Source organism: Triturus cristatus, chromosome 4_2 (genome assembly GCF_964204655.1).
Source record: "Triturus cristatus chromosome 4_2, aTriCri1.1, whole genome shotgun sequence".
NCBI classification, from domain to species: domain Eukaryota; kingdom Metazoa; phylum Chordata; class Amphibia; order Caudata; family Salamandridae; genus Triturus; species Triturus cristatus.
Window position 1 is genome coordinate 861,640,696 of NC_140586.1, and position 72,089 is coordinate 861,712,784.

Genomic DNA, 72,089 nt, shown 5'->3' on the forward strand with positions numbered 1-72,089 from the left:
TACGAGTCGTATGGGGAATTTTTTTCCAGGATCGTAATTGGCACCTAAGTGTTCAGAGAAACGGTTGTCATTACTCAAGATGTGTCTTTCCTCAAAGTCACTGATGTATAGACCGGCCAGACTTGGGGCAAAAGTATGGCCTATAGATGTCCCATGGATTTGGAGATACACTGTGCTATTGTATCTGAAATGGCTCTCCGTTGGTGCCAATCTGCAGCGTTCAAGAACAAAGTGTCGTGGTGTTTGGAAATTCCAGTCTGTCCCTAAAGAGTATTTGTTCGATAGTATCTAGAGTGGCATACTGAGGTAAACTTGTGTACTAACTCTCTATGTCTAATCCTAGAGGAAGATTATTTTTGGGGTAAAAAGTCGGGTCCTCCAATAACTTGAGGATGCCGCGGGTATCTCTTAGGTAAGTGGGTGTTTTTTAGACCGAAGGTCTTAGAAAGTAGTTTGCGAATTGCAACAGGGGTTCCAGGGTGGAGCCGATCCCAGATACTATGTGACGGCCAGGTGGTGATACTTTCTCCTTATGTTTTTTCAGCAGAGAATAGAAATATGGCTCTGGGCTCCTTTGAACATAGAAATTCTGCTTCTTTCTTTGAGCTCCAATGTAGTACTTCTGCTTCTTCCATTATATTTTAAATCATTCCTTTCAATCTTCCAGTGGGATCCTCTGTCATGATTCAGTAATATCTGGTGTTGTTCAGTAGGTCCATGCACTGTCTCTCATAATGACTTTTATTCAGTATTACGACCCCTCCACCTTTATCAGCTGGTTTCACAATAGGGGGGCATATTTACAAGCCCCTATCGTGACCACAATGTCACTTTTCAGGACGTTGTAATGGCAATAAGGGCATCGCCTTATTTACAAGGCAGCCTTAAGCGAGTGAGTGTGGCATAACGCTGCCTTGTGAATAAGGGCCCCTTTCATGCTATACTTAGCTTAAAAGGGGCGGGCAATGGGTGTTGCAGTGGGCATTCCACCGCAACACCCATTGATTTTGACGTTCCCCCATATTTCCAAGGGCAGCGTAAATATGGGGCAGCAGCAAAATTAAGACCAGGAATTTTTTTTGCATTTCTCCTTGTTTTTGCTGTTTCTATGTGTGCTGTGTTGTGCAGCACACATAGAAACAGCCAAAGGCCATTGATTGTGTATGTGCAGGAAGGTGACCCTTCCTGCACATAAACAATCAGTAATAAAGGATAATACGTTTTGCAACTTCTATGTGTGCTGCATTCAAAGATTTTTTTTAACAATCATTCCCCCCAAATGAAGACACCCTAGAACTATGGTGCAAGGGTGCCTGCATTGGCGCTTGTCTGCTAAATTTAGGGCCAGCGCAGGGGGCAGTGCAGGGCTGCACCATATTGTTGTAAATATGGTGCAGCCCTGCGTTTCAGAAGTGGCGGAGCACAACATTGAGCCAAGGAGGCTAACAATGCTCTCCTCCACTTTATAGTAAATATGCTCCGAAGTCTGGGTTGTTAGATCTTTTTCGTAGGGCCATTCTTTCCTTGGTGGTCATGTTGTTAAATGTTTTTGGATCTGGGCTCAAAAGCTGCCACTTAGAATCCCGACAGGCTTTGCTCAAAGGCACTGCCCGTAGATGTTCCATGGGATTGGAGGTAGATCGTGCTCTTAAATTCAATTACGTTTTTTGTCAAAGCTACCTCTGCCAGATCAGGGATAAATGATCTTGGAGTTGCATAGGTCCATTCTTGTTTGTACAGTATATCCTCCCCCACTCTTCAAGTCTCTCTCCGTGGTATGTTTGTGTAGAGGGACTTGATGTCGAGCCCCACTAGCAGTTTCTTTGTTGGATCAAATTCCATATCTTTGACTAGGTTGAGGACATCCCATATGTCTTTAAGGTATGACTCCTTCCTCTGAACCAAAGGTTTGAAGAAGAAATCACAAGCCTGTGATAAAGAAAGGCTCTGATATGGAGCCGACGCCGGAGACTATTGGCCGTCCTGGCGGTGGTCTGGTGGGTTTGTGCACCTTTGGCAGCGTGTAAAAATACAGAATTACTGTTTTCGCACTACATAAAAAACTTCCCTCGTGCTGGGAAATCCATCCATTTTTCACTGCTTCATTGACCAATCTCTGTCCGTTGGTCAGATGTGGGACCCGTGGGGAGTACTGTATAATTCCATCTATCTGACAAGGGACGAAGGCACTCTCATCAGCCATTATCCGCTGCCTTGATGATCAGAGTAGTGTTCTGCCTTAGTTGGTCCACTGTCCGACTCATATTAAGAAGATACCCGAGATATCTCCAAATTTAGTTGTCACCGCCTCTATCGCAATTAGAGCGGTCGGAGGTTGAAGCGTGAGAATAGAAATATCATCAGTGTAAACAGTAAGGAAAGACCACGGATTAAAATATCTTGAGAAAGATCCACACAACTCAGATAGGGTTCAAGATATAAAGCAAAACGCAAAGGAGAAAGAGGACGTCCTTGACAAGCGTGTCTTTGAATTGCCTATCTCTCTGACTTGGCACCCAATATCATAATCCTTGCAGTAAAATATTCATACAGGCAGGGCTTCAAGTGGGCCGGGTCTCACTGGGTCTGAGCACCAGCAGTTTTTTAAAGGAGGCCTCGAAACGGGACTCTATCGGGCTCTGTTTTGTGCCCTGGCACAGGCGGCCCCTGCAGTGACAGCAGGCACATCGATGTGCGCTGCTCACACTGCTCACTAGTTGAGAAGTCACGGCATGACGTCATGTCAGGTGAGCACATTGATGTCAGCATGCTCACACTGCTCACTAGTTGAGAAGTCACAGCATGACGTCATGCCAGGTTAGCGTTGTAGGGGAAGAGTCATTTTCTTTCTGGATTTCTCTTCTCTTTTTGAAACTCAGGAGCAGCAACTTTGTTGTGGTGTCACCTGGGCTTTAAGTGGAAGCTTTTTCAATATTGTACACAAGCCATAGTTTTTTTATTTTTTTTATTAGGAGGTTTTTATTGGATATAAACAATGTGATACAAAGTATACATTTCTCAATTGTATATAATAGGGGCACACCCCCCCCCACCTCCATATACAAAAATAACATAACAGTACAATAATAAAAAAACAGACCGGTCAATGGCAGCGCTCTTCTAATGGTCCTTTGCGTTGCATACATGCGTTCTACTTCCCAAGATCTTACCACAGTAATGTAGTGTCCGGTTCTTCGTATGTGACTGAGTGTACTCTAGTTAGAGTATGTTTACACCAAGTTCGTTTCGCTCTGAGTCAGGAGGTATTCACACAAGGGAGCCCATATGTCCTTGGGCCGAGAGGTCGCTGGCAGTTCCTCTGCGTATATTTCCAGCTGTTCGCGGCAATAAACCATGTCCTTAAGCCACAGGTCAACTTTAGGGCTCCACCTGCTGTCACATGTGAATAGCACCCACCGTTTGGCTACCAGCAGGGCTACCCTGACAAATCTACCCACCACAGCTTTCAATTGAGGAACATATCCGAGCAGACACACAAGTGGCGTGCACTGAATCACCTGGCCAGTCATAGTGTTTATAAGAGCAGTGACTTTTCCCCTGTATTGAAATACCAAAGGACAGTGCCATGCCAGGTGAAGAAAGTCCGCTCCATCCCACCTGCATCTTTTGCAACAGGCCGTCTCCCTCAGCCCCATCCTATGTAACTTTTTGGGAGTATGGTGCACCTGATGAATAAACTTTAGATGAATGATACGCAGGTTGCAATTTGAGGTCAGTCTACCCGTTAGCATACAGATCTGTTGCCATTCTGTGTTACACAAGCCATAGTTGCTGCTCATTTATCTCATGCAACTAACAACCATTGACAAAGCCAATAGTCCTGCCTTGTTGTAGTGTATGCTGTTATGCTGGTAGTTCTTCAGTTTTCAGAACTCTTCAGCATTAGATTTTCTATAAGGTTTCCTCTTATCATTGGGGTTCCATCCAAGCTTTGTTCTGCACAGGCATACCAATCAGGGGCTATGTGTTTTGTTGGTGGTAGGCCTTTTTGGGTTATGATAGTGTTTGATACTTGGGTGGAGTATGCAGTCAGATTAGTAGCCTTTGGCGACTTTTCTGTTTTTACTCTATCTACTAACAGAGCGGTGCCTCTTCCTCCGAGCAGTCAGCCTGGTGAGGTGAGGCGGTTCTCTCACACAAAGCTGGGTAAGTCCAATATAGTTATAAGTTGATTTTAATTGGATGAATGTGACCACTTTGAGGGGTTTTCCTTAATATTATTGCATAATTGGCATTAATCAACAGGTACTTTTTTTAGACAGTGTTTCTTTGAGATAGTGATTTTTGCAGTTACTTTTGCAGTTAACAAGGTTGTGATAGTTTGATTCTTATTTTTTCAGGAAAGAAGAGGTGATTCCTACCTTCCAAATACTAGGTCCGGTTCTTTGGTAGGGTGGCTATTGCCACAGACTGGTCGGACCAGTATATATATTATCATTTGTTATAAAAATTGTCTTATATATACACTTGCTCGATTTGCGTTCATTTTGCAGTAGCTATCTTTATTTATTCCTTATTTTTTGAGGTCCTGAAGAAAGCCGGGTCGAGTGACCCATCCGGCTGAAACATGTCGACCACAATTGTATTTAGTTAGGAATTAGTCTATATATCTTAAGACTATTAGGTGATTTTAGACATGACACTTGGACACATTTACAATAAACATAGTTTTTTGCCCCAGTAGTCATTTTTAACTAGCACATGCACTAGAGCACTGCACACACATATATATATATTTTTTGGAGTTCACATAGTTGGAACATACATCTGGTTAAGAGTTTCTTCAGGAGCATCAGGGTCAGGTTCCCAGCAGGGCCTGTCGGCTCAAGACCATGGCCTGAATCCTGTTCTCCTATAGGTCCAGATGACGAGGCTCCGCCATTAAAGGTGGGCTGATGGACTCTATAATCTTACCGATTGATGAACAAACTATCTGATCTCTTAGGTTTCTACTTTTAGTCTCACTATTCTCTTTCACTAGTCTCAGCAGGTATCTGTTTAGTTTAAATAGACTGAGTATCTCAAGGCAACAGGATGATGCCATAGACTTTGTAAAAAATTAACCTGCCTAGCATCAACACAGGCACTGTAGCATCATTGTGCAAGTATGCCTGCATTTAAGTGATTGATTGTTCATGTGCAGGAATGTGTTCCTTCCTGCACATAAACAATCATAAATGGCCTTGAAAAACTTCCAAGTGTGCTGCTTAATGCAGCATGCATAGAATGTGCACAATGTAATTCTTTTATGATGTTTGTTTATGTGCAGGAAGGGACACCTTCCTGCACATAAGCAGTCAATGGCGTTTTGCTGTTTTTATGTGTGCTGCACAATGCAGCACACATGGAAAGAGCCAAAAGGGGATGGAATTAATCTTCTATCCTCCTTGCGCAAGGGTAAAACCAGATTTTCGCTGTTCTTAATCTAGGCGCTGGCCCATATCTACGCCACCCTTGTAAATATGGGCCAGCGTAAAATACAATGGGTGTTGTGGTGGAACGCCCACAACAACACCCATTGCCCGCATCCTTCAGGCTAAGTAACTGCGCCGAGATACCCTTATGGGGTGATTTGAACGCTTTATAAGTGAAATAAATAAATAAATAAGTACAGCGTGAAAGGGGGCCTTATTTACAAGGCAGACTTAAGCCATATCAAGTGATCATGGTGAGCAAAAAAACGATGGATTTTGGCCCAGATCTCTGTACTGGGGTGAATGTATGACATTGTTCTGCATTCTGTCCATCAATAGCTCTTTTTGCATTTGTCACCCCGTGTGGGACGGGTATGCTCAGACGTGAGTCCCGTGCTCTCCATGCCACTGGAATCAAGCTATCCTGGCTGAAGAGGGGTGAAACCCCGAAACCGGTCCTAGGATGCTTATTTCCAGTCCAGGGAGGACCTGGCCTGGCAGTTCGGGCTGGACTGTTCCCATTGGGCACAGGGTCAAGACTGATTTGCATATGGCTGGGTCCAAACTGGAATGGCATGGTGAGCAAAAAAACTATGGATTTAGGCCCAGAACTCTGTACTGGGGTGCATGTATGACATTGTTCTGCATTCTGTCCATCAATAGTTCTTTTTGCATTTTTCACCCCGAGTGGGACGGGTATGCTCAGACGTGAGTCCCGTGCTCTCCATGCCACTGGAATCAAGCTATCCTGGCTGAAGAGGGGTGAAACCCCGAAACCGGTCCTAGGATGCTTGTTTCCAGTCCAGGGAGGACCTGGCCTGGCATTTCGGGCTGGACTGTTCCCATTGGGCACAGGGTCAAGACTGATTTGCATATGGCTGGGTTCAAACTGGAATGGCATGGTGAGCAAAAAGACGATGGAGTTAGGCCCAGATCTCTGTACTGGGGTGAATGTATGACATTGTTCTGCATTCTGTCCATCAATAGTTCTTTTTGCATTTGTCACCCCGAGTGGGACGGGTATGCCCAGACGTGAGTCCAGTGCTCTCCATGCCACTGGAATCAAGCTATCTTGGCTGAAGAGGGCTGACACCCCGAAACCAGTCCTAGAATGCTTGTTTCCAGTCCAGGGAGGACCTGGCCTGGCAGTTCGGTCTGGACTGTTCCCATTGGGCACAGGGTCAAGACTGATTTGCATATGGCTGGGTCCAAACTGGAATAGCATGGTGAGCAAAAAAACGATGGATTTGGGCCCAGATCTCTATACTGGGGTGAATGTATGACATTGTTCTGCATTCTGTCCATCAATAGTTCTTTTTGCATTTGTCACCCCGAGTGGGACGGGTATGCCCAGACGTGAGTCCAGTGCTCTCCATGCCACTGGAATCAAGCTAATCTGGCCGAAAATGGGTGAAACCCCGAAACCGGTCCTAAGATGCTTGTTTCCAGTCCAGGGAGGACCTAGCCTGGCAGTTCTGGCTGGACTGTTCCCATTGGGCACAGGGTCAAGACTGATTTGCATATCGCTGGGTCCAAACTGGAATGGCATGGTGAGCGAAAAAACTATGGATTTAGGCCCAGATCTCTGTAGTGGGGTGAATGTATGACATTGTTCTGCATTCTGTCCATCAATAGTTCTTTTCGCCTTGTGAATAAGGCAAAGTCCCTATTGCCACAGGAATATCCTAAAAAGTGACGCTGTGGAGGAAATAGGGTCTCGTGAATATGTCCCTCAATTTGTAGTCACAATTTAATCATGTATACTTGCAAGATCTTCTTGTAGTCCACAAGCCTGCGTTGGGAACGTGTTGTCTGTCAGACAGTCATTTCACATCCCTTCATGTAGGCAACATGAACCGAGACATGAATGTAATAGCTTTAAATGTGTATGTTGATGACTTCAACAGTTAACATGACACATGTGACACCTCATGACTGATAAATAGTTTTTTTTCTTGTGTCACAGCTGGACGACTATTATTCACTCAGGGTGACATTGATGCCTTCCGGGACCCACACACCACTGGTAAGTGCCTTAGTCCATGTATGTTCCTTTCCAAGTAACGATTGATTGTGATGACTGCTCCGGTATGTTGTTGAACACAGTCTGGCTGTGCATGACATGGCTATCACCTCTACCATGATGAGGCAGCATCATGAGGAGATTTTGGGCCATAATTAAGATGAAATGATGGAGAGCAGCATTAGCGTTCTTGGCTTTATGTCGCGCATCAACAGTTTGGAATCGCACCCCTGCACCGTACTTACAACAATATGGCTCATTTCAGTGTTTTGCCCTGAGCTGGTGCAAATTTAGCTGCTTCCCGACAATGTAGGCACTCTTGTACCATTGAGCAAGGGTGCCTGCGTTGGTGTTAGGCAGCAAAAGATGGCACTGTTGTCTTGGAAAACTGCTGGGTGGCCCTTAATATGGCACATTCCCTGTGTTGGACTTGGCCCTTCTGGCAGGTTCACCCCCGAGACTTTTTTTTTATTGTGACTTGGTTTAGTGATTTTATTGACTTCTGCGCACTTTACCGCTGTGTCCCAGGGTAAAGTGCGTGCGTGTGTTGAGGTTGGCCTGCCCTCCCATAGGAATGCATGGGGGGATGTATGTGTCCTGGTAGTTCCTGATGCGTGGGGTGTGCAGGCCCGAGTTTGGTATGTGCGGACTCGTGTGAGTGAATGCTGCGCGATGATGTGTGCGGCGTGCATGTACCTAGTGTGAAAGTGCCACTTCTAGAAGTGGGCACTTCAGTGTGCAGTATGAAATGTGTGGCTTGTCTGGCGATTGGCTGGTGGAGGTCATGTGACGGGCTAGGGATTCCCCAGAGTCAGGAGGAGTCACCCAGTGGTGAATGGGGAGTTAGCATGCTGATGGCTGGGGAGGAGTATACCTGGGTCCTGAATAGGACAGGGCTTTCCCCACACAATGCTGGCCCCGGCCCCTGTCGTGCGTCTAATGACCCTAGCCCTGCCAGTGAATAGGGAGAGGGGCTGAGCAAAACAAAGTGCTCAGGAACCAGATGTAACTGGTTCGCCCCTTCCCTGCACCTTAGACAAAGACTTGTACTGTATAAAAAGGGGCTGTGTCCCCTTACATTGTGTGTTCTCTTGCAGGATCATCTGAGGGGGGGCCTGCTGCTGCTGGGCGCCAGGAGAGACCGCCACTAGGGACTGCCTCCCTGCTGGAGGGCCCTGTTAGCTGGCTCTGGGCCCAGCCTTTGCCCCCCTGCTCTTTGCAGACTTTTTGGTTGCTGGACGTTGCTCATAGCGCCTGGGAGCGCTTTCTGGACTTTATAGCGCTGGGCGCGCTGTTTGGGCTTTTATAGCGCTGTGAGCGCTTTATTTCAAGAAGCCGGTGCCCACCCGGCGTTTGCCCCGTCTCTGTGGATCGTGAGGTCCCCTGGCAGGTGCCCACCCTGCCTGGGACGTGGCCGTGATCGTTGGCGGGTGCCCACCCCGCTTATTTGGTTATCCTTACGGCGGGTGCCCACCCCGCCGTACATCGCATCATTGAGGGAGCCTACCCCTCGTTGCCGAGAGAAATCACCGCCGCGGCCCTTGGGCGAACCGGAAGCCAGGCAGGTTGTGTCGGGACTTGGGCGGGACGTAAAACCGGAAGCAGACGGGAGCCTACCCCGTGCTCCGGTGCGGCCAAGAGAAGTGAGCCGGCAGTAGAGTTCAGGCGGGAGCCCACCCCGCACTGGACTGTAACCGGGAGGCGGGGCCTCCTGGACGAAGCCGGATCCAGCCGGGCCGCCGCAGCGCGACCCAGAGGAGAGACGGAAGAGCCGTGTCCGCCCCCAGCCACCAACGCGAGGGAAGTGCTCACCGGAGGACCGAAAGCAGACCAGGACCGCCGGTGAGTGAAGGGAGTAGACCGGGGTTGTGAGTCTGCCCGCATTGTTGCTCCAGCGCTGAGCATTATTTCTTTAGAGTCCAGAGGGACTCCCACAGGCAAGAATTGTGTCTTGAGCCTGCAAGCCTCCAACGTTTGGGGGCATTGTTTCTAGAGCCCCGTCGCTCCCACCTCGAGGGCCGAGTTGGTTCCGAGTCCAGAGAGGGACTCCAACGACGGGGCATTGTCCGTTGAGGGCCACGAAGGCTCTAGGGGGCGCTTCAATTGTTTTAAGAGCCCAGAGGGGCTCCACGAGAGCGAGAGATTTGCGTTGGAGGGCACAGTGGTGCCCACGCTCAGTTCTACAGCTGCCCAGCACTTAGTGGGCAGCTGCAACGTTTAGGTGGGGATAATTGACATTCTGGCTGGCGCAGCTGGCGCAGCTTGACTGAACGCAGGGCGTCCTAGCCCCTACAAGGCCAGTTGGCCTAGGGACTGCCACAGGTGGTGGCATATGAGTTCTTGCGCAATTGTTCCTTTCCTTGCACCTCTGAATGTGTGTTGATGCATCATGTGCCTTGTTCTTACACCGCTGAATGTTGTTATACATCATGTGTTTTCCTTCCCTACACCTCTGAATGTGATGCATCATGTGTAACGGTCTATTACCCCTACAGGTATTGTGATACGTAGGTGGTTGTTTGCTTTCTCCTAGTACAGGTGGTGCTAGTGAGGTTCTAGTTCCCTGCGCAGTATTCTCCTAAAGTGGTTAGGGTTGCGTAGGTGATACATTCTTGATACCAGTAAGTACTGGTTGTGTGCTATACCTATTATTTTTGTGCTACAGTGATCTTATATATTTTATGTGCTAAGTTCTAAAAGTGCTAATTCCTGACAGTGGTCCAGGTGGCCCTGTCTTGTATATAATCCCTTGTAAATTCTGCCCGTGCCTGTTGGCACCTTGTAAAGTGTGTGTTTTTATCTAATGTGTTGTGTATAATACAAAGGCTATTTTTATAGAATACCTTGTGTGGAGTTTCCTTTGTGGTGGGCCTTGGGTGTTGCTGCTGGGTGCGCGTGCAAACGCTTCACACATCGCCTCAGAGATAAGCCTGACTGCTTGTGCCAAGCTACCAAGGGGGTGAGCAGGGGTTATCTTTGGCATGTAACTTCCTTGCCCTGACTAGAGTGGTGGTTTCTGCCTGGCTTTGGCGCAAGCCCTAGCCAACCAGAAATCGCCAATTCTAACATTGGTGATCAGCGGTGGGATTTGGACTTGCGTTTGCGCTGTACCGCAGCAGCGACTGGCTACACCACAAAACTCTGCATTAGATAAACCACATTTTAGGGATTATTGTTTTTGAGCTCCAGTATTTCCCCTCCTAAAGGTGTCCTTTGTGAATCATGTACTCCTGTGTTAGCTCAGACACTCAGGTTCCTTGTGTCAAACTCTTCTCAGGAACGTCCGCCAAAATGGAGCCTGCTTTTAACTTCTGTAGTCTGTTTAGGTACAGTAGGTTGGAGCTGGTAAGGTTCTGTGAGGAGAGGGACATAGAGGTGAGTGAGTCAGATACCCAGTCCAAACTGAGGGACAACCTGATCCTTTGGCAAAAGGATGAGTGGGAGCGAGAGCGCAGTGAGGAAGATAGGGCCCGGGCCGCACGCCGAGAGGGTGGTGGGTCTGAGGGGAGCCCTGAGGAATCTGAAGAGGAGGAGGATTACCTGACAGGGACGCCAGTAGAGAGAGAAGACCCCATAGATAGGGAGTCCCTTGCTGGGTCCAGTGTCAGGAGCAGCACCCCATCCCTTTCCCTGTCCCCAGAGGAGTGGGTAGATAGGAGGGAAGAGAGGGAGCATCAGCTGGCCATGGAGAAGCTCAGGTTAGAGCATGCCCGGGGGATGGCGCAGCTGAATATAGAGGAGAAAAAGCTGGAGACCGAGAGGGTCTTAGCGCAGGAGAGGATGGCGGAGGCTGAGAGGGCCTTCGCCAGGGAGAAATCAGCGCTGGAGAGTAGACTATCCCCTGCGCGCAGTCTTAGTCTTCTGGGCTCCCCAGGGAGGGTTGAGTCCAGTGGTGGCAGCAATAGAGAGACCAGTGCAGAGAGTCCCATTCCCAGTTCCCCCAGTCTGGTACCTGTTTCCCAAGAGGAGGAATGTAGGTTGAAATTCAGGGGCAGGAAGAAGCTGCCTCAATAGTATTGGGAGAAGTTTGTGGAGGAATGCGATGATGCACTGTTTGATTGGGTAAGGGTTAACACGAAGGAGGATTTTGAAGAACTGTATGACCTGGTCATCAGAGAGCAGCTATCCAGTAGTTTTTATCCCGAGTTGTGCCAACACCTGTTAGCATGGGGGTGCACTGATCCATGGAAACTTGCAAAGGAAGCAGACCGATGGGAAGGGGCCCCAAGTTATGATGAGGAATGGGATAGTTCTTCCCACACTAGTGACTCAAGTAGCTCCCAGTCCAGCGTGGTGGAAGAGGCTCCGTGTAGCCCAGCTAGGTCCCAGGATAGCGAGGAGGGTGTAGGGCCTTACGGCCTGGCTCAGTGGAGCGGGAGTAAGTGGGTGACCGAGGGTCCCCAGACGTACGAAACCCTGCCTCAGGACTTGGGTGGTTTCATGAGGGAACACCAAGTTGGGGACCTAGGCTGTCCTGTTAGCCCATTTGAGGAGGATCACCCAGTGAGTAGAGGACCTGGAGCGCCTGTAAACAGGGCTCCTGTGGTTCTAGAGTCTGGCAGTACCGCTCCGGTAGGGAGGGTACAGGAGTCCAGCGTGAGGAGTGGTTGGGGGATGAGTTTCCCAGTGGATACACCAGTGGACCAGGGACTAGCCAGTTGGGCTAGATCTTCTTGGGGGGACCCGGGTGGCGCCACTTCTGTTCTGGGGGATCTTCGCGCACTGTCAGGTGGACAGGGGACGGGAGATCTGCGCCAGACAGACAGTCACACGACACATGGGTCATGTGTCAGCCTCCGGGGGATGGTGTGTAAGTCCCCAGAAGTCCTGGAGTGCCAGGCAAGTATTCCACCAAAGGTTTTAGACCAGAGGTTGGAAGGCCAGGTTCAGGAGCAGCCTGACCTGAAGGGTGGGACTACTGTAACAAGTGTCCTGACCGGTTCTTCTTCCAGAGGTACCGCCCCAGTTGGTAGGGAGCAGGACTCTGGAAGGGGGTGCAGAGGGTGGGAGAGCCCACCTCTGACCCCGGTGCAACCTGAGGGGTTAAACCCTAGGTTGGGAGACCAGTTCTCAGGGAGGGGTCCTGAGCTGGTTGGTGAGTTATGTTACGGGGTCGCCTCTCAGAGGAAGAGAGGGCGGAACCCCAGGAGAAGAGGTAGGGGGAGGAGAGCCTCACCCGTGACTTTTGATCAGCCTGAGGGTACGGACCCTAGGCTGGAGGATCAGTGGCAGTTTAGAACTGCCCTGATGAGGGGTAGAGTGGAAAATGGTCACTATGTGCCAGGGGTTACTCCCCCCCACTCTGTGGTTAGGCAAGGACCAGTGGCGCCTAGGCGGTCTAGGGCCTGGTCCGGGCCACGGACAGCTGAGGAGTACCAGGGGGGTAGCCCAGTTGGTCCGCCGAGTTTTTTCAGAGGAAACCGTGTGAGTTCAGAGTGGCGTAAAACCGGAGAGTGTCCCTGCCGTTGCGGGCCTGCGTCCGTGTTTTATCGCCCCAAGCAGGGAAGACCATCACGGTGGTGATTGGTCTACCCTGCGTTTTGGCTGGAAGGGGGTCGTGTTGGACTTGGCCCTTCTGGCAGGTTCACCCCCGAGACTTTTTTTTTTATTGTGACTTGGTTTAGTGATTTTATTGACTTCTGCGCACTTTACCGCTGTGTCTCAGGGTAAAGTGCGTGCGTGTGTTGAGGTTGGCCTGCCCTCCCATAGGAATGCATGGGGGGATGTATGTGTCCTGGTAGTTCCTGATGCGTGGGGTGTGCAGGCCCAAGTTTGGTATGTGCGGACTCTTGTGAGTGAATGCTGCGCGATGATGTGTGCGGCGTGCATGTACCTAGTGTGGAAGTGACACTTCTAGAAGTGGGCACTTCAGTGTGCAGTATGAAATGTGTGGCTTGTCTGGCGATTGGCTGGTGGAGGTCATGTGATGGGCTAGGGATTCCCCAGAGTCAGGAGGAGTCACCCAGTGGTGATGGGGAGTTAGCATGCTGATGGCTGGGGAGGAGTATACCTGGGTCCTGAATAGGACAGGGCTTTCCCCACACAATGCTGGCGCCGGCCCCTGTGGTGCGTCTAATGACCCTAGCCCTGCCAGTGAATAGGGAGAGGGGCTGAGCAAAACAAAGTGCTCAGGAACCAGATGTAACTGGTTCGCCCCTTCCCTGCACCTTAGACAAAGACTTGTACTGTATAAAAAGGGGCTGTGTCCCCTTACATTGTGTGTTCTCTTGCAGGATCATCTGAGGGGGGGGCCTGCTGCTGCTGGGCGCCAGGAGAGACTGCCACTAGGGACTGCCTCCTTGCTGGAGGGCCCTGTGAGCTGGCTCTGGGCCCAGCCTTTGCCCCCCTGCTCTTTGCAGACTTTTTGGTTGCTGGACGTTGCTCATAGCGCCTGGGAGCGCTTTCTGGACTTTATAGCGCTGGGCGCGCTGTTTGGGCTTTTATAGCGCTGTGAGCGCTTTATTTCAAGAAGCCGGTGCCCACCCGGCGTTTGCCCCATCTCTGTGGATCGTGAGGTCCCCTGGCAGGTGCCCACCCTGCCTGGGACGTGGCCGTGATCGTTGGCGGGTGCCCACCCCGCTTATTTGGTTATCCTTACGGCGGGTGCCCACCCCGCCGTACATCGCATCATTGAGGGAGCCTACCCCTCGTTGCCGAGAGAAATCACTGCCGCGGCCCTTGGGCGAACCGGAAGCCAGGCAGGTTGTGTCGGGACGTGGGCGGGACGTAAAACCGGAAGCAGACGGGAGCCTACCCCGTGCTCCGGTGCGGCCAAGAGAAGTGAGCCGGCAGTAGAGTTCAGGCGGGAGCCCACCCCGCACTGGACTGTAACCGGGAGGCGGGGCCTCCTGGACGAAGCCGGATCCAGCCGGGCCGCCGCAGCGCGACCCTGAGGAGAGACGGAAGAGCCGTGTCCGCCCCCAGCCACCGCCGCGAGGGAAGTGCTCACCGGAGGACCGAAAGCAGACCAGGACCGCCGGTGAGTGAAGGGAGTAGACCGGGGTTGTGAGTCTGCCCGCATTGTTGCTCCAGCGCTGAGCATTATTTCTTTAGAGTCCAGAGGGACTCCCACGGGCAAGAATTGTGTCTTGAGCCTGCGAGGCTCCAACGTTTGGGGGCATTGTTTCTAGAGCCCCGTGGCTCCCACCTCAAGGGCCGAGTTGGTTCCGAGTCCAGAGAGGGACTCCAACGACGGGGCATTGTCCGTTGAGGGCCACGAAGGCTCTAGGGGGCGCTTCAATTGTTTTAAGAGCCCAGAGGGGCTCCACGAGAGCGAGAGATTTGCGTTGGAGGGCACAGTGGTGCCCACGCTCAGTTCTACAGCTGCCCAGCACTTAGTGTGCAGCTGCAACGTTTAGGTGGGGATAATTGACATTCTGGCTGGCGCAGCTGGCGCAGCTTAACTGAACGCAGGGCGTCCTAGCCCCTACAAGGCCAGTTGGCCTAGGGACTGCCACAGGTGGTGGCATATGAGTTCTTGCGCAATTGTTCCTTTCCTTGCACCTCTGAATGTGTGTTGATGCATCATGTGCCTTGTTCTTACCCCGCTGAATGTTGTTATACATCATGTGTTTTCCTTCCCTACACCTCTGAATGTGATGCATCATGTGTAACGTTCTATTACCCCTACAGGTATTGTGATACGTAGGTGGTTGTTTGCTTTCTCCTAGTACAGGTGGTGCTAGTGAGGTTCTAGTTCCCTGCGCAGTATTCTCCTAAAGTGGTTAGGGTTGCGTAGGTGATACTTTCTTGATACCAGTAAGTACTGGTTGTGTGCTATACCTATTATTTTTGTGCTACAGTGATCTTATATATTTTATGTGCTAAGTTCTAAAAGTGCTAATTCCTGACAGTGGTCCAGGTGGCCCTGTCTTGTATATAATCCCTTGTAAATTCTGCCCGTGCCTGTTGGCACCTTGTAAAGTGTGTGTTTTTATCTAATGTGTTGTGTATAATACAAAGGCTATTTTTATAGAATACCTTGTGTGGAGTTTCCTTTGTGGTGGGCCTTGGGTGTTGCTGCTGGGTGCGCGCGCAAACGCTTTACACATCGCCTCAGAGATAAGCCTGACTGCTCATGCCAAGCTACCAAGGGGGTGAGCAGGGGTTATCTTTGGCGTTTAACTTCCTTGCCCTGACTAGAGTGGTGGTTTCTGCCTGGCTTTGGCGCAAGCCCTAGCCAACCAGAAATCGCCAGTTCTAACACCCTGCATTAATGCATTTCCCACATCTTAGAGCAGATTGTAAACCAATTATATATGACATCGCCCCAACACCAGTATTCTCAAAGGGTGCCCCCATAATTCTTTTCATTTTTAATTTCTGTCTTATGGTATCCATTGGGTCCATCCTTCCAATTTGCAATTGATTTTGTGACCTGTTGATGCTTCTACAGTCCTTAATACTGTGTGAGTTCTTACACCATGTACTTGCAATGAGAAGTCAACTGCAACGTCTTAGTCACCTCACTAAGGGAATATGCCTTCTTGGTAGTGTAGCATGTGTACATGACAGCATTAGTACGCGTTGTATGGCTACAGAAACATAAAATAAAATCGGGTGTGCTGTAGTGGCTCTCTGAGTATGTGAATCTTGTGAAGTTACTGTAGCATAATCACTGTGTCCATATGTGCAAATTGTGTATGTTACTTCAACCGATGCATCTGTCTTTCGCAGTGTACATACAGACAACAAAACGTTGGAGGGATGATGGTGATGTGCATGACCAGACATGGAATCCATGTACACACTGGCATGATTTAGCAGTCACTAAGGATCAGAGCATTGGAGCGACACTTGTCAGTGACAAGTATCATTGCTATGAGACAGTCTCATACACGAGCTGAGATCCGGTGTACGTGACCATGTTGGATGAGCGGTCTAACCCAGACCTACAACTGGCTGGAAAAAGTAAAAACAAGGTTGATACATTGTGATGTGCCCAACAACACGTTCAACCACTGTTCCCTCTCTTACTTCCAATGTACTAAATATATGACATGTTGGGGCACATTTACAAGCCCCTATCGCCACCCCAACGTCACTAAAAGTGACGCTGTGGTGGCGAAAGGGGCTTCACCTTATTTACAAGCCAGCGTTATGCTACTTACCATGGTTTAACACTGCATTGTAAATGAGGCACCCTTTCATGTTGTACTTAGCGTGAAAGGGGAGGGCAATAAGGGATGCAGTGGCATTCCACCGCAACACTCATTGATTTTGACTCTGCCCCCTATTTACAAGGGTGGCGTAAATAGGAGGCAGTGCCAAAATTAAGACCAGGGAAAACCTGGTCTTACCCTGGTGAAACAAGCAGAAATGCTTTATTTTTCCTCGTTTTTGCTGTTTCCATGTGTGCTGCCTTGTGCAGCACACATAGAAACAGCATTTTGCCATTGATTGTTTATGTGCAGAAAGGGAGACCTTCTTGCACATAAACAATCATTTCCCCCAATGCAGACACCCTTGCACCATGGTGCCAGGGTGCCTGTATTGGCGCTAGGCAGCTGAACTCAGCAACAGCGCTAAGTTAAACACAGGGGTGCACCGTATTCTTGTGAATATGGCGCATCACTGCATTTTCAGAGTGGAGAAGGGTGGCGTTAGCAATGTTTGGTTAACGTCTCGCTTCAAAATTCTGTTGTAAATATACCCGGTTGTGTTTCAAATAGCTGAGTTGTGACATACGAGTACTCAGATGCTTTAAGTAGATGTATACAGCATGAATTCTGGATGTGTAGTGGTGCAGACACATCCAGCTATGTAGTGGTTGGAGGATTTCTGATTTAAGTTACTGTTGTATAAGAGTAGCACTTTGGTGCTTAGTGGTCTGCCACTATTACAACCAGTGCATACTATGGGGCAGATTTACAAGCCCCGTGCGCTACTTTTGTGCCGCCGTTGCACCACTTTTGTGACGCAGCGGCAGTGCAAAGCTAGCGCCATGCTGTGACAGATTTACAACGTGACGCATCTAGGGAACTGCGTCACGTTGTAAAGCCCTGCTCCTCATTAAACCCGTGTCAGGTTTTATGTATGCAAGGTGGGCGTTACATCAGAAAAAGCCTCGGAAAAGTGACGCAGTGAAATCTACAAGATTTCACGCAGTCACTTTTCCGACACTGGTGCGTCAAATACTTACGCCTGCTTCAAGCAGGCGTAAGGCGTGACGCACCATGTTAGGGATAGGCCAGGTTGGAACAGTGCTGGAGTTGCGTCGCGCTTGCGACACAACTTCAGCACTGCGCCAACCTTACGCCGGCAGATGCGTCACGCATCTGCTAGTCCTTGCGCCACGATGCACGGCATTGTAAATGCGGCGCATCTGCGGTGGCACAAGGGCAAACTTGCGTGACTCATCTTCCCTGGCGCTTCCCTGCTGATTTGCAGGGATGCGCCAGGGAACGTAAATCTGCCACTATGTCTTTAGGTAAATGTCATGCACTGGGTCTGCAATGGGCATGAAAATCTGTCTCCTTGGGTACATTTTTCAGGTAGACTGTGTCAGAGTTTGTGTCAACATCATTCAACTCAATCAATCAATCGATCAAACATTTGTAGATCGCGCTACTCACCCGTGAGGGTCTCAAGGCGCTGAGGGGAGGGGGGGGAGCAGCTACTGGTCGAACAGCCAGGTCTTGAGACGACTCCTGAAGGTCAGCAGGTCCTGGGTCTGCTGCAGGTGGATGGGGAGGGTGTTCCATGTCTTGGCAGCGAGGTGGGAGAATGATCTTCTGCCAGTGGTTGTTCGGCGGATGCGTGGGACGGTGGCGGGTGCGAGGTCGGCGGAGTGAAGCTGGCGGTTCGGGGTGTAGAAGGACAGTCGTTCGTTGAGGTATGCTGGTCCGGTGTTGTGGAGCACTTTGTGGGCGTGGGTGAGGAGCTTGAAGGTGATCCTCTTGTTGGTCGGGAGCCCATGCAGATCTCTCAAGTGGGTTGTGATGTGGCTGTGGTGAGGAAGTCCAAGGATGAGGCGAGCGGAGGCGTTTTGTATGCATTGGAGTCTCTTCTGGAGTGTGGCCGTGGTTCCTGCGTAGAAGGCGTTGCCATAATCCAGCCTGCTGCTGACGAGTGCTTGGGTGACCGTGCTTCTGGTTTCGGTGGGGATCCATCTATAGATTTTGCGGAGCATGCGGAGGGTGTTGAAGCAGGAGGATGAGACCGTGTTGACTTGCTGGGTCATAGAAAGAGTTGAGCCAGGATGACTCCCAGGTTGCGTGTGTGGTTGGTGGATGTCGTGCCAGCTCCCAGCGTGGCTGGCCACTAGGAGTCGTCCCATGCGGAGGGGGTGGAGCCAAGGATGAGGACCTACGTCTTGTCCGAGTTCAGTTTCAGCCGGCTAGTCTTCATCCACTCTGTGACGGCCTTCATTCACTCATGTAGGTTGGATTTGGCAGTGGCCGGGTCCATGGTGAGGGAGAGGATCAGCAGGGTGTCGTCAGCGTATGAGACGATGTTGAGGTGGTGCGTTCGGACGATGTTGGCGAGCGGTGCCATGTAGATGTTAAAAAGGGTCGAGCTGAGGGAAGGTCCTTGGGGTACGCCGCAGGTGATTGTGGTGGCTTCGGACCTGAAGGGGTGGAGGCGGACTCTCTGCGTTCTGCCGGTGAGGAAGGAGGTGATCCAGTCCAGGGCTTTGTCTTGGATCCCTGCGTCTTGGAGGCATGTGCGCAGGGTGTGGTGGCAGATTGTGTCAAAGGGCCGCAGTTTCGCAGTTGTCCAGTATGGTCTTAATGTTGTCAGTGGAGGCAAGGTCTTAATGTCGTGAGGGCGAGGTCTTAATGTCGTGAGGGCGGTTAAGGTGCTGTGATTGCTGCGGAAGTCAGATTGGGAGGAGTCCAGGATGTTGTTCTCCTCCAGGAAGTGGGTCAGTTGGCAGGAGCATGGTCAAAGTCCTTTGGGTTTCTTGAGATCACATGTTTCCAAGGAGCTGTTATGAGAGTTTACACACAATGCAAAGTGCAAAAACTCTACTACAATAGGTAGAGTAGAAACTATATCAACAAAACCCACAAATGCTTTGATAAAGCAATTTAACAGACTAAAAAGCATATAAACAATTCACAAAAGTGAACTGTGAATGAAAATATTAGCCAATGAGAGAGGTGATGATTTTGGGGTCCCCCCTAGCCTAGAGGTAGGATCAAGCAGATGCCTTGAACACAAAGAGCATATCATGCTGGCGAACGATTCAGTGGTGGTCCCTTCCTCCTAGGACCACCCCAAGCACAGTTATGGGCAAAAATACAATCCCAACCAAAGGCCCTGCAAAGCATTATGGGACGAGATTAGCAGTGGGCAGTGAATATTATAGTGTCCAATATCAAAATAATTCTACAAAGAGCTGCAGTTCAACTAATCGTTACTAGATGTCCCTCATGAGTCAAATGCAAAAGCATTGAAACCCTTTTCGTGAAGCTTTTGCATTTGACTTGTGAGGGACATCTAGTAACGACAAGTGGAACATGCTTTTGCATTTTGAACTGCAGCTCTTTGTAGAATTATTTTGACATTGGACACTACAATATTCACTGCCCACTGCTAATCTCGTCCCATAATGCTTTGCAGGGCCTTTGGTTGGGATTGTATTTTTGCTAATAACGGTGCTTGGGGTGGTCCTAAGAGGATGGGACCACCACCGAATTGTTCAAGAAGATGTGCTTTTTGCTTTCAAGGCATCTGCTTGGTTCTCTCCCTAGGTTAGGGAGGATCCCAAAATCATCACTTCTCTCACTGCTTGCTAATTTATCATTTTTCCTTTTGTGAAATGACTATATGAATTATACTTATTTTATCATAGTTTGCACTGTGTAAGATGCTGCTTTCAATTATTGCTTAGAGCAGACAAGCACACAGTGTTATCAGCTATTCATTACACATAGACTTGCCTTGATGAAGATGGGGTGGGGGCAGGAGTCGGAGGGTGAGCTGGAGTTTAGTGGAGGGTGTTCATGAGTGGTCGGGGCTGGGGTTGGAGGGTGAGCTGGAGTATAGTGTATGGTGTTTATGATTTTGATGGTGTCTTCGCCTTGATGTTGTGCCAGGAGAGTAGAAGGTCGACTCAGCTAACCTTCCACTGTTGTTCCTGGACTCTGCCATTGCTATGTCCCATACCATACATGACCATATCGGTATTGATGTCAGGTTGTGATAAGAGTTTTGCTTCACATGTAACTTGCCAGATCATGTTAGAAGTAGCAAACAGTTGATAAGAGTGTAAAGGTCCTGTTGTTGTACACTTGTGTGTGGGAGATAAATGCTGGACCTTGTTCTTTGTCTTGGTTCTTACATCTTGTCATGTGTGTCATTCATTGCAGACAACATGTCACCTGAGGCAGCCAGGGTGTTCAAGCTGTGGCAGGACCATTACAAAAAAGCATCCGCAAAGTTGGAAAGGGGAACCAGGCAGTGGAGAGGAGGTACAATGAGGTGGAAGGCCATTCCAGACGGTGCATGAAAACCCACAAGACAGAGTGGTGTGCTGCCTGCCACTTCCAGGCACCAGAGTGACAGTCAAAGTCTGCAAAGCACTTCCTGCGTACAACGTGGAACCACACAATCAGTGCCATCTGCAGCTCAACAACATCCGGCACCTGCCCTACCTGCCGCACAAACTTCAGCTCCTCAACCGGCTGCACCAGCACAACCTGCCCCGCCAAGTACAGCTGCTCAACCGGCTGCAGCAGCACAACCTGCCCCGCCAAATACAGCTGCTCATCCATCTGCAGCAACACCACCAGGCCCACATTGACAGGCTATCCCTTACATTCAAGAGGTCTGAAGGTTATTGGTGGACTTAAATGTTCGGTTGGCATCAGTTGAGAGAGACATGGCAGAGGTGTTGACCCACCTTCAGGACATTGTAGGTGCCCTGGATCCCCCTTTCTGAGCCTCATCTGATTGGACAATGCTCCTTGTACAGTCACCCCAATCATTGGTTTTTACTTGTATCTCGTTTATATATGTATAGTATTATGTAGTGCTATGTGTAGGCTTAGAGTAGGTTCAGTTTAGTATTAGGCATAGGTAAAGTTTTACATTAGTTTAGAGTTTTATATAGTGTTTTGGATTAAGTTTCCTTTTTATTTGGGTGGGGGGTCAATGTTTTTGTACTTGTTTAAGCTTTTTTTTATAACAAAAAATTATATATTTGTTTAGGAAATATGTTTAGTTGGAGTATGTTTAGGTTAAGTTGTCTTTGTCCCATCTCCAGATGTGCCTTAAGGAGGAGGGGGGTTGATGTTTCACATATGTTGTTATGTGTATGTTAAGCTAAGGTTTTTGGGTTAGTGTTTTTTATAATTAGCATAAGTTAGAATAGTGTAGGTTAGGATAGTTTTTTACATGTAGGTTTGCTTAGTGTAGGAAGCCCTCTGAGGGCTGCAGCACCTATTGTGCCCCCCTTAGAGGTCCTGTACCTTAACCCACATACACTTCCACAGCAGTCTGCGTGTTTTGGAGCAGACTGAAAGTGAAGAGTCGATATGGCACACACCCCTGCATGCCATTCCTGCAACTGACTGCCTGGGGCCTAGGAAAGTCACCCATCTAGCAGAGTGCGCTAGACCTAAGGTGAGGGTAGAGAGGAATGAGCCCTGTACCCCTTCAGTGTCTAAGTTCATTCATAGACATTATGGGGCAGATTTACAAACCCCTTGCACCACCGGTGCATCCCTTTTTGTGACACACCGGCGGTGCATTTTACTGCCCTGTATTTACAAGGATAGGAAAAGCCACCCTGCGTGACTTTTCCTATCCTTGTAAATATGGTCTATTTGCACGCAGCACTTTGTGTGAAAGGGGCATTCCATGAGTGTTGCTGTGGGTGTTTTCACGCAGCACCCATGGAACCTGACACATTTCCAGAATTACGAGAAATCGTGAATCAGGAAATGCGTTTGAATGTTACACCTCCCCAAAGGAGGCATAGGGAGGCGCAACGAGGAGAAATTTATTCATTTATCCTCGTTTTTTCCTCTTTCTATGCGTGCTTCATTCTGCAGCACAAATAGAAAGAGGAAATCACCTCTGGTGATTGTTTATGTACAGGAAGGTGTCTCTTCCTGCACATAAACAATCATTAAAACAATTATTTTTTGCAAGTTCTTTGTGTGCTAATGCAGCAAACATAGAAAATTACATTTCTGATTGTTTATGTGCAGAAAGGGAAACCTTCCTGCACGTAAACAATCATCCCAGTGACGCAGGCATCCTTGCACCATGGTGCAAGGATGCCTGCGTCAGTGCATGGCAGCAGTTTGTGTGCCAGCGCAGGGGGAAGCACAGATGTGCAACATATTGTTGTAAATATGTTGCATCCCTGTGCTTCAAAACTAACACAGCGCAGCAAAATCATTGCGGCGCTGCATTAGTTTCTTGTAAATCTGCCCCTGTAAGTGTAGTAAAGCCATAAAGAATATATTTTCTGGGAGTTGGTCACTATGAACTCCACAGCTCCATAGTGGCTTTACTAAAACTGGGAAGTTTGGTAGCAAACATCTCCGCACATTAAACCCACACTGATGCCAGTGTGGGATTTAATGTAAAATGCACTCAGAGTGTGAAGATGTAAAATCTGATTCTTTTGTTTTTTAATTAAGCTGTGCCTCATCCATTCTCACCCCTGCCCTGTTTTCATCCTGGTTCCATCCTTGACACCACACCTGCATAAACATTTGGTAACAAATCTAAATTGAGACATTGTAGGCTGCGTAAACATGCACAGTCAGCACAAAAGAACAGCTGATGTCTGCACTGGGTTTTCTAAACAATAGTAAAGCCTTAGATAAAGTTTGTTCAGATAGGCTATCTTGTTGTGCAGCTTCAGGATTACACAAGACACCAAGGGGCATATCAACAAGAAATTGTGATAATTATCGCTAAGCGCTGTTAGCGCGAACATTTTTATCGCCGGCGAAGTCCTCTGTTTATCGCCGCCGTAGCGACGTAGAGATAAGCAATTTATCTAAAAAATCAGCCTGACAATTGACAACAGGCCTGCATTTTGCACGCAGCAAGCGGGAAAATGCACTATAAAAGGCCCCCCAGCAGGGAAAAAAAATGGATTCGAGTGACCAGAGAGCCGACCAGACCAGAGACATGGAGGAAGCAGGACCAACCGCAGAGACCGCAGCGAACCCCACAGCCAGCCAGGAGGAGCAGGGAGAGAGCCTGGGGAAGGAAAAGAGGAGGAGGAACCCCTGGCTCAGCCACCAGGAGAATCAGGTCCTGTATAGCCTGGTGGCTGAACACCAGCAGGAGCTGTTCATAAGGAAGACTGTGCCATTGTCCAGAAAGAAACACATCTGGGAGAAGATCACAGCTAAGGTCAATGCTGTGGGAGAGAGGAAGAGGAGGACCGTGGAGGAGGTGAAAAAACGCTGGAACGACAGGAAGAAGAACACGAAGGAGAAGATGGTCGCCAACCGGAGGGCAGCCATGGCCACCGGAGGTGGTAGCCCCGTGCCGCAGCTGGAGCTGGATGAGCAGGAGGAACTGGCGGCGCAAGTCATCACAGAGGAGACGGTGGTTGGAGTGCCGGGTCGGGACACCGCTGCCGGCAACTGATACAACCACAGGGTGAGTACAAACTATGGAGTGGGTGGATGGGGGTGGATGGCCACAATGGCACACATGTATAATAAATAGCATAACATACCCACAATTAATGTGGTTCAGATCCCAGATAGCCCTGTGCATGGTGGCATGGACACACATAAACATTGCTAGACACACTTTGACGGACACACTGACATCAAAATGTGCACTGAAACCTCAGAAAAACACAGTCTAGCTACATCATCAGACCACAAAATAAGTGCCACATCACATACCAAAAGGCCACATCACGCAGAGACGCACAATGCTCACAAAATGCACACCTTGCACCATCACAACCTATATCCAAATCATCTCCACAAGGCCGCAATTCACAGGCGCCAAAATGAGTATGCAGTGTGAATGTGACTGATCACGCGCACGTGTAAGCACACCTGCAAAATAGCACATGTGGCTGACTTGAGTGCAAGGATGTGCGTGGCCAACAAGGGTGACTTGGAGGGCCACACACAACCTTGCACACGAGCCAGACACATGTGCAATGTTGCAGGTGTGCTGAGCCTGTCGCTGGCATGCTCACTCGTGCACGGGACCAGTCACATTCACACTGCATACTCATTTTGGCACATGGGAGTTGCGGACTCCAGAAGAAGATTTGGATGAGTGTGGTGATGAGGCAAGGGGGACATTGTGACAACCGCATGCCTGTACATGCTATGCAGCACTGTGTACAGCAAGATGAGAAAGTAATGAGTCACTCCGCATACCGACAACACATGCAATTTCACAACAAAAATACGGATTATGGGGCATATTACCAAGGATGGCGCTAAAATAATAGCTGCTTGAGCGACTGAAAACTGCCACTAAAGTGGCGATAATGGCCCTGAAAAAATGCCCTGGAGAATTCCAATACAAGCCCATGGTCACACCAGAACATGGACTTCTATTGGAATTCCCTAGGGCATATTATCAAGGCCATGATCGCCGCTTAAGCGGCAGTTCTCTGCTGCTCAAGTGCCGATAATCTGTAATGCTGTCCCTGATAATTTGGCCCTTAGTTGTGTGCTCTCTATTTCAAAATGCAATGTGGGGCGCACCATGAAAGCCATTCAGTCATCCAAAGGCAACTCACCTGCATGCACACATATCCCTGTCCATAATACCCACCACCCTCTCCCGCCCCACGTCAACGCATGGCATGTACTATTTTCACTAGCAAAATTTAAAAATCCTCAAGTCTGCGTAAGCTAGTTCTTCAGATCTAACAATTGTGCAAACCTAGGGACATATTACCAAGATCAGCGTTAAAATCATTGCTGCCTTAGCGACAGGAAACTGCTACAAAAGTGGCGGCAATGGGCTTGATAATATGCCCCTGAGAATTCCCAGAGAAGGCCATGTTCACACCAGAACATGGACTCCTATGGGAATTCACATGGGCAGATCATCAAGCCCAACACCGCCGCTATAGTGGCTGTTACCTGCCGCTAAAGCCACAATCATATTAACTCTGATCCTGATAATATGGCCCCTAGTCCATCTCCACTCACTATGGTGATCATGTTTCTGAACATAGGATCCTTGGCTTGTTACAATGACATGTCTCCTCTACTACCTTCAATATTAAGAACCATGTAAAAAGGGGCATACCAAACAATTACCAACACAGGCCATATAAACCAACATCACCAGCACTAATCCGTACGAAAGTCTATTTCACAATCCCTCAAGGCATGTCACTACCCATGTTGCTCTGTACTCCTTGATAGCCTTACCAGTGCGTAATCTGTGGTAATCTGTGTTATCCAGAAGCTAAACACCAAAAACACAATATACAGGCTTCCGCTTGAGATTCACCTATCATGCATGTCTACAATGGTGTGGAATGGTCACATCTACGCGCTATAAAGGCACTAGTCTGGTACCAGCTCACCTGGCTCAGTGTTGACATTGCACTCGCTGTCTTCTTCCACAAATGGGCAAAATAAATGGTCCCATGCCCTAGCCGCATCAAGTGATCCCTTGCCCACTGTACCCTTGACCAGTAGTAGCCTAACTATCCCATCACACTCTGCCCATTTGGTGAACTGGCACTCCCATTGATCTGAACTCATGGCCCCACTTGCCTTCCAGTGCATCGTAACATCCCCTCATGGCCAATAATAATACCCTATCCATAAACTTGCGGCAAGCACACGTTGAGCTGTGTGTGGGAAGCAATGTAGGATACAAGCCCCCTACGACAGATCAACCTCCTTGTCTGTCAACACCTTCAATACTGTCATCAGTATGGTCCAATAAGTTGCCTAAAGTGGTCACCCCCAAATCATGTCAGGAAAGTTTTCCCCCTCTCCCTGAACCCTTGTGCATGCCTATGAGTCAGTGTAGAAACATGCATTGACTTTTTGCCGGTGTGAGGTAAGGCAATGTAAAACATTTTAAATAAGCCTTTGGAAGCGGGTGTGCCTGCTGCACCTCCATGCTTACTCTACAATCTCTGCACCAGCTTTTTCCGGGATCTCTCGAACTACATCTACCTCCCCTTTCAATTCAGTTTGTCCAAAGGGGGCAGCTCCACGAGACCCATGCCCATGTACAGGCATGTGACTGCCTTAAACTTTACATCTGCTGTCAATATGTATTGGCACCCTAAAGTAAGCTCAGGTCATGCTTGGTCCCCTTTACAATGCGCACAAATATCCGCTGTGATCGCTGCATGGAGTATGTAGTCCCCCCTTTGAAAATCAAACCGCTCATGCAGAGTCTAGAATGTTTGCGCCTGGTATGATGCACAATACGGCCCACCACTGCCACACACACTCCACATGTGGGACAACATCTGTGGGTAATGGGTGTGGAGGACACTGTCTGCTCCGATAGCAACAACATTTGCCATACATGCTGCACCATACTCTGAAAGTGTAATCCAAAAGAAGTGCAGGAAGCAAGATTAAACATGACAGATGCAATGCACACAACACAAATTGCAAGGAGCCAAAGCAACTTAGAGGCACATGTGTCCTACACAGTGCAGCTTTGTAGAAACAACACGGCACATATAATCAAGGAAGTTCTGAAAATTATCGCCACTTCAGCAGCCTGAAACAGACACCAAAGTGGTGATAATGTGCCTGATAACATGCAGCAGAGAATTCTAATCAAAGCCCATGTTCACACCAGAACATGTGCTTCTCCTGGAATTATATGTGACACATTTCCAAGGACATCTTTGCCGCTTGTAGCGGAAGTCTCCTGCTGCTAAAGCGCAGATAACACCATAGACGTCCATGATAACATGCCCCCAAGTAGGCTTCCATTGCCAATGTGCCAATAGTGGGCACTCATCACACATCACCAATAGCACACTAAACACATGCACATGTGCAAACCCCTGCAAAGCTGCAACTCCTTGAGCCACACTGATAAGGCATGTGATAGGGAATGATGGATAGCATGCCTGCAGGACAAAGAGATTCACATGGTGCAGGAGACCCCACTGATGTTGCGGAGTGTAGAACTCATCCTCAAGGGAGCATGTCACACCCTGCCACAAACTTATGTACACACAACGCCTGATGTGAACAAGACACTTGATGACCTACTATGCACAAGTGTAACTACTCTGACAAGGATACACCATCCACACAGATTTACACATGTCTGCATTGTCCATACACAGAAGTCAAAGGCCCATTTCATGAAAGGGACAAGGGGCAGCTAAACAAAGGCAGCAGGTGCCACCATCACACAATGCAGTGTACACACACACTAATCGGAGTACATCAACATTGCTTAATAGGTGTGGCGGACTGCATCAGTCACATAACACAAACCAAGACACAACAGGTAGCATTTGTGTGTAGACACTGTCAAGACACATTTCTCACCTAGGCAACTTGTGATATTACAACGTACAAGTACACACACACATCTGTGATGTCTCTGAAATAAGCACCATCCAGTAACTAGCATGCATATTGTACAAAATATCTATCATGTACAGTCTCCCTCAGTCTGATTGTTAAGTCAAATAATGCATGCCCATACATGGATACCACTGTTAAACTGTATCTCCCATGAACATTTCAGAGGGAGCAACAACACCTCCTGGACAGCGGAATGACCCACTCCACCACGATGACTCATCCCAAACACCAACTATCAATATGGACGAGTTTGAGCGTCTCCTCGATTCCTTCGCAACACCAACTCCAGTAGCAGGGCTACCCACCAGAATTGCGCCCAGCCCACCCCCTGCACAAACCACCGAGCAGCAAGCACCTCCAACCACAGCTGCCTCCCAGGACCCAGCCAGCACATATGCGGCCTTTCAAACCATGGTGCTGGAGGTCCAACGGGAGACACGGGACTTTGTGCGGGTGGACTTGGAGAGCCTGGCACTCAACTTTGTGGAGCTCAGGGGTGTCTGAATCGCCTTGAAAACAACTTTGCGTGGCTGCCAGACATCCACACCTCCCTCAATCACATCCAACGCTCCCTGGATGACATTGCTGGGGTCCTGATCTGGAGAGTGGACACACTGTCCCGGCAGGATAGCTCCAGCAGTGTCTCTGCTGCATTATCCCGACTGGCAGGGGTAATGGAGTCCAGGGAGCGGAGGGAGCTCCAACAGATGGCTGTCACGGCTCAACACCAGCGCAATCTGGAACAGATATGGCAGGCCATGCTTCTCCACACACCTCCCCACGGTCTTGTGACATCTGCTGCTTGCGCATCCACATCCTCAGCTCCGCACCCTGATGTGTCTTAGCCTCACAGTGCTGCTCCCACCATACCACCACCCACATGTGAGACACACGACACATCATCGGACGAATCTGAGGATGAAACTGCCACCATGGTGATGCGCAAGTTCAGCTAGCAGTGATGTACAAAGGCCTGTCGGTTTGTACACAACAACATTTCACTGCCCTTCCTCTCCCACCGTCTGCCGATGTCCATCAACACCCAGCATGGACCCACACATAGACCCACAGCAGATCTCCTCTTGTTGATTGACAATGGCACTGGCACTGCTAAATCCGCCTCCTCCCCTGGCTCTGTCGCTCGCAATGGACTGCCAATCCCATGTCCTATGGTCAAGTTCTGGTCAATGCCATACCACTTTTTTATATAAATAAATGCACTTTAATCACACAGGTGCGTGTGTCCATGAACAATCAAGTATTTAACTTAGGTAATAAGTAAGGGGAAGTGAATTCACAAGAAGGTCCAGCAAGGCCAAATCAATCAATGTACATGTGTCACCTGAAACGGATAGGCAGTGAGATGGCCATGTATGTGCAAAAGCAATCTAGACAATTTTCCTATGACATCTTTAAAGTGAACCACTAACCCCTGAGTGTCTCAAGGAGCGGGAGTGGGTGGGAGTCTGTCACTGCTTGCAAAACCCGTTATTGAGGAGTCACATTAATGTCAGCATGTGCTGTGCCTGCTGCAGGAGGGTGGGGAGAGTGTTCCAGTTATTTGTGTTGAGGTGATGCTGGGAACTGTGGCAATTGCAATGTCAGCGTAGCGGACCTGCTGGATTGGGCTGCAGAAGCTGAGTCGTCTGTTGAGGTATGCATGTCCTGTGTTGTGGAGTGGCTTGTGTGCGTGGTTCTTGTGCATTGAGGTGAGACACTTGTTGGCGGTGAGCAACTGCAGGTCTCACAGGTGGGGTGTGATGTGCTGTCGTCGAGGGATGTTGAGGACCAGGCGTGCAGAGGCGTCTTTAATGCATCTAAGTTGTTATTAGAGTTTGGTCAAGGCTCCTGCATAGAGGATGTTACTGTATTCCAACTTGCTACTGCAGAGTGCCTGTGTGTCTATACTCCATGTCATGGTGGTAATCCACCTGTTGAACTTGACAAGCATCTGGAGGGTGATGAAGCAGGAGGACGAGATGTTGTTTTACTGCTTTGGCATGGAGAGAGTAGAGTTGACGTTGAACCCCATGGTGCATGCGTGAGTGGTTGTTGCTGGATCTGTTCCCAGGGCTGCCGCACACCAGGAGGTGCCTCATGCATAGGGGGTGGAGTTGAGAATGAGCATTTCTGTCTTGTCTGATGTACATCTCCTGTTGGCAGTCCTTCGTCCACTCAGCAACGTCTTACATGGTGTATGGTTGTGTAAGTGAGGGTGGCCATGGTGAGGGAGAAGATCAGCTGGCTGATGTTCTGGTAGGAGATGATGTTGAGGTTGGGCAGTTGGGTAACATGTGTAAGTGTTGACATGTACATGTAGAGCAATGTTGGGTGAGGGATGAGCCCTGGGGTAATTCGCAGAAGATTACTGTGCACTCTGAGCAGGAAGTGTGGAGGAGGGTGGACTGGGTTTTGCCGTAGAGGAAGGAGTCTGTCCAGAGGAAGGAGTCTGTCCAGTCATGAGTCTCGGATCTCGTTGTCGTGTATGTGTGTGCATAGTGTGCAGTGCAAGACAGTGTTGAAGTCAAATCACAGATACTGGTCAATGAGTGCTGCTCTTTCACTGTTGTCCATCTGTGGCATTATGTCATTGGCGGCGGAGATGTGTCCAGTTTGCTGCAGGAGTTGCCGCTGATGCGCAAATGGGACGGATCCTGGATGCTGTTCCCATAGTCTTAGTGGGTCAGTTGTCTGTTGATGGTCTTCGCAATGACACCTCACATGAATGGCAGCAGGGAGATGGGACGGAAGCAAAAGGCGGTCCTTGGGGTCCGTCATTTGTTTGTGGAGTAAGGGGTTGATATCGGCGAGCTTCCAGCTCGACGTCAATGTTGAATTTACAAGGGAGATGTTGATGCTCATCTGGAAATGGGGTGCAATGGTGGGGCTGGCTTTGGAGCAGATGTGGTGTGGGCATGTGCTTGACGTAGATCCGTAGTGGATGTAGTACCAGATGTGCATTGTGTTTGTGTTATTTACGTTGGTCCAGGAGAGCAGGGGCTTGCCGTGTATGGGATCCGTGGTGATGGAGGCCTCAGTGCTAGTCGTGGCAGTCGTGGCGTTGTAGCTGTCGTGGATGTCTGCACCCTTGCGATGGACAAAAGTAACTGAGTTGCACAGGTCTTGCAAAGGTGGGATGGTGTTGTTGTTGGAGCTGGTTTAGGAGAGTTCTTTCACTAGGTTGAAGAGCACTTAGCTGGTGTGTGCGTGGTTGGCAATGCGGTCTTTGAAGGAGGCCCAATTGCGTATCTGTGGAGTTGATGGTGTCTTTCTTCACTAGCTCATGGCAGGGCGGCATTGAGGCCTGGTGTTCTGCATTGAACCAGCTGGCTCACTTGCTGGTGTGTCTGTTGAAGTGTGTCTTAATCTGGGCGAGTGGGTTTGCGCTGTTGCCTTTCCCATGTCTGACGTTCTGGGCGCTGAAGTGAGTGTGGGTGGTTGTGCTCTAGGCAAGGTTGATGGTTAGCTGTGCTTCTGTGACTGTGCTCCAGCAGTGCCAGTGGATCTGTAGGGTGTGGTGGCGGATGGTGTCTTCATGGAATGCGAATTTGCTGCGTTGATGGTTGTTCCAGTGGAGGTTGACTGGGTGGTTGGAGTAGACGTGGGAGCTTGCGGATAATATGTGGTCAAGCGTGTGGCTGTTGTGGTGGGTGGGTGTTGTGACAAGTTGTATGAGCCTGAGGGTGTCCAGGGTGGTGGTCAGGGTGGTGGATACGGTGCTGTCAATGGACACGAGGTGGAAGTTCAGCCCGACGTGAAGGATATAGTCTGTGGATGTGATGGCGTGTGTGTACCGACAAAGTTGGTGATGGAGATGCAGAACTGTGTTCGGGGTCTGGAGGCTATGTAGACACGGGTTACTCTGAGGGTGGATATTGAATTGTTGTGGATCTGGATGTGCATGTGTCTTGCGTTGATGAGATGTTGTTGTGGTTGTTTGAGACTCTGCGAGTGTTCCTGTTGACGATGTCAATTCATAGCCCTACTCCGTTGGTGCGGTCCCTGTGGTTGATCTTGTAGCTGCACAGGATGGCTCTGGCGAGGGAGTGTTCTGAGGCGGGGTACAATTAGGTCACTGTCATGGAGATCATGTCTGGGGAGGTAGAGTTGAGTAGGTCCCAGAGTTCAATTGTGTGTTGGCATCTGTGGCAGGTGTTGGGGACAATGCATCTGAGGTAGTTTGCTTACAACACAGTGGGTGGATTTGCAGATTCAATGCTGGTGACAATGCAGTTCTGGATGGAGATGTGTCCTTGTGTGCGTTCTGTTCTGGGCAGGAAGCAGGTGTGTGATCGTCCTATGTTGAGGGCGTTGAGTGTGCTAGCATCGTAGTGGCAATGTGTGTAGTTGCGTTAGCGGACCCAGGATGTTCCTGCACATGGCGCGGACCCGACGTGGATGTATGCAAGTGGAAGGGAAGTTTGGCAGATCAGCCTGGCATGTGGGTGTTACGAAACTGCGTGTTGCTGTGCGGCTCAGCAGGGGAAACTGTGGCGTGAGGCGGTTTGAAAATCACGCATCCAAATACAGGCTAAGAAATGTAAATGAGCAATACAACTAAACCCATCAGAAGGGGGCACTATGTTTCAAAATAAATAACACTTGCAATGATGACAAAGATGAGACAACCTGAATCAGAGAGTGAAGAAGGCCCATTGATCTGATGGCACAACTAGCAATATCCCAAATCTGGTCACACCACATGTATGACATGTGTGTAAGAAATTACTATCTTTCATGCATGATATTCACCAACCTTTCTGTCACATATAGTGATTTTACATAAGTGGAAATGATACATTAGCAAGGAGTGATGATTTTGGGATCCTCTCTAACCTAGGGAGAAAACCAAGCAGATGCCTTGAAAACAAAAAGCACATTTACTTGACTGATTCGGCAGTGGTCCCATCCTCTGAGGACCACCCAAAGCACAGTTATTGGCAAAAATACAATCACAACCAAAGGCCCTGCAAAGCATTATGGGACATGATTAGCAGTGGGCAGTGAATATTATAGTATCCAATATCAAAATAATTCTACACAGAGCTGCAGTTCAACTAGTCGTTACTAGATGTCCCTCACGAGTCAAATGCAAAAGCATTGAAATTATTGTTACATCAAGCTGCAGTTCCACTCGTCGTTACTAGATGTCCCTCACGAATCGACACAAGTCAAATGCAAAAGTTTCATGATAGGGTTTCAATGCTTTTGCATTTGACTTGTGAGGGACATCTAGTAACGACTAGTGGAACTGCAGCTTGATGTAATAATAATTTCAATGCTTTTGCATTTGACTCGTGAGGGACATCTAGTAACGACTAGTTGAACTGCAGCTCTTTGTAGAATTATTTTGATATTGGACACTATAATATTCACTGCCCACTGCTAACCTTGTCCCATAATGCTTTGCAGGGCCTTTGGCTGGGATTGTATTTTTGCCCATAACTGTGCTTGGGGTGGTCCTAGGAGGAAGGGACCACCACGGAATCGTTCACCAGCATGATATGCTCTTTGTGTTCAAGGCTTCAGCTTGGTCTTCTCCATAGGTTAGGGGGGACCCCAAAATAAACTACCATGCAGCTGAAGACAGTAACTGCTTTGGCTCCAGCCCTACTGGCCTGTTGACCAAACTGTCCTGCCACAGCCCAGACCCACTTGTGGCCAGCAACATCACAAACCCCTGAGGACCTGGCTACCTTGTGACTCAGATCATATGGGAGGCCCATGAGCAGTAGCTCTGCCCAAAGCAAGTTTCAAACCCCTGGCATCATCACGGAACTGCAAAGCCTGCACACCCTGCACTGGACAAGCCTGGTCTGTGTTGGAGTGGACAAAGACCCCGATGACGTTCCACCGGCAACTGTGACCCCGAATCTGGCCACCAAGGTCTCACCGCGACGCTCATTATGACACCTGCAGCCTCAGAACCAGGGACCCCCACGGCCACAATCAACAGAGGGTAAGATTTACCAAGACCAAAAGTCACCCCAGCACCCGGCGCACTGTGGCCCCCTATGCCCGACTCCTGGGGACATACCCACCCTTCAAATACCCAATTTAACTCACAAAGTGGTGGGGGCACATGAAGAAACTGCGACCCCGAGCTTGCAGCCTTGGTTTACCCAGAAGCTTTCCCATTGCAATCCATTGAGCGCACAAAGGGTCAAAGGCACCCCGCACCCACCTGCCCGAGTGGCCCTTGCAGTGGAACTTCTACACCTACCTACTTCCCACATTTGCCCTGAGCAAGTGACCAGGACCCCAGCACCCACAGCCGTGTGGCCTGTTAGTCAGCAGCCAGCAACCAAGGACCCCCTGCCTCCCATGGGATAACATCATGCAACACTCACTCTGCCCCCGTGCGACACAGTCCCACAGAGGGTGTACCAACTGTACAAACCTGAGCCTGGGGGAACCTTGAGTCTGTGCCCAGAACCTTAACTCTGCCAGTCGAGTACTTACCAAAAAGCCGATAACCCAAATGTATTCCATAGGGTAACATTGATTGGTTTCATAAGAAATTCCTTGTAAGTGTTGAGATCCTAAAAGTTACAAGAAACAGAAATGGAACAACTCAACTGCTATTAGGAGAGATCCCAATGCTGGATCTTGTTGCTCAGCACTGACCCTGAAAACCACTCACAACTGTACTTACCAATCACACTATTTTCTTCCATAGAAAATCATTGGCAGTGACTCTGTCACATTTCTTCTTAGGGTCAAGTTTAGTACTTGGAAATTATTTCCGGAAAATCACAACAGCAACTACAACGGATATACTCACATGTTTCCAAGACCTTGCACAGGACTGAATATAGGATCCAGGCCCTGACTTACAAAAGTTATCCTGGAAGTAATCATTACCAAATTACTTCAAACTCACATTGAGCTCAATGTATTATCGTGTTTGAAACTGTGTTGCCTATTGCAATAACTTGTAACTATCACCTACCAAAGTCAATGGCACATTGCCAAAGTATGTAACTAAAGCCTCGCAATCTGAGTAAGTATCTGTTGATACCTATTGTTGGTTACAAAATAAAACAAACATATATTTTTCTATAAAAAACAGTGGCCTTGAGTTCAGTTATTGAGTGTGTGAGACCACCTGCTGACTGAGTGTGTACAACAAAGGATTTGTACTGTCCTCTGATACTGCCTTACTGCTTGACCAAGATGACATTTCATAGAGTAAGGTCATATCTAACTTTAACCTCAACACAAACTCTGGTTACTGTGGACTCTGTGCACACCGTACCTATTTGGGAACATCATATACCTAGCCACTTTCTAACAATATGAATCTGTGACAACATGTACGAATCTGTTGCAGGACAGAAGTAGTGTCGCAAAGAATGATAGCAAAGCATACTCTCTTGGCATATAGCCAAACACGGGACGTGTTGGCCAAAGATTGTTGTGATGTAGCCCATTGCATGTCACATCTCTAGGTGTTCACAACAGATTCACATTGCTGAGGAGACCCAAGGGCACAGGTCTAACATACATATATGGAACTACAAACTAAGCCACACTGAAGTTGAGTCCACAATACTTACTGATTCCAAAGTGCATTGCGTCAGTTAGCTCCTACCTGTGCAAAACCTATGTAAAAGCTACTTCTGAGCACTGCCATGAAGTGCACACATATTGGGCAATGTGCCCACGGATGTCATTTGAACTGCACTCAGCATATAGTCTGGATCAGTGGCAAAATTACAAGGGTGTCCTCACTATGAGACAAGGCGATAGTAACAGCTGGGATGAGTGGCTATGGCACTGTTGGTACAGGGAGCAATGCAGTATGTCACCACTTGTGTGCAGCACAACTGTGTATCTGCAAACCAACACCATCAGGTCCCAAGGCATTACTGTAATGAGTAAATGTGTCACAAAAGCAAGAAACTCAAAGTTAAGTCTGTATTCCGGACAGTGATAATACTCCAAGTAACCTTTGAGTGACCTCTATTCCATACTCATTACTCAGACTCATACAACTCATGTGACTCACTGACACTGTTGAGCCATGTGACATTAACAATGCACCCACAAATTTCAAACAGTGTGCATGGAATGGAGATCGATTGGCCATGGCCAGGAACATATGAGATGTTTGAGGTCACAATGAACTGTCACCAGAGTAGGCCGTAAACCATAATTGCTAATCTATCAGACATGCAAGGTCATTGTGCTCACATCTAAGGTATCTGGGCTCTATCCATCCCGCTGAGTGACCGGTCACAACCATAGTTACACATACAATGATTACTCCAAAGATGTTATGATTTGCACACGATGGTGTAAGACCCACTCCCCTGCATCAGCCATGATATAGGTGCGAGCAGAAATCTATGGTTAACTAGATTTATTTTACAAAGACATACATATATAAAATGATAACCTACACTAATCTATGTTCCTAACTCTAGCCCTAACCTAAGTACAAATATGAATGCTACCTAAAACTATCTTATATAACTATTTACAAACACGGAATAAGAATAAATACAACAACCCCCCACCCAAAGATAAATGAAACTTATCCCCAAATTCTATAAAATACAATTAGTAAAAACAGTATAAAACTAACCCTAACTAAGCCTACACTAAACCTATGCTAAACAACACATACAACTAGGACATAACACAACATAATAATAAAAGGGGGACAGTGTGGGAAGGGAGAAGAGGGGGGGAGGTGAGAACTGGAGCAGTGTTCAGGGCAGTCCGAGGTGGGCCCGGATCTCATGGATCTGCCTGTTCAAGTATAGGAATTCATGGCGGGGGTCCTGGAGGAGGGTAGTGTGGCCATTGAGAATCCGCATTATCGGTGCCACTCCAGGGTCCATGGGGGCCGGTGCCGGTGCTGGTGCGGGGGCTGGTGCCGGTGCCGGTGCAGGGCCTGGTGCTGGTGCTGGGGCTGGTGCAGGTGGCGGTGCATGCTGTCCTGGCACTGCTGCGGGTGTGGCAGCAGGGGGATCGACATCCCGGGATCCCACGACAACACCTGAGGTGGATGGTGTTGAGCCGCTGTCAGTGGTGACACATTCTGGCAGCGACGTCCAGGTCCTTGCCCTCCTCTCGGCCCGGTACCTCTGTGCCATCAACCAGTAACCCTTGTGTACCTTCCGCACATGGAGGTACCGGCCCTTGGCGACCTGGAACCGGTGCTGTTCCTCAGGTGTCATGTTGTCTGAGAGAGAATAAAAATCTATGTCAGTTTTCTTTCCCTTACACTATGTAACCGTACAACATGAGATCTGTATCACAAGTGGAAAACAACATGTTAAGTCAAGGACTGACCTGTTAAACACAATGTCTACGCATGATTAAATAACTACATGCTGTTGAGACTGACATGACAGTGCATGGCATGGGACATGCACTGACACAACTGAAAGCTAAGGATACACTACAAACATGGCACCTTTGGACAACCGGGCTGTGTGTGACCTGTACAATTGACTTCATTCGGGAGGCATAACCCCTGCGTGCACAGCTCAAACCTCTCCCACCCTATGATAGACATCTGCATCAGAATTATAATGCACATGTGCAGCCATGTGTGTCCCCCAGGAACGGTGTGCAGTACATGAAGTCAGTTTCAAGACAGGCAAGGGGTTATGTGTGCAGGTGTGAATACCTACCTATTGGAGTCTCACACTACATGCACAATAACTGGCCTGGGGCTGCCCTACTCACACTTGTAATCATGCTGCATCATGCCGCACACATGGAAACATGTTTAGGGTATGAATGCGTACTTAGGCACTTACTCACTCCACCATTACTATGCAATTGGTGATAGTCATCCACTGCGAGGGGGATACATCATTGACCCACAACTGCCAGTCATGCATGTGTTGTAACCCCCAATCGCACTCCATAGTAGAGATGAGCACGCATGCTTCAACTACGCAAACTGTTACAATGGATTACACATTGTAATGGCACCCTGGGGTCATGAGGATTGTGTAATTGTTATGGCTAATGTGTACACACAGATCTTGTTGCGGCAGTCCTGATTAGCTCATCTATGTGACATCAAATGATGCATAGCTAATGCATGGCAATGAAATGTGTGTTAAGTGATGTCACCAATGGTGTCAGATGAGTTGGTACACATGATCCTGATTCCAGCCTGGTATGTCCACACGGACATAGCCTGTCAACACCATGGCAGTGCACAAATATAAATTCGCAATTGATGTACACATCTATGGAATGTGTTTGTGTAACACACCATTGACAATATTGGATCTGAGCTACACCCTGCCACTTCTGCTTCTGTGCTATGCAGCATACCTTAGGCATCACTGTGCCAAGATGTATGACCTTGTACGGACATAATAGAACTGCCTCATTGTGCACAATGCTACACCGACTGCACGCCCCTTGGATGATGTCAACCGCATGTAAGTGTGCCATCTTGCTTAGGCTGTGCAAATGAACATGGGAGTAAATGCTAGTGGCCTATTGCCATCACAACTGCAGTGTAAATGCCTAGTTGGCCTTATTATTAGCTCGCAAATAGGCACCTACATTGACACGTGTATCAATGACTGTTGAGGGACAAACTCACAACTCGGAATGAGATGCATTGTACCCCTTTACACTGCCATATTAGACACAGTACGGAAAGGCTGAATACCTCAGCACATCATAGGCAATTGACATGCGAAACACACCCATACTGATAATCAACAACGTGCTGCATTTGGCACAGACACTCATGAACACGCAACATGCCAATGTTTCTTGTCACTACTCACCATTGGCGTGTGGGTCCCAGAAACGGTCAATGTCCCCATGGGTGATCGGTTGGCGGCCATCTGTGAGAGGACAAACGCAAATAGGTGTTGTTAGGAAACCCCAGCAAACGTGGTATATTCACAATGTGAATTGTTACAGTGACAAACAATGCAACATCCCTGTGGTGTGGATTTCATGTTGGCGACATGACTGGACCTACTTTGAATGGCATCCACAAACAAACATGTGGAAGCAGAGGCTGCACATCCAAAACATCACTGCTGGCCGAGATGCACAACTGAGTTGTTTCACCCAATATCAAGGCACCTCATCCACACGGAGAGCAAAAAAATCATTTTAATCATCATCCTTGACCAATCGCAGCGGCTTTCAGCACTGTCTCACAAAGGCCACCAATATGCAGACTCCACAAGAAAGGGATCCAAGACAAGGCCCTCAACTGGTTCTGCTCCTTCCTCAACGTACATACGTGTGGGTCAGACACCCCTCTGTTGTGTTGGAGCCTCCAACAACCAGCCGTGGAGTCCCCCAGAGATCCTCATTCAGCCCTACAATCTTTCACATCTACATGTCTCCGCACGCCACAATCGCGATTAGCTATGAACTCAACATTGTATCATAGGCATACGACTGGCAACTCCTCCTCGACACATCTAGCCAACACAACTCCAGCTAACACAAGTATTGCGAATCAATGGCAGACCTTGCTAGATGAATGTCAAAGAGCTGCATACAAGTGAGCAACAATAAAAGAGAAGTACCCATCATGCGCAAAAACCTCCACGCATGTAATTACACAGGCTCCTCACACGGCATGGAGGACCCACACCCCAACACGGCTCGAGCACGTGACATGTAATCCATCATGGATTCCGATGTCCAAGATAGTTGCAAGATCTATCCGGTCTCACCATCGTGCTTCCACACACCATGCCTCCTATGTCAGACACTCAAATGACTCCTACTCAGACACACATAGACACTCACTTATGCCCTGTGCAATAGTTCACCCTACTACGGCAACACAGTCCATGACATATTTAACATGAACCACAACCGCAAGCTGCAAGACATCTCTAATGCAATCACAGGACTGATCATCACACTGCCAGGACCCTGTCACACCTCCCACCGCCTGAGCACACTCCACTGTCTCCACATCAAAGCTAGAGTCACATTCAAAATGTGCACCCAGGATCACACAGCCATCCACAACACTGGGCAAACATACCTTAACATCCAACTCTATTTCCATGGCACATCAAAGGACCCGACGATCCAACCAGCTGGCCCATGCCATGTTCCCCGCCCCAGAGGGACCTGATTGTTAGTCTGCTCCTTTTCCTACCTTGCAGATATGGCCTGTGGCACACTTACTCTACACCTCTGACAGGCAACGTTGCTCCCCATCTCCAAGCACTAACTCTGAACATTGCTCTTCGACAGACACACCCCTTGATATACTTCAACATGCAAACACCGCCCTGTCCCTGCAACCCTTCCTGCTGAGTATTAGCTCACATTAGGCATGTGTGTTTTGGGATGTTTGACACCGGGGATGTCCATTCCTATGTGGTATTTCCAGTGGCACAGTTACTCTACGCAGTCATTGCAACGCCAATCGTCACTCCACCTTGCACTGCATGGCGCACATCAATAATGTGTATTTTTCTAGACTATCCCAACACCTTCCGTACTGTTGCACACACTGTAGTGGGAAGAGTGTGTAATGCAAATCCAAGGTCAAGGACATCATGCGCAAGTATTTATCGCAAGTCGCATTGCATTAACCACGTTGTTACAGTATCACAGTCTTGGGACAGCATTAAAACATCTTGGGGCATATGTATCAAGCGATTTGTTATTCGCAAACGCTGACATTCGCAAGAAAACAGCTTTTGCGAAGACAACATCTCAAAAGTGGATGTATGAGCCTTTTTTGCATCTCAAGAATTATGACTCGCTATTTTTGGGTTTCATTAATTTGGCGTAAGCATTTAAGGAATCGCAAATTGCGATTCCTGAAATGCTATGTAACAAGCAACCAAGTTGTGCGGCTTCTCCTTAATAAATTGCAAATTACCAGCAACTTCAAGTTGGTGGTATGTTGCGAATTCTTACTAAAAAGTACTTTTTAGCATTTTTCTATGTGCCATGTGGCGCACATTCATGCCCTTATGGCATGTATGTGCACCATATGGCACACATGCTCATTTCAGGGGTGCATCAGGGTGTCATCATGACACCCTTGCACCTTAGAAATAATTCAGATTTAGCGATTACCAATTTGGGATTCGCAATTTGAGAATGACTTCCCATTCATTCCTATGGGCCTCCTGGCCCTTAGTAATGAATGGGAAGGTATTCCTTAATTGCAATTTCGCAATTTGCTAATCGCAATTAAGGAATAATCTGATTTTGGTTCATATGTGCGAATTTTTACATACCTCCCATTTTGCAATTCTCAAATTGCGATTCTCAAAAAATCGCTATTTGCGAATCGCAAATACGGTCTTTGATACATATGCCCTCTTATCTTCTTCTCACACACGTCACTCATATATGTATGTAACATTAGTTGTGGACAACAAGTGAATTGGTACTTACCACCTGGATGCCAGGCAGGACACCGGTATAATCAAGCAGGTCCGCCTCCCGCGCCAGCAAATCCTGACAGTGGTGCTTCCACTGCCGCACAGTTCGGGTCACCTTGAAGCAGCGGAGCATCTGCGCCTGCACGCGCTCCCACCTCATCTTGCACACCGCAACACCATACCCCTGGAGGATGCGCCCTCCCCTCTCCAGCATCAGAGGCAGGTAGCACCGCACCAGCCACAGGAAGCCCCCCAATGCCTCCTCAGACATCTGCCCTGACCTGCCCACCCCCGGCATCTCCACACACCCCATTTCTCAACCCCAGAATACAAAACAGAAAACCCAAGGAGGACAACAGTAAAAAAAAAAAACACACAAAACACAACAAGTCTGAGGACAGTAGACAGTAGAAAGTAAATTAAATGTAAAACAATTAAAAAAAACACGTTAGACAGGACACAGCAACACAGCAACACTCTCCACCAGCACAATACCAAAAACACCTCCTCACTCATCCAAATCCAACACAATGTGCTCAAAAGAGAAAGTGAAAGTGAATGCCACACAAATGGAGACAGGAAGCAGGCATAGATCACTTCCTGTGTGTCGGAGACAATTTTTTTGACATAGCAACAAGAAACTGCACGCTAAGGGGCCGCTACAGTACTCTGGCTAATACTGTAATGGGTATGCGGCCCGTTTTCATGAAAAGCGATCAAAATCTGCATGCTGAGGGGCAGCTAATGGAATCATGCAGCATCCATGCGACCAGAATCGGGAGCCTAAGGACCCGCTAATGTCAATATGCTTACTGTAATGTGTATGCATACAGTGTAATAAAAAGCGAGCCAAATCTGCACGCTAAGGGGCAGCTAATGGAATCATGCAGCATCCATGCGACCAGAATCTGCATGCTAAGGACCCGCTAATGTCAATATGCTTACTGTAATGTGTATGCATATTGTAATGAAAAGCGAGCCAAATCTGCATGCTAAGGGGCAGCTAATGGAATCATGCAGCATCCATGCGACCAGAATCGGCACGCTAAGGACCTGCTAATGTCAATATGCTTACTGTAATGTGTATGCATACAGTGTAATGAAAAGCGAGCCAAATCTGCACGCTAAGGGGCAGCTAATGGAATCATGCAGCATCCATGCGACCAGAATCTGCACGCTAAGGACCCGCTAATGTCAATATGCCTACTGTAATGTGTATGCATACAGTGTAATGAAAAGCGAGCCAAATCTGCACGCTAAGGGGCAGCTAATGGAATCATGCAGCATCCATGCGACCAGAATCTACATGCTAAGGACCCGCTAATGTTAATATGCTTACTGTAATGTGTATGCGGCATCTTTCATAGCTTTCAATGGTTTTCTTCACGCTAAGAGGCTGATACTGGCCTGATGCTGGTACCATATTGGGGAGTGTGTCCAGCCATGTGCCTTTAAATGCGCGTGGGATATATCATCGTGTTTACGATGTGGATCTCACATCCTGGAATTCATATGCCAATGATGGACATTCAGGCCAATACTCTGGTCACTGCACAATAATACAATGTGAAGATAGGTTTGCACAATGACGGCCAACTCCATTTTAGGGTTACCTCTTTTGATAGAAAGGCAGGCTAATGTTGGCAACCCAGCTTGCTGGCTACATCCGGATGTCAGAAGTGCCTGCATTGTGTGCATTTACACAGCGTTGAAGGCGTCACCCGGAGGCCGGACGCATACCGGAAGAGCTAAAAAGCCACTAGGAGCGTCTTCCATTTTCCAATGAATGACCATGTAGAACTGAGAAGTGGAACAATCATGAAAAAGTGCAAAAAGACACCCCTCCCGCAAAAAGCCTCCCACAACCCTACCTTCCGCAATAGTTTCAGCCTACCTAGATGAGAGTAAGCATACACAATATGTGTGTAAGGGGGCCCCCTCGTCACTCCACTGTGTGACCGGCAGAGGATGATTTCCCCCATCGTTGGTATGCGTCTGACCTGCAAGTACTTTGGGCATGTGACTTCCCTCATATCTCTCGACAATGAAGTCACAAAGGGGAAACACGGAGTGGACAAATTCTCTCACCCTTCCCTCTGCAGCCCGAGACAGGCGTTCAAGAGCTAATAGTTTCCTTAGACATTGTAACCAGAACATGAGCCCTGGAAATGCCATTTTCCCCCACTGTGCTAGGATAACCGGCCTGTCCGCCAGCAAAGCTGTGACTATTTGCCTAGCCCTGAGGGATGTTATTGAGAAGGCCTTCGGCTGTGAGAGGCCAAGGAGAGTGTACTCCGTTGCGCCGGGCATTGCTATGTCGCACGCTGTATCTATGTTATCTAAGGACTCACCACAATATCTCTACAATTTTTGACAATGCCAGAGTAAGTTCACGAGTGTACCAGTCATCCGGCAGCCCTGACAGCAGCAATCTGGCTGGCTGTTATACCAGACATGTAGTTGCACAGGTGTGTGACAACAATGAGAGCAAACCTTGTAGGGGGTTCCAGCCCCCGCTACACTGTGCACAGTGTGGTGTGCGCAATACAGGATACATTCCTATTCCTTGGCTTAGGTTGGCCTCCGCAGCTACATTTCCATCAAAACCTGCACTTTTCTGCACTGACCACTCAGAGTGGTGATGAGCATTTTGTACAGCTCAGATATGAGGGAATGTTTGTCCTCCTTACGAGCTGACCACTTTGCATGTGACGTAACCAACGTCGAGTCCCGTGGCCCAGTGTGTTATTTGCCATTATGAATACACAAAAGCAGCGTGAAAATCATAATCCTGTATGGGCCACAGACATGGCACAAGCCCTTCTAGATCAAAGATAGACCCAATGCTCTTGCCGCCCTGTTTTTGCCAGCAATGGAATATCGCTGATTCCTGATCCGGGGGCAAGTCAAGTTTATCCACGCTGTAGTTATTTGGTGAGGGGAAAGAGGCCCACCCCTTCCATACTGCCACCCTGTCCAAGACCTTGTGGGTGGGCGCCCTAACCGGCAAAGAGTCCAAGCCCCAGGGCCAGTGCTTATGGGCTAGCCACAGTTAGATCCAGATGTTTTTTCCCGCCACAGACTGGTCCATGAAGTTCTGTTGCTTCTCCCATAGCAGCCTATTCCATTCAACTATGTATCAGAAGCAAGTGGCTTGTTAGTAGCCAGCAATGAGGTGAAATCCCAGCCAGCCTTTAATTTTTGGCCATGTAAACTGCACATGTGGGAGGCAAGTCCGCTTGCCCTCCCTGACAGACTTAGTTATGATGGCTTGCAATTGTGTGAGTGGATGGTGGTGGGACACCATGGGGCAGATTTATGACGTCTGGCGCATCTCTGCTAATCAGCAGAGATGCGCCAGAAGAGTTGCGACGCATCTGCCCACCCGTGCGCCACCATTGATGCGCCTCATTTACAATGCGGCGCACCGTGGCACTCGGATGGGCAGATGCATGACGCATCTCCTGTCGGAAAGGCGGCGCATTGCTGGAGTTGCGTCGCAGGCGCGACGCAGCTCCAGCAAGGCTCGGGGGTGCCCTATCCCTTACATGCTGCGTCAATCCTTACGCCTGCTTCAAGCAGGCGCAGGGTTTTGACGCAGCATGGCCTTAAAAGTGACTGAGTGAAATCTTGTAGATTTCACTCAGCCACTTTTAGGAGGCTTTCCTGCGCCGGAACGCCCCCTCCGCTCCAGAACGCCTAAAAGTGGCGCAGGGCTTTACAACGTGACACATCTGCCAGATGCGTCACATTGTAAATACCCCGCAGCATGGTGCAGGATTTGCGCCGCCGCTGTGTCACAAAAGTGACGCAACGGTGGCGTAAATGAGGCGCAAGGGGCTCATAAATCTGCCCCCATGTGTCCAAATTGACATACTTTTGAAATGCGTGGAAGACTCAACATTTACCCTCCCGCTATGCCTCAAAAACATGTGAGGCTCAGTTTTGAGCAGGAGTCCAGCGCCTTATCCGTCTCATCCAATAGTGTTGGATATTTGAGCTTCGCTGTACAGGCAAGAGTCAGAGCAAGTTGTAGGCCCAGGTACTGTGTATCCCACTGCACACAACAGAATGGAAATTGTTGTTCCATAGCCAACACTTCCTCAGGGGTATACACAGACTACCTTTTATGTTCCAAGACAGTCAACACCCAAAATGGCATTTTACATTACTCATCCCCACATCTTTGTGTGATTTCACAGACATTCATTACAAAAAGGGATGTGAATTGTGAGGGTAGTACTCCCCTGGGGTGGGCTGTAGGTGATGAGTATGTGTGCATATAAATCCGACAATAAGGGTGGGCATGATGTGCCCTACTCACACGTGCGGCTCCAAAAGTGCTGTGGGGGAGTAGGAGTGCAGCTCCAACTCAGCCAAATAGACATGTCTTGTTGCTCCGCATGTTAGAATGCTGGGTGTGAGATTGTGTGAATTTGACTTTCATATCATCCATGGCTTTGCTTGTGGTGTAGGGGGCAGCTCTCCCTCTGCCTTGTGATTTGCCGATCCCGGTCGAGTCTGCAAGGGCAAGGTTGTCAGAGCAGCTGTTCCTCTTGGGGATGTTGAGGTTGACTCTGTCATGGATTTCTTTGTGGCTGATGATGTGTAGTGAATTGAATGTGTGTGTGAGTCGTTAGCGGCTTACTTTCTCCTTGTTGTTGCTACATTGGATGTTCTGCATGTGTTGCCTCTTGTGTTTGGGATGTGGGCTTCTGAAGACAGGTGTGTCTGCGTCTTTCATGCTGTGTTATAACTTGTGTAGTGGCGTTTTCTATCTCCCTGCATAGATTTTGTTGCAGTAGTCCAGTCTGCTGTGGATGAGTGCGTTTTGGCCAATTGTTATACTTCCTCGGGTTATACGTTGTGATGGATTAGGTTCGGTCTGTAGGCAGCTGTAGCATGCAATGGAGTAGATCTTGCTGGGCAGGATGATGTTGTACTTGGGATGATGCCAAACTTGCGTGCATGGTCTGTCAGGGAGGGCAGGCTCACACGGGCTGTCAACCACCAGAGGTTGTCCCATGCGGATGTGGATGGAGCAGAGATGAGGAGGTCCGTCTTCTCACAGTTGATCTTTATTCTGAGGTGTGTCATCCAATCTGCTAGTTTCGACATTCATTCCTGGGAGCTGGCTTTTGTGTCTTCTGCGTTGTTCTTGAGGGGGAGGATGTGCTGTGTGTTGTCTGTGTGGGATGATATGTTTACCCCATGCTGTCTAGCAATGGCAGTGAGTGGGGACATGTGCATATAGCAAAACGTGTGTGTTAGTGACGCTCCATATTGTACTCCAGGAGAGGGCTTTTCCTTGTATCCCCTTGTGGTGGTGTCTGGCATGTGGTGTGTGGTGTGTGATAGGGTGTTTGTGGCTGCATAGAGGTGTAGTAGGATGTGTTGTCCACAATGTGACACAGGTCAAGTGGCATGCATATTTAAGCATTGTCAGCATGGTGTAAGTTCTTGGTGCTGTGCTTGATACCCAAACAAGACTGGGAGTGGTCCATGATGGAGTTCTCTTCAATGTAGCCAGTCATCTGGGTGTTTATGTGTCTCTCAGTGACTTTGTCCACCACGGGGTGCAGGGAGATGGTCAGATAGTTCATCTTGTCTGTTGGGTCATACTGCCAATGAGCTGATTTGTTCAAAGTAGAGACCGGTCTTGACGGTCTTCCTGAAGGTGTCCAGAGATGGTGTGCATGTGAGCTCTGCTGGTGGCTCATTCAATGTCTTGGATGCATGCAGAGATATATTTTCATCCTTGGCACCATTTCACACCCCAATTTAACATTTGCACCTATTTTAGGACCCATTATTCCAAATTGAGCCCCATTCAACACCCACTTCTCAGATTTGATCAACATTCCATGCCCAATTTTCACATTTGGCCGGAAACTTTAACACCGAATTACCCATGACATTTATAATTTGGCACTTACAAACACATGAAGTTGCCATTTTTAATGATAAGTACACCCTGTGAATCATGGTTTGCATGCTATTTGACACAAGCGTGATGAATTGTGTGCCAGATTTTACTCCTTGTAAAGTCAAGTTGTGCACGATTGACACCCTGTTAACTCTCTGTGATACTGAAACATACACCTCAGGATTGTCATTTTGGACTCTTACTTGCAATTATTGTACAATGGTAGCATTTCATAGAGATATACTGATGCAGGAAAGTAACTTGCAGACAGGGTATGTGTGTTGAGTTTGTTTATTGTCACAAACAATTCTTGAGGCAAATTTCCATATACATGTATTTGTTTTTGTCAGTCACAATGTGATGTGCTCATGTGAAATAATTGTTTATTATCCTGTCCCTTCGGGCAATTCCAGCAGCATTGGCAGTGGTGTGTGGGCCACCCTGTTGATCTTCTTCATCATCTTGGTCATCGGCCGGTGCTGCAGGCACTTCGATCCAGGGAGCATTTGTGCGGACAAAAATGTTGTGCAATACACAACATGCTATTATTATTTTGTTGACCATTTCTGGGCTGTACAGCAGTTTGCCACTTGTAATGTCCAGGCACCGGAAACGTGACTTGAGCACGCCAAATGTACGCTCCATGATCCCACGTGTGCGTCGATGTGCAGCATTGTACTGCCTCTGTGCCTCGGTGGTGGGGTTTCTAATTGGTGTCATCATCCATGGGCAGAGAGCATATCCTTGATCACCTATGAGATGTAATAGGGAGATGTGTACATGATTCATTAGGCATACTATGTTGGCAGTGTTGACATATTTTGCGATTGTTCTTTTTGCTATTTTTTTACTTAGGTTAGACATGTGTTGCTTCTGGCTATTTAGCGGCATCAATGCTGAGTACATTGTCTCAGTGTTGATTCTCAAACCATGCTTTTTGCTGGTGTTTGCTGCACGGTTGCATAAGTGTCACTACAAGTGTCCAAAATGGGAATGATGCCTGCACAAAACCATAGACACCGACAGGCAGTCTGGCTCTCCTAACATCTAGCCATAGCACTGATCCACACTCGTTGCAGTCACCGCCATGTGAATGTTCAAATGACTTCAGCCACACATGGCACAGCTGACCTTCAGACATGCATCTCATGCTGATGGCAGACCTGTGACACCACACAAGCCACGCAATTGTATGTCCCGAGGTAATACGGAGGAACAGACCACAGCCACCTCACCTGCAGGGCCCAATGGGGACAGTGAAGGTTGGCACACACCATCAACAATGACTTGTGACACCACGTGAACTTACTGGCCTGCGTCATCTTTCACTAGCAGAGCATTAGACTCACATGACACAACTTCTCACAATCATTTTTGTCACTAGCAGAGCATTAGACACACATGACACAACTTCTCACAATCATTTTCAATATGTGTTTTTTTTTTACAAGATCAGACTGTCCACACACTTCCCCATGTTGATATACATGGCATGGCTCACGTTTGCGCACTTCTTAGCATTTGTAATGGATTAGCATTTGAAAATGTCAATTACTACACGCAAATAGTGACCGAATACACATCCACTTACTCATCGGGCAACCACATGACACACCATATGACAGGGTTGAGGCAGAGAAATATTTGTGGCAGAGTGAGAGAGGAGATGCTACTAGACACCATCAACAGCAGCATCCAACAACACTGCAGTCAACAACAATGGCGCAGTATGGTGGTTTAATGACACATTTTCCGGCCTATGCATGCACATTTGCCCCACTCTGCACTTCCTACAATCAAAGTGCATTGTTACAACCTTGGTCACGACAGACCGCAGACTTGACACACTGATTGTACATGTGTGAGTACTTGTGAAATGTTGGGTCACCCTAATAGGTCACCGGTAAAAAGTACTGAAACATGATCATCTTCATCAACCATGCGACCACACACCGGAGTGGGATACCAGTCCGGATGACTTTAATAAGGTAAATGGATAGCCAGGTACTGGGGGTTACTCTACACCATGGGTACTCACATACTTTCTCTCTGGTCCCAAATTTGCTGTGTGGTTTGTGTCCCTGTGGCACACAGGTGGGTGCGGGGTCATTGGGGAAGGGGGCAGGGCTAGTGAGTAAGGGAACTGACCATGTGGTTGGACACAGGCCCCTGGTGCGCACACCCTCGGTCACTGAGCCACCAGACCTGCAATACACACATCTCTCTCTCTCACTCTCTCTCTCACTCTCTCTCTCACTCTCTCTCTCTGCCTCCCTCTCTCTGTCTCCCTCCCCCACTCTGTCTCTCCCTCCCTTGCTCTATCTCTCCCTCCCTCTGTCTCCCTCCCTCGGTCGCCCTAGGTCTCCCTCCCCCTGTCGCCCTCATCCCTCTGTTTCCCTCCCTGTGTCTCTTTGACTCTCTCTCCCTCTGTCACCTTCTGTCACCTCCCCCCCTGGCAGCCTGGGCTGGGACAGCTTCCTGAGCACACACAGAGCCACACCCCAGTACATCACAGGTGTTTCATGGCGTTTTTACTTGTTAACTATTTTTTGTTGTGTGTCACCTCTTGGTGCACATGCATCTCCACTCTGTCTATCGCTGGACTCGCACAGCCCCCATGGTGCAGAGTCTCTCGGAGTCCGCGCTGTTGCGGCAGTGTTTGGTGGCACTTTTCTGACAGCTGCAGACATGGCACACAGGTACAATGTCTGCAAGGTCCATGGACAAACAAGAAAGTCTTGCCAGGCCGCTGGCAGCACGTGGGCCATACTGTGAGTAGCCGTGCTCTACACAGTGGAGCCTGTATACCTCATCCTCGTACACAATACATCAACATGTGCCCATGCATTTTGTGCCCCCCCCCCCTCCAATCAATACCTAGGCAATGTATTTACATCCTCCCTCTAGATGGGTCAACATGACTGTGTTTTTTGTGCATGTGGTGTGTTCAGTTGGTACTTACCGACAAGCAATGAATTTCCATATGTGCCATTCTGGAAGCGCTGGTTTATGATGCATTGTCTGAAGATGAATGCATCATGCACACTCCCTGGAAATTTGGCAACGACATTTGTGAACAGTCCACGGTGGTCCACTATTGCCTGCACATTCATTGAATGGGTGTGCTTCCTGTTGCTGTAGATGTGTCCGCTGTCCGTAGGGGGCACAAATGGTACATGTGTGCAGTCAATTGCACCGATCACCTGTGGTATGCCAGCAATGGCATGGAATCCTTGCTTGATGGCAATCTGCTCCTGCACAGTGTTGGGGAAGTATAGGTGCTGCGGAATCAGGCTGTGTATGGCATCCAAGACAGTGGGGAGGAAGGTTGAGAAGGATGCCTGTGATACTCCACTGACTCTGGCTGTTGTTGGTTGGAATGTCCCAGAGGCCAAGAAGTGCAGCACAGCGAGCAGTTTTGTCTGCGGAGGGATATTGGTTGTCCGCTGTGTTGGTGGCGTCAGCCTGTGGGCAATGAGGGTCAGGATGTGCTGGATGGATGTCCTTTTGAGCCTGTAGTGGGCTATGACTTCCTCTGGCCTTAAGTCTGTGAGGTAGACACGTCTGCGCAGTGAGCGCTGTCTTCTTCATCGCTGCATGGGTGGTGGTGGTCCTAGTGGTAGTAGCATTGGCGGTGGTTGTTGTTGTTGCTGCAGCATTGGTGGGAGTCCGAGCTGCAGGATGACTATCTCCATGGCTTCAGTGGCTGTTCTGGGAAGCTCGGGCCAACTCTCCCTTATATACACCCACTTATCTCCAGTTTAAGTCGGGTTTTTATCAGGTGTTAGAAACTGGAGTTAGCGGAAGTTAGCGTGCGTTTTTTTGTAGCTAAGCGTTTTGGAGATAACCTTGTTAATATGGAGCAGCTGTGTTAGCGACTTTTTTCGTGAAATTTCAGTCAGGAACGCCTACCTTGCATGTCATTAGCGATAATTATCGCTGGCTTGAAAGGCGATAAAAATCCGGTAGCTATCGCCGAGAAACTCACGCTAACAGGGGTTAGCATCGCCTTGTTGATAAGGCGATACAATTATCGCCGCTTTATCGCCGCCTTGTTGATATGCCCCCAAGGTTGATGTCTCATTGGTGTGTTGTTCCCAAAGCTCTATTTACCTCTGGGCATCCCTTGTCTGTGATCTTTGCTATAAAAACCCATGTAACCATCGTTCAGTGTGCTCTCTCCTTGAGTATTTCTATGGTACTTGTCGGATAGAGTCCCATTCATGAATGCCTAATTTAAGACCTATGGTATGAACTTTGTTCCAGTGTCGATTCCTCCTTACTTATTAAGAACCCATGGACGAAGTGGTGACCCTGCACCAGCAGATTAAAATTAATCTGCTCCACAAATTGGCGCCAAACGTGAAGCTCCATCAAGGGATTGCAGTCAGACCCGGGGAGGAGATCGGGTCGGTAAGACGAACTTCGCTGAGGGGCGCACCACCTGAAGAGATTAGTGTTGCTCGTGGTCCAAGGTGATTTTTCAGCTCTCCGACTCTCGGGCATATTATCAAGCACGGCGTTAACATTATCGCCGCTTTAGCGGCAGAAAACTGCCGCCAAAGCGGCGATAATGGGCTTGATAATATGCCGCAGAGAATTCCAATAGAAGCCCATGTTGACACCAGAACATGGGCTTCTATGGGAATTCTCAAGGGCATATTATGAAGCCCATTATCGCCGCTTTAGCGGCAGTTTTCTGCCACTAAACCTGCGATAATGTTAACGCCGTTTCTTGATAACATGCCCCGTTGATCTTCCTGGCGGCTGCTGGCCTTGACTGGGGTCTTCGGACAGTCATTTTTGGATCGGGGAGGATCGAAAGGTGGGAGTCGAAGACTACACATGAAGTAAATCTGTATTGAACCGGTTCATTTGGTTAGGATTTGTTTGGTATTTGCTTGACTTGGTATTTGTCTGATAATCCGTTCGGAATCTGTTTGGTATTTTGAAACTTAGAATTTGTTTTGAGACTTGCTATTTGTTTTGACTAACATTTTTTTCTTACAGGTAAATGTGAGAATATTTTTTATTTCTCTCTGTTTATAAGTTTTTTATCTTATATAACATGCCTGTACTTAGCACCCTTTGTAAGTTTTGTTGTTGCTGCTGCTATAAGCAGAGCATTTTGGAAGCTGTTATTGTTATTGTTAATCGTACTTGTAAAGCGCACTGTAACCCTGCGGGCATCCTGGCACTGAGATACATGAATACTACCGTCATGCCCGCTGCAGAAACCTACAAGGTTGACCTACTAACCTCTTGGAAAAGCCAAGTTTTTATTTTCTTATGGAACAGTAGCAGGTCCTGCACCTGTCTCAGTTCGGTGGGCAGATCGTTCAATAGCCTGGCAGCTGCAGTACCGAAGGCCCTACCCACTGAATTAGCTCTTGTGATCTGTGGTATTTTTACCAGGTTAGCCGAAGAAGAGCAGAGATATGGGTGGGGACATACCATCTGAATTTGCTCTGCAACGTTTTAGGCTGAAGTCCATGCAGCGCCTTAAGCAAGTCACCAGAAAGTACGCCGAATTTTGAGATGTACATCAAATATGGTATTTGTCCCATCATGTATAATGCATTGTGGAACAAATAGACAAAAGGGGATGCCCAGTTGCAATGGCCATTAGAGGGAACTATGGACCCTCACAAACTCGAGTAGCTAGAGAAGTAATTGTTTTTAAAGAAAGTTAGGCCAGCTATGTTTGACAGTTTGCGTATGTGGAGGAAAGAAGTGAAGGAGCGGCAGCTCAAGGCAGAGAAGGTACAAAGGAAACAGGAAAGGCAAACAGAGGATCACAAGTATAAGGAATCGAAGAATAAGGAAGTTCAGGAGAAAAAGGAATGTTTAGATGAAAGCATAGATTATTAAAATCCAAGGAATATATAGTTAAACCAACAGTAGCAGTTCAGGCCCACCAAGAAGATGTGGACCCAGATATTGATGGGTTGTTGATAGAACGACCTCCACCCCCATATGTATACCCTTTACACCTCTGCCCCCTGGACCACTAAATGTTATTCCCCCTGTACCTCCGGTTCCTCCGGCTCCGCTTCCTTTGCCCACAGTTGTCCAGCTCCCTATTTTCCAACCTGTACCGGTACATTCCTTACTCCCTCCAACCCAGGCCACTGCACCCTCATCCCAGGCCTCTGTGCCTCCACCTCAGGCCACTGCACCTGAAATGACTGATGATCCCATACTTCCTGCATCTGTCCTGACCCCTCGAGTTCTTCGCTCTACTGTATCTCAATCACGTCAGGATGCAATAATGTTGATGTTATTAAATTGGTTGAGAGATCTAGAAATGGAGGTAGGAGAAATGATAGATCAGATACAGGATTTTTCTGAGGGCGAGCTTATAAATAAGCTTTCTCATCAATTTATGGTTCAATGGGAGATGACTACAGGACAAAATAGCCCAGATTATGTTAGAGCTATTAATCGACAGTGTCAGATAGGGGCCTTCCCTGTAAATAGAATTAATACTGTCATAGCAACGATAATTGGATAACGTAATGAACTCTCTTCCTCTCCCCGAATAAGACCTATAAGGGAAGCTGCGCCACAGTTCATTCCTGGAAGAGGGAATGCAGATGATTATAACCCAAATAGTGCTAATTCTAGAGCCCATTTTTTGTATAATTGGAGAGGCCGTCCCTGATTTCTTTACTCGCTTTGAGGAAGTGTTCCACGATTTTAGTGGGCAAGATACATCTACACCTATGGGTGCACATTTATTTGTAGATCGATTTGTAGGAAATTTGCTTCCTGAGATATCGGTTCAATTAAAGAATTCTGAGAGTAAATGGGCTTCAGTAACCCTGAAAGCTATATTAGATATGGCTCCTATAGACTTGGGGGTCTCTAGTTGGCACAGGTATGCACTTGTGACAAATAGGGACCCTCTCCTCTAGTCAGGGTAAGGGGGTACACACCTAAAATAACCCCTGCTCACCCCCTTGGTAGCTTGGCACGAGCAGACAGGCTTATCTCAGAGGCAGCGTGTAAAACATTTAGGAACACATACAGTAACCAAGTGACTACACTACAGATGGACACCACACAGGTTTTATATCAAAAATAAGTATTCTTTATATAGATTTACCACAAGACCATTAAATGACAAAAACACACAATACTGTTACTTTAGATGGTAGAATTTTGCTTAGTTCTCTTAAGTTCTTAAATGCGACACTTTAAGTCAATGTACCTTTTAGATGCGACACGCAGGGCAACGAAAGTGTTGCAATGATGTTGATGCGATGAAGTTTTTGGTGCAAAGAAAGAAAGACGTGAAGATCTTCCAGATGCATTACGCTTCTCCGATGTTGTGAGAAGACTCGACTCGATGCGTCATCTGCAGCGGCGACACCCTTTACGAGATGCGACAACAGCGTCCTTGGCAGCGGCACTCTTCTCCAACGTTTGCGAGACGCTTCCGCTCGATACGATGTTGCAGCGGCGACACCCCTTTACGCGGTGCGACGACAGCAACTCCGACGGCGGCACACTTCTCCGTGGATGCGAAGCGCTTTTTTGATGCGGTGCAATGCGACGACTACGATGGCTGCGATGGCAACACTCTTCTTCCTCGATGCGAGACTCTTCTCTTGATGCGGTGCAATGCATCAGCTACGATGGCTGCGATGGCGACACGCTTCTTCGGCGTTGCGAGACACTTCCTGGATGATGCGAGACGTTTCCGCTCGATGCGATGCTGCAGCGGCGGCACACTTTACGAGATGCAACGATAACAGCTCCGATGGCGGCGCGCTTCTCCTTCTTGAGTCGCGCTTCCAGCTCCTTGCGACACACAGTCCCTCAGAAGGCCCAACAACAGCAGCAGGCACTCCCAAAGAACTTTGGGGAGCTGGGGGGTGAAGTCTGTTGTTCCTGAGACTTCAGAAGGAGGCAAGCTCTTTTCCAAGCCCTTGGAGATCCTTCACGAGTTGAGCAAAAGTACACACAAAGTTCATTTCTCCTCTCTTTGGCAGTAAGGCAACCACTGCAGGCCAATCCCCCAGTTTCAGGGATAGTTTCCTCCTCAGCTTCTTTTGGTTCCTCCCTCAGCAGAGGTTCTTCTTGTTTTCCCAAAGTGATCTGATTTCTTGGGATCAGGGTCCCAATATTTATACCCAGAAATCCTTTGTCCTCTGAAGCCAGAGGGGCCTTTGCCCAGTCCAAACCAGTTCCTGAGCACTCTGTTTACCAGACTTCTCCTTTCCTTTCACAGTGCAGGGCAGAAACATTAGACGCCCCACAGGAGGTGGAGCCAGCATTGTGGAAGGCAAGTACAACCCTGGAGCACTTTGTTGACAGGATTCCTCCACTTCATTCACTGTGCAGGGCAGAGACATCAGCCGCTCCACAGGAGGTGGAGCCAGCATTGTGGAAGGCAGGCACAGCCCTATTCAGGTCCCAGGTGCAACTCCTCCCACCCATCTGGATGCAGATCTCTCTATTCACCACTGGGGCACCTCACCCTGTCTCATGGAATTCCCCAGCCCTGTCACTCAAACTCCAGACAAAGGAATACACAGCCTAGCAGAGGCAGGTTTGAATGGTTAGACAAGAAAATGCCTACTTTCTAAAAGTGGCATTTTCAAACACAGAGGGGCCGATTACGATCCTGGAAAAACCCGGTACAAACCGTGGGTCGGAGCTTTTTCTCCGTCCGACTCGTACCGGGTTGTAAAACTTTACAAACATGCAATTACGATTCGTTCGGAAACACCATTCCCGTACGATTCGGAAAAAAGACCAACCGACAGAAAAATACATACAAATGTGATCTGGGACACCGCGGACGTGACGTCCGGACGGAGTTAGGCATGTTTTTACGTACCAGCAATTACGATTCGCACCGACTGCAGTCCGGATGGGAAAATTTTTACGGCACCTAAAAAGTGCCGGAAAAGCTAAGTACGCAGCGATGCGAGCTGATTAGGGGGCCCGGTACGCGCCGTACCCCCCCCCGCCCCCCGTATGTACGGAGCGTACCCCCGTACCCCCCCGTATGTACGGAGCGTACCCCCGTACCCCCCCGTATGTACGGAGCGTACCCCCGTACCCCCCCGTATGTACGGAGCGTACCCCCGTACCCCCCCGTATGTACGGAGCGTACCCCCGTACCCCCCAGCCCCCCGTATGTACGGAGCGTACCCCCACCCCCGTATGTACGGTGTGGACCCCCAGCGCTACGCGCTGGGGGTCCGCACCGTACATATGGGGGTGGGGGTGGGGGTACGCTCCGTACATACGGGGGGCTGGGGGGTACGCTCCGTACATATGGGGGTGGGGGTACGCTCCGTACATACGGGGGGCTGGGGGGTACGCTCCGTACATATGGGGGTGGGGGTACGCTCCGTACATACGGGGGGCTGGGGGGTACGCTCCGTACATATGGGGGTGGGGGTACGCTCCGTACATACGGGGGGCTGGGGGGTACGCTCCGTACATATGGGGTGGGGGTGGGGGTACGCTCCGTACATACGGGGGGCTGGGGGGTACGCTCCGTACATATGGGGTGGGGGTGGGGGTACGCTCCGTACATACGGGGGTGGGGGTACGCTCCATACATACGGGGGGCTGGGGGTACGGCGCGCCCATCCGCGGGGGGGGCTGGGGGTACGGCGCGAACATACGGGGGACGGGGGGGGAGTACGGCGCGTACCAGGCACTTGTTTGGACATCTCCATGGTTGCTATGGGAGTTCGCTCCGGACGGTCTTTTTTCCATACAGTTGTACAATCGGACGGATGGGACGGATCGTAATTGCGCATTGGGACTTCAGTTTTCCCATTTGTACGTAAAAATGTCCGGGGACGTGTCGGAGACTTTTCCCGACCCGAGGACGTGTGGTGGAATTTTCCCAATGCGATTTGTAGGGACTTTTTCCCATACGAATCGTAATTGGCAGTTTGTACGGCGCTTTTACCATTTGTAAGGAAAAAAGTCCAGATTCAATTCGGTTGGGGAAATTTTTTCCAGGATCCTAATCGGCACCAGAATGTTAAAATCAACTTCACTAAAAGATTTATTTTATAATCCTGAGTTCAGGAATACTAAATTCGAATTTCTACCATGTTCTCTGAGTCGGTTAAGATTATAAAATGTAATAACCAAACTGCCCCTTCTGGCCTATGGAGAACAGTTAGCCTTTCAATAGTGAAAACGAAAAGGGCTGTAATTCACTATTAGAACATGCCACACACACCAGGGCATGTCCTACCTTATCCTTACAATGCACCCTGCCCTTGGGCCGACCATAGGAGTGTCTGATATGATGAAAAGGGAAGGTTTAGGGACTGGCAAGTGGGTGCACTTGCCCAGTCAGCATGACAGTACCAGACTGCACGCAGGCTCTGCAATGGCAGACCTTAGACACACTTATACAGGCTGCTTCTGTGGGTGGCACAACCAGTGCTGCAAGCCCACCAGCAGCATTTGGATTACAAGCCCTGGGCACTCCTGGTACACTGTACTATGGTCTGACAGGTAAAACAAACCAACCAATCATGGAATCACAAATGATACATTAATTTGCAATAGGGAGCACTTGCACTGTGCCACTGGACAGCAGTGGCACAGTGCCCTGAGCAACTAACACCAGCAAAAATACATGAGGCAACAGCGAAAAATGGAAGGGAGACTCACGCCAATGTGCCAGGTCTAACACGTGTCCCCTCCAGCTGAAATGTGGGGAGAACTACCCTACCTCCTGGGAGTTCTCATCACTAAGGCAGAAAAATCTGGACAGACCATCAGCATTGGCGTGTTCTGTACCGGGTCGATGTTCCACCGTGAAATCCATCCCCTGTAGGGAAATGGACCACCTTAACAGCTTTGGATTCTCACCCCTCATCTGCATCAACCATCTGAGGGGCCTGTGGTCTGTCTGAACCAGGAAGTGATTCCCAAACAGGTAGGGTCTCAGCTTCTTCACTGCTCAGACCACAGCACAATCCTCACGCTCAATAGCACTCCACCTCTGTTCCCGTGGAAGTAACCTCCTACTGATGAAGGCTACCGGTTGATCTAGGCCCTCCTCATTCATCTGTGATAGAACAGCCCCCAAACCATGCTCTGAAGCATCGGTTTGCACTATGAACTCCTTGGAGAAGTTGGGTGCCAAGAGCACGGGTGCTGTGCACATAGCAGTTTTGAAGGCTTCAAAAGCTTCCTGACAGGTGTCAGTCCAAATCAATTTCTTTGGCTGCTTCCTGGAAGTCAGCGCTGTCAAGGGTGCAACAATGTTGCCATATCCCTTGACAAACCTCCTGTAGTAACCCGTGAGTCCTAAAAAGGCTCTCACCTCTGTCTGGGTTTTGGGTGGCTCCCAAACCAGGATGGTTTCAATCTTGGGCTGTAGGGGCGCCACCTGGCCGCTCCCTACCTGGTGTCCCAAGTACACCACGGAACCCTGCCCGATCTGGCACTTACTCACCTTGATCATGAGGCCTGCCCTCCGCAGTGCCATCAACACTTCCCAGAGGTCGCGCAGATGTTCTTCCCAACTGGCGCTGAACACTGCGATGTCATCCAGGTAGGCGGCGCTGAACGAATCCAGTCCAGGCAACACCTGGTTGACCAACCTCTGAAAGGTGGCAGGGGCATTCTTCATCCCAAAGGCCATCACCCGGAACTGGTAGTGCCCATCTGGTGTGGAGAATGCTGACCTCTCCTTTGCCCCATCGGTCAAGGCGATCTGCCAGTACCCAGACGTTAAGTCAAACGTGCTGAGGTACCGTGCAGCCCCTAGCCGATCTATGAGCTCATCAGCTCTGGGGATGGGGTGTGCATCAGACCTGGTGACCGCATTGAGACCTCGGTAGTCCACACAGAACCGGAGTTCGGGGGAAACAACCTTTACAACGCAACTTTTACAACGCTATGCTATTACAACGCATTTTTTACAACGCAAAAGCTTTTACAACGCATGCATTTACAACGCATGCTGTTATATGGTAAGTACTTTTACAACGCATACCATTACAACGTATACTATGCAAAAGCTTTTACAACGCATGCATTTACAACGCATGCTGTTATATGGTAAGTACTTTTACAACGCATATACTATTACAACGCATTTTAAAAAAAAAAGAAAATTGTGTTTCTTTTAAAAATTAATTAATATTGCATTAATTTAAAAAATACTATATTTGATATTATGAAAGAGTAATTAATGAGTATAAATTATTTATTAATTAAGAAAATTTACAAAATGTTAGCAGTTTAACAAAATATTAATACTTGAGTATTTTTAAGATATCAAAGAGTATTTTTTTATTTTATATTAAATAAATATTAATTTAATAATAAATGATTTGTATTATGAGAAATTAACAATTGAGTATTTTTAAGATATAAAAGAGTATTTTTTTAATTAAATTAAAAATAAATAAAATTAATAAAAAATGAAGTGTATTGTTTGAAATTAATACTTGAGTATTTTTAAGAAATGAAAGAGTATTTGTTGATTTAAATTAAAAATAAATTAAATTAATAAAAAATGAAGTGTATTGCGAGAAATTAATACTTGAGTATTTTTAAGAAATGAAAGAGTATTTTTTGATTTAAATTAAAAATAAATTAAATTAATAAAAAAGGAAGTGTATTGTGAGAAATTAATACTTGAGTATTTTTAATTTCATTTCTATATGTTAGAAAAACTTAAAATTTAAATTATTATAAATTAATAATAATTGAGCATATAATATAAAATACTTTAAAAAAAAAATTATTTATAAATTAGTATTACGAAAGATTAATACTGAAGTATTTTTAAACTTCTAATGTAAAGTGTATTGTAATTAAAAAATATATTTAAGAATTAGTAATAAAAATGATTAATACTAGAATATTTTTAACCTTATTATATGAAGTGTAATGATTGATAAAAAATTTATTAAAAAATGTTAGAGGACTTTTGTAGTATTATAATATATATAAAAATAATATAGAATTTAAAAAAAGAGAAATTTAAACAAATAACTTAAGATAAAAACTAAAATATATTTATTACATTAAGAGTAATTAAAAATGTATTTTAAAAAAAAAGGACACCAAAAAAAAATAGTCCAAAGAAAATAGAACTTACTTTAAAAAAAAATCCCACGCTTTTGCATTGAAGTCTATGAGCTTATTTGTCCTTCATTTATGTTGGCAGCTTCAGAATATACAACCCGCGGAACATGAAAAGAAGGAGCAGAAAGAGAAGAAAGCGCAAGTATGGATGGGAAAAGAATATAGAGTCGAGGTAAGGAACATATTTAGTAAATTTACATTTAAAAATAAACTTTTTACATGATAAAATTACATTTTTTTAAAATAATAACAGTGTACAAATAATTTTTAAAGATTTATTCTTTATTGCAACAAACTTAAAAAATATAAATATATTTTTATTGATTTTTGAAAATAATGCACATTATTTTGAAAACTTAGAAATAATTTATTTACATTTATAAACATTTATTAATACATTATATACATAAAGTAGTCCGCGATAAACATCAATGCGCACGATGACGTCATGACGTGAGCGTCGACGTAATTCGCCATTTTGAAGACCATCGGTGGAGGAAGCAGCAGGAAGCTGATCTGCGCCCAGGTAGGAACCAGTTTTCACTTTAAACTATAGATTAAACCTATAATAGTGATACATATATAGTAAGAAAGGAGTAAGGAGAGGTTGCGGAAAAACTAATTGATGTTGTAACTGTTTTAAGACATGTCCACATTTATGTTATTAATGTATGCCTATGTCGGGTCGCGCAAAGGAATTGGTTCATTAAAAATATGTATGTAACTGTAAAAATATTTTTAGTTACTGCTCACAAAGTTTATTTCTTAACTTCGGAACCAAAAATACTGATTTATATCTTCATTTCAATGTGAAAATTAATGGCGTTTACGTTAAATTTTGGAAGAAAGTGAATGTTTACAAATTGGTGTTTATGCAGCAATGTGCATTTTGGATAGTGGCTTAACTTTTACAAAGTGGAGTATTTTGACTTTTGGTGATTTTTTAGGTTGGTAATTAATAAAGAAGTTTTCAAAAATTAATCAACTGGCCTTTGGTTTTATAATCTTTAGTCCAATACTATGGAATAGTAGATTTTTTCACATTGGTATTTTTGCAATAAATGGAGATTTGAAAAAAAAAAAAAAAAACCAGACCCGACTTGTAATTTTTGAAAAAATTTTGGAAAAATTTTGTATGCCAATTGTAATTGAAAATTATTTAAATTTGAAGCAAAGCAAGAAAGTAAGTACTAAACTAATTTTAGAAAGAAAGAATGTTAGAAAGATTTTCCAGGTAGTCTATAGCCACACACAACGAAAATTGTTGTACAATAGCCAATAGTCTCTCAGACATCTCCTTAGTTTTGACAGTTACTCGTGGGTTTAGACTACCTGCAAGTGTTTGGGCTATTCTCATTTCTTGAAAACTTTGCTCCTTCTTCAAAGTTTCCAAGAAAGAGTAGAAGTTTGGATGAGGTTTGCCAATTGTGTGGTTGAAGGAGTTATGCCATCCCTCAATGGCATTGTTTGTTTTTGCTTCTCCCTCTAAACAACTCGTGTAGCAGTTCCACCACTCCACATGGAATCGTGGCTTCCTCCTGCGACCCGATCTGCTTAGGTGCCCAATCCATGTGTCTTCGAAATAATTTAGAATGGGTGCCAATTTCTCTTCGTTACTAGTATAATAAGCAGATTCTATAATTGCAGTGTAGTACTCGTCCACACTTTCGGGAGCAACAAAACAAAGTGCTGTTAATTTTTTAAGTTCAAATTGTAGTTTGCTATCACGAGAATATTCTGCAACTAGGGATGTTTTCTGTAATTTACGCCAAAATGCCTGGGAAAAATGGAAAAAACATCCCTGAATTTGGGTATCCGTGTACGTTTTATTGATCACATTGATCATGCTCAATTCAAAATCAATAATTATTTTCCTAGGACTTTGTGATGTTTTACTTTTAATTACTGATAAAAGTTCAGTGTATGTTGCAGAAGTCTTATCCGGTAGCAAACTATATACTAAGGGGATTACACTATTGTTAATTTTGGCATGTATAGTGTAAATTTGAGTGAAAGGATGGGGTGTACTTTTAAACGTCCCATCCATCATCCAAATTTCACTACTTTCTAACTTGGCAAGGTTACGTGGGGTACTAAAAATTAGAATTCGTTTCTGAGGGTTTTCGTTGTCATGCAGAAGGAAAGGTTCATCAGAAAAAGAAATAGCAAGATCATGTGGAATTCTAATGTCTGAGAAAGAATGTGGTGTAGATAATTGAATGTTACTTGCCTGCTTTTGTCTTTGAATAATTCTTCTCAAATTAGGAATTATAGGCATGTTACTAGCAACATGACTGGGGACATGCTGTGCAACCTCTCTTAAAATGGAACCAGTGGAATCATTGGAGGTGCTTGCAATAGCCTTCATTTCGTTCACTGTTTCTCTTATTTCTACCTCCATTGCAGAGGCAGAGTGGTTATGCTCAGTTGTTTTAACAACTAAATTATCAAGAGTAACCGCTCTGCCAATGCAATGGGTAGTGTAGTATTGCACACACCTCCAATGATTTCTTGGAAAACTTACTCTTTCCTTACTATATATGTATCCTCCATGGTTTAATAAATTTTTTCCCTTTCTGGACTTAATGTACTTCGCAGTTTCAAGACTAGACATTATCTGAAAAGAAAAGAGAAGAAAAACAAATTAGGATGCAAAAGTAAATGCTATACCTCTAATGTTCACTTACAACCTTCAAACACTTTCCCTACTGCAGCACCTTCCTGGAGTTAGAATAGTAAATTGCACCCCTACACCATCCAACACTTTCCCTACTGCAGCACCTTCCAGGAGTTAGAATAGTAAATTGCACCCCTACACCATCCAACACTTTCCCTACTGCAGCACCTTCCTGGAGTTAGAATAGTAAATTGCACACCTACACCATCCAACACTTTCCCTACTGCAGCACCTTCCTGGAGTTAGAATAGTAAATTGCACCCCTACACCATCCAACACTTTCCCTACTGCAGCACCTTCCTGGAGTTGGAATAGTAAATTGCACCCCTACACTATCCAACACTTTCCCTACTGCAGCACCTTCCTGGAGTTAGAATAGTAAATTGCACCCCTAAACCATCCAATACTTTCCCTACTGCAGCACCTTCCTGGAGTTAGAATAGTAAATTGCACACCTACACCATCCAACACTTTCCCTACTGCAGCACCTTCCTGGAGTTGGAATAGTAAATTGCACCCCTACACCATCCAACACTTTCCCTACTGCAGCACCTTCCTGGAGTTAGAATAGTAAATTGCACCCCTACACCATCCAACACTTTCCCTACTGTAGCACCTTCCTGGAGTTAGAATAGTAAATTGCACCCCTACACCATCCAACACTTTCCCTACTGCAGCACCTTCCAGGACTTAGAATAGTAAATTGCACCCCTACACCATCCAACACTTTCCCTACTGCAGCACCTTCCTGGAGTTAGAATAGTAAATTGCACTCCTACACCATCCAACACTTTACCTACTGCAGCACCTTCCTGGAGTTGGAATAGTAAATTGCACCCCTACACCATCCAACACTTTCCCTACTGCAGCACCTTCGTGGAGTTGGAATAGTAAATTGCACCCCTACACTATCCAACACTTTCCCTACTGCAGCACCTTCCTGGAGTTAGAATAGTAAATTGCACCCCTACACCATCCAATACTTTCCCTACTGCAGCACCTTCCTGGAGTTAGAATAGTAAATTGCACCCCTACACCATCCAACACTTTCCCTACTGCAGCATCTTCCTGGAGTTAGAATAGTAAATTGCACCCCTACACCATCCAACACTTTCCCTACTGCAGCACCTTCCTGGAGTTAGAATAGTAAATTGCACCCCTACACTATCCAACACTTTCCATATTGCTGCAGCTTCCTGGAGTAAGAAAAAAAACTTCTTCCAGCTGCAACTCTTATTTCATATATTTTGGTGTTATATTAACAAAAAGATGAAAATGGTTTGTCTAACATATTGTTGGTTTTAATACAATGCTGCAAAAATACCTTGTTTTTTGGAAATTGGTTTCCTTGTGGAGGCTTCTAGAGTTGAATTGGCCTGGTGGCTGGAGTTGTCACTTATGTGATGGACAGAATCGTTGAACAGAGTAACAAATAATTGTCTGAAAAAATAAAAAGATAGAAAATGAAATAACTGAACGTTGTTGACAGATGCAAATTTTGATTAACTTTTGAAAATTATGACATTGAATATAACTACTAGTACTTAACACTTTCCCAACTGCAGCACCTTCCTGGAGTTAGAATAGTAAATTGCACCCCTACACCATCCAATACTTTCCCTACTGCAGCACCTTCCTGGAGTTAGAATAGTAAATTGCACCCCTACACCATCCAACACTTTCCCTACTGCAGCACCTTCTTGGAGTTGGAATAGTAAATTGCACACCTACACCATCCAACACTTTCCCTACTGCACCACCTTCCTGGAGTTAGAATAGTAAATTGCAAGCCTGCACCATCCAACACTTTCCCTACTGCTGCACCTTCCTGGAGTTGGAATAGTAAATTGCACCCCTACACCATCCAACATTTTCCCTACTGCAGCACCTTCCTGGAGTTAGAATAGTAAATTGCACCCCTACACCATCCAATACTTTCCCTACTGCAGCACCTTCCTGGAGTTAGAATAGTAAATTGCACCCCTACACCATCCAACACTTTCCCTACTGCAGCATCTTCCTGGAGTTAGAATAGTAAATTGCACCCCTACACCATCCAACACTTTCCCTACTGCAGCACCTTCCTGGAGTTAGAATAGTAAATTGCACCCCTACACTATCCAACACTTTCCATATTGCTGCAGCTTCCTGGAGTAAGAAAAAAAACTTCTTCCAGCTGCAACTCTTATTTCATATATTTTGGTGTTATATTAACAAAAAGATGAAAATGGTTTGTCTAACATATTGTTGGTTTTAATACAATGCTGCAAAAATACCTTGTTTTTTGGAAATTGGTTTCCTTGTGGAGGCTTCTAGAGTTGAATTGGCCTGGTGGCTGGAGTTGTCACTTATGTGATGGACAGAATCGTTGAACAAAGTAACAAATAATTGTCTGGAAAAATAAAAAAACAGAAAATGAAATTACTGAACGTTGTTGATAAATGCAAAGTTTGATTAACTTTTGAAAATTAAGACATTGAATATAATTAGTAGTACATAACACTTTCCCTAATGCTGCACCTGCATGGAGTTGGACTACTAAATTGGACCCCTAAACCATCCAATACTTTGCCTACTGCTGCACCTTCCAGGAGTAAGAATAGTAAATTGTACCCCTACACCATCCAACACTTTGCCTACTGCTGCACCTTCCAGGAGTTAGAATAGTAAATTGTACCCCTACACCATCCAACACTTTCCCTACTGCTGACTATTCCATTGTGGAATTTATTACATTGAAAATTTAAAATACCTTTTTTCTGTGGCGGATTGTTTTCTTGGTTCTTGGTACTGCTGGCTGCTGGATTAAGTTATTTTTTATGGATTTAATGCAAAAAGAAGCAACGGTATTACTGTGGAAATATAAATAAATTAAAAAAAAAGTTACTTGGGCTACGTTGCTTAAAAAAAAAAAAAAAAAAAATGGTTGTAATTCTGATAGTTTATTTTACTCTATATCACATAACATACTTTTGATGGTGCTGCAGAACAAATGAGTATGAGTAACAAACGGTAATGCTAAACATAATACACTTTCAAGGCATTATTAAATAAGAGTAATAAGGGATACCTCTACATCATAATTTCGTTTACGATGCAGTGTGAATGTGTGAATAATTAATATAATCTCCTTTACCATACAACATTTTAGCTAATGGAAGAAATTTATTTTAATAAAAAAACAATTGCAATTTATAAAAAATTACCTTCTCAATATAAAAGGTGAGTCGATTAGGTTGAGGTGATGGACAATTAGGTAGAAGAGTTCTAGATTTTGGAAAAATATCAAGTTTCTGTTTTTGGAAAAGAAAGTATATGATTTAAGTTGTGATATATTTTTAGTGATTTAAAAATTAGAAATAGTTGATTTTAGAAGTTAATATAAAATGTATTAAAACATTGTTTCTATGGAAAGAAAACATGAATTACGCTAAAGCAAGGTGTTAAAATATATTAGTGACTTACTAGTATTTGCAAAATAACAATGCTTTTCCAAACGATTCTAGTGCTCTGACGTTGGAGGTCGCAGTGGAGGTCTCAGAGGGTCAGGTTTTGACGTCTGGTCTCTCTGGTAGTTGATAATCAACTGATTGCAAAATGGTGTCCTCCTGGTATTTATAAGTTTTAGTCAGTGTCACTATTAATTTTTTTAAAAACTGCGTTCGTTGTGGTTTTTAGTATACTTTAATATTCTGTGGAAAATGATAATTTAAAAAGCATTTAAAAATGTATTGTTTTCATTCATTTGCTCCGTTTTGGCATCCATTTTGGAACATGTCTTTTACTATTGTTTTCATAGAAAGTGTTGTAGGACAAGATTTACCAGTGAGATGGATAAAATGGCGCCTATGTTTATGTGTCTTCTGTTTTACTCTGTTTACTTATTTTTCGATATATTCATGTTAAAAATGTGTATGAACTGCTGTTTAATTTTTCGTTATGTGTTTTAAACTGTGAAATGTGTGGAAACGGATTTTTGGGGGTAATGGGAGTATTAATTTTAATACCCGAGTATTAATTTTAATACTCGAGTATTAATTTTAATACTCACGCATTGCTTTTGTCATGCATTTCTGTTAATTTACGTACAGTTGGTCTCCACATTTTAATACACTTCCCCACCCTAAAACCCCTAATTTCCCTGCATCCCGTGCCAGATTTTATTGTACTTTTTAATAAAAAAAAATTTTTTATGCGTTGTAATGGTATGCGTTGTAATGGTTTTCGTTGTAACAGCACTTTTAAGTATTTTAATAGGTGTAGCGTTGTAAAAGTATTCGTTGTAAAGTAGTGCGTTGTAGTAGTGTTTGCGTTGTAAAAAATGCGTTGTAATGGTAGGCGTTGTAATAGCATGCGTTGTAACGTCATACATCCGAGTTTGGGGGTGGTACCCAGAGTGGCAGCCTTTGGGACCAAGACCACTGGGCTGGCCCAAAGACTGCTAGAGGACTCAATTACCCCCAGCGCAAGCATCTTGGAGACCTCCTCCTTGATGCAAGCCCTTACCCTGTCAGTCACTCTGTAGGCCTTGTGCCTCACAGGTGTGCTGTCCCCAGTGTCCACCTCATGGACGCACCAATCAGTGACACCAGGAACCAGGGAGAACAGATCAGAAAACTGTCCCAGCAACTGGTGACAGTCATTCTGTTGCTCAGGGTTCAGGGTGGAAGAGAGGTTGACATCATCCACTGACCCATCTTGCTCTCTGGCTGACAGGAGGTCAGGAAGAGGCTCGGTCTCCTCCTCCATCCCAGCATTTGTTGTCAAGAGCATGCCCACTTGGGACCTCTCCAAGTGGGGCTTCAGGCGGTTGACATGCAGGACCCTCAAGGGGTTCCTGGGAGACTGCAAGTCCACCAAGTAGGTAACCGGACTCTTGCGCTCCACAACCTCAAAGGGGCCGGTCCCCTTATCCTGGAGCACACAGGGCTCCACGGGGGCCATGACCCACACCTTCTGTCCAGGCTGAAGCTCAACCAGAGTGGCATTCTGGTCGTACCACCGCTTCATCTCCTCCTGGCTGGCTTCCAGATTCGCCTCAGCGAGTTGTCTGAAACGCCTAGTCTGGTTCCTAAAGGCCAGCATGTAGCTATACACATCCTGGGGAGGTTTCCTGGGAGATTGCTCCCAGCCTTCTTTGACCAGACATATAGGTCCTCTTACTGGGTGTCCATAGAGAATCTCAAAGGGACTGAACCCTAGAGATTTCTGTGGCACCTCACGGTAAGCAAAGAGCAGGCATGGTAAGAGGACGTCCCACTTATGCCTCATAGGTTCCTCAAGACCCATTATCATGCCTTTAAGGGTTCGGTTGAATCTCTCAACCAACCCGTTTCCTTGGGGGTGGTAAGGAGTGGTGAACTTGTAGGTTACACCACACTCCTGCCACAGGGACTTCATATACTTGGAAATGAAGTTGGTGCCCCGGTCAGACACTACCTCGCGAGGGAATCCCACTCTGGAGAAAATTCCCATCAGTGCTCGTCCCACCACGGGGGCCGTTAATGTCCTCAGAGGTATGGCTTCCGGGTACCGTGTGGCATGGTCCACCAAGACCAGGATGAACCTGTTGCCCATGGCTGTCTTGGGGTCCAGTGGCCCCACAATGTCAATACCCACCCGTTCAAAGGGGGTGCTGACTACAGGGAAGGGCTGGAGAGGAGCCTTGCGCTTCTTCCCACTCTTTCCACTTGCCTGGCAAGTCTGACATGTCCTGCAGTGAGTGTCTGAACTCCTGCGCATTTGGGGCCAATACAAATGGGTGACAAGCCTTTCAAAGGTCTTGTCCTGCCCCAAATGTCCTGCCAATGGAACATCATGAGCCAGCCCCAGTAGGAAGGCTCTGAAGCGCTGGGGTACCACCAGCACACGGGCTGACCCAGGCTCAGCAACCTTAGGCTCTGTATACAGGAGATCATTCTCCCAGTAGATCCAATGTGATCCAGACTGATCACCTGCTGCCTGGTCTGCAGCCTGTTGCCGCAGACCCACAAGAGAAGGGCATTCTTTCTGCTCCTTTCAGAATTCCTCCCTGGAGGGTCCTCCTTCTTGCTGCCAATGGGTCAGCTCAGGCATGTCCCCTAGTTCGGGTACCTGTTCCCCTGTAGGCTCCAGGGCATCCCCCTCAGGGTCTGCTCCCTCCTGGACCGTGGGAACTTTGGGGGCTGGTTTCCCGTGCCCCCTGCCTCTACTTTTGATGGCAGGTACCTGGGCCTCCCTCTCAGGCTCCAGGTCCTTTTGAGCACCTTTACTGGCTGCCATTGACCGGGTGGTCACACACGGCCAGTCAGGCATACCCAACATTCTAAATGTGCATTCCACTCCACCTTCGCCCAGGGTGAGCTCTCCAAGTCATTCCCTAACAAACAGTCAACAGGCATGGCGGGCCTCACAGCTACCTGAAGAGTACCAGAGACCCCCCCCCCCACTCAAATGGAACCTGATCCACCTTGCAGTGACTCTCTGTGTTGTCAGCGGCAACAACTGGGTAGAATGCTCCAGGGACAATCTGCTCTTGAGACACCAGGTGACACTTGACAGCTGTCATACTGGCTCCTGTGTCTCTCAGAGCCTCCACTCTATGGCCATTGATGGTCACCCACTGCCTGTATGTTTTAGTGCTATCAGGCAGCGGGGTCCTGGGGACCACCTCACAGTCTCCTTATGAGACAAGGGACATTTCTGCAGGACCCCACCCACCTTGGGCACCCATCTCCTCACCCAGGGCTACACTAGCCATCTGCCGGGGGGCTGCACCAGTGGGTGCTGGTTTTCCAAACAGGCGACACTTGGTATCATTGGCAAAATGACCCAGTTCTCCACATTTATAGCATCTCGGGGGCCCTCTTTGAACAGGGGTACTTGTCGGGGCCTCGGTCTGTTTCTGGGGTGGGGGAGGCTGAGAACCCTTCCCTTGGTTCCCTTGGGGATTACTTTGGGGCCTCTTCTGGAACTCCCTCTGTTTACCCTTGTCCCCCCCACTCTTCTGCTGGGGACCCTGCCCACTCTTGGCTGTGTCTCCCAAGTGACCCTTGTGGACCCTGGTACTGACCCAGCGGTCTGCCTCCTCAGCAAGCTTCCTAGGATTAGTCAGCCTACTATCAATCAGGTGCTGGCGTACCTCAGGAAAACAGTTACTTGACAAGTGCTCCCATGCAATCAAATCAAGCAGTCCCTGAAAATCATTGACTTTGCTACCCTTCACCCAACCATCCAATGCTGTGCAGAAAAAAGTGATATATTCAACATAGGTACTGTTTGCTATCTTTGTGCAACCCCTGAACCTCTGTCTGTACATCTCAGGGGTCAAACCATATCTAGACATCAATGCATCTTTAATGTGGGGATAGGAATTATAGACATCAGAAGGCAAGTCTAGCAGTGTCTCCCGCCCCTCACAAAGGAACCGCCCCCACAACCCCGCTCACCAATTCTTCTCAGGGACCCGGTGGGAAGACATGGCTACCTCATAGGCCTTGAACCACTGCCCAATATCATCATTTAAAAAAAATTCCTTCACTGCATCTTTAGGGATGTATGCTCTAGATTCCACAGGCATTGACGGTGTGCTCTGGGCTTTCAACTCCAACTCCCTCAAAATCTGTTCATGTTCAAACTGTAGCTTTTCTTCTAGGGCTAACTTTCTACTTTGCATTTCCAATTCTAACTGCCCACTTAACTTGAGCTTGGTCAGCTCAATTTCATGCATCCTACACTCTTTTCTATCTGCCAACTCCTCTGGAGATAGACTTTTACCAGAAACACTGCTACCGGCAGGGGAAGAGCTTCTCCTTCCTCTTGGACCCACTGGCCCATCCAGCTGCTCCTCTGCATTATCATCATCAGTGGCATTCCTTGCTTCTACCCAGGCCCTCAGCGCCTTGTAGAACTTTGCCTTGTTTTTACATCCAGTAGTAGAAACGTTAAATTGCTTGCAGAAGAATGTTAGCTGCTTTGCAGTGTAACTGTCCATTTTCTCTTCTTTCCACTCAAATTCAGTATTAATAGAGACTATGGATGCTGCTTTCTCCATCCTGACTAAACTTGGCAGTTCTCAAAAATAGAAAGTCCCAAAAAGAAATCTACCAACAAGTATTGGTTGCGTTAGTGTCTGCACTCACTAAGTAGTGTTCACCAATCACTGTACATGAGTCACAAATGCAAGTCCAGAATCCTCACCGCTGACCTCCAATGTTAGACTTGGGGGTCTCTAGTTGGCACAGGTATGCACTTGTGACAAATAGGGACCCTCTCCTCTAGTCAGGGTAAGGGGGTACACTCCTAAAATAACCCCTGCTCACCCCCTTGGTAGCTTGGCACGAGCAGACAGGCTTATCTCAGAGGCAGTGTGTAAAGCATTTGGGAACACATACAGTAACCAAGTGACAACACTACAGATGGACACCACACAGGTTTTATATCAAAAATAAGTATTCTTTATATAGATTTACCACAAGACCATTAAACGACAAAAACACACAATACTGTTACTTTAGATGGTAGAATTTTGCTTAGTTCTCTTAAGTTCTTAAATGCAACACTTTAAGTCAATGTACCTTTTAGATGCGACATGCAGGGCAACGAAAGTGTTGCAACAATGTTGATGCGATGACATTTTTGGTGCAAAGAAATAAAGACGTGAAGATCTTCCAGATGCGTTACGCTTCTCCGATGTTGCGAGAAGACTCGACTCGATGCGTCAGCTGCAGCGGTGACACCCTTTACGCGATGCAACGACAGCAATCTTGGCAGCGGCACTCTTCTCTGACGTTTGCGAGACGCTTCCGCTCGATGCGATGTTGCAGCGGCGACACCCCTTTACGCGATGCGACGACAGCAGCTCCGACGGGGGCACGCTGCTCCGTGGATGCGAGGCACTTTTCTTGATGCGGTGCAAAACGACAACTACGATGGCTGCGATGGCGACACACTTCTTCCTTGATGTGAGACTCTTCTCTTGATGCGGTGCAATGCGTCAGCTACGATGGCTGCGATGGCGACACGCTTCTTCGGCGTTGTGAGACACTTCCTGGATGATGCGAGACGCTTCCGCTCGATGCGATGCTGCAGTGGCGACACACTTT